We start from the raw sequence: 72,089 nt of genomic DNA on the forward strand, positions 1-72,089 counted from the left end.
TAGATTATCTCTATCCAATTTATTTCTTTGTGTGTACATCTGCTCTCTTCCCAATCTTTATAGACTTCACTGAACCAGACAGTCACACAGCGCTCCCTCCATGTGACAGTGTGACGACGCCAGTGAGGGGGCGTGGCTTCATATGTAGGATTCTCACTCAGGCAGCTGCTGCTGGCCGGAAACACTCATCGCCGCCACAGCCGCCTGTCTGGCGACCTTCATCACCGGAAGTAATTGTTTTAACCTCCCTTCCTCTATTTTACTGTCCGGAAGTCCTTCCCTCTCTTCTCCTTACCGGAAGTATCCCCCTTTCTTCTCTCCCCCCCCCTTCCCTACGGGCACCGGAAACACACTCGGCGCCCCGAGTTATTGTGCGCGGGAGAGAGGAGGATGGCGGCGAATATGTACCGGGTGGGCGGTGAGTATGAGCCGTTTGATGCTCTTATATAGCGCATGTGTACAATGTATGGGGAAGGGCTGTACTCTGCGTGCGCCCCTATACTCTCCCGTACGTGACAGCGGCCCGCAGCCGTCTCATCCGGTACCTGAGAAGTACAGTACAACACTGCGAAAGTAGCAGCCTGCTTCTATGTTCACCCCTGGTATGCTGAAATGCCTGGCTGCGTGATGGAACTTATATTTTTATATATATATATATATATATATATATATATATATATATATATATATATATATATATATATATATATATATATATATATTCTCACAGGTGCAGTGGATTTTGTGCCTGCTGGAGATATGCAAAGGAGATGAGTGTGTATCTGATGTATGGTTACAATACACCTGCACAGTGTTAGTATCAGGAGCAGTGTGGTTGAATAAAGGAGAAAACATTACTGCAAGTGCAAAAATAAATATATTATTAAGTTATATTTTATCATATGGGTTTTAGTTTTCAAACCTCATGTTTGCTAATTTAAAAAAAAAAAATCATCTGTTTTGGTCCGTCACATCGTCATACAGAGAAATATATAAATACTAGTTAACGCATCAAAATTACAGCGTAGCGTCCGCAATAGGTGTGGATATGTAAGCAGCGTTAGCCTTTTAAAATATACATGTGTTATATAAAAAAAAAACTATAATCCAATTTCAAAGAGTCTATTTATGCATGTAGATACTATAGTGCTGCAGAAAGTGCCCATTCAATATTTCATCTACACTGTATAGGTCTTTAATGTACACTTCTTTATGCGTTAACTACCTGTTTTGTACCTATTGTTCCTGCAGTGAACTGCACCATATTACATTTCTTCGTTTTTTTTGTCTAAGGAACATCCAATGTTTATATTCCTCACTATGTCACCACATGTACAGAATGTATGCCCACACACTTCACGTAGTGCCTCGGTGTTTAAAGGTCTTACTAAATTGGTGCTTCATATTTTAAGTTACAAAATACTGGCAACGCCACCTCCTCTAGCATCATATGCATAGAAAGTGACAGCTAATTTGCGCCCCCCCCCCCCTTTACCGTAATGTTAGGTCAAACCCTATTTGATCCTTAAGCCCCATACACACTAGACGACCCACACCGCGGCCGATGTAGTTAACTATATCTGCAGCATGGGAACAAATTTAGCATACGCGTTATCGTTCAGCGGCATCACTGGGAACCGCTGAACATGTGGGTTGTTGCTATAAAATAAGTCATTTATATAGCACTTTTCTCCAAATAGGACTCCAAGTGCTTTACGTTTGACTTTACGGCGCACAAAACAAGCTTAACAGTGGATGTTGGTGAAATGCTTGAGAAAACAGGAAAGTCTGTTTGTGAAGGATTCTGATAGATGTGGGGAAGAGTCCGAGCCATAAAGCTGAAAGCTCTTCCCCCAGATGAGTTCAGGCAGATTTTAGGTATTGTTAATAGTCCATCATCTGCACATCGTAGTAATTGAGAGGGGCAGTAAGAAATTTGAAGCTGCTTCAAGTACCTTGGCTTTGGTCATGAAGGGCTTTGAAAGTTATTAAGTCATGTAGACAAAATCAAGCTGCATGTTCAGCTGAGGCGGAAGGGAGGGGGGTCGTTATCTATGTGCTGGAGCACGCATCATTTATTTTATTGGGTGTACACTCTAGACTTTTTATTTTTTTAAAGATTAGTGGATACTTGTTTTCTAGCAGGGCGCCCACTAAGCTATTTGCTTCTATTCTGCATAGTGAAATCGCATCGCATGGCTTTTTGTGCCTTGCGATGTGATCTCAGTAGTTCATTTATTCACTGCACCCTGAGTGAAGTCGCATCGCACATCGCTTCGCATGGCCCTTTTTTGTGGCGTGAGATGTGATTTCAGTAGTTCATATGGTAAAACGCCATCACTCTCCACATCACCCCGAAGCGTGGCGAGCGGCGGCGGTGCGCGTCCTCCGACCTTTTCATACCCCCACTATCCACGTCGGCGTGGCGTTGAATTTATATAGTGTGGAGAGCGCAGCGAGACACCTAGCCCGAAGCGTAGCGAGCGTACGCGGATTACTTTACATGTATTCCGCGGGGCTCGCTGTGCTTGTCACACTATATAGAATCAACTCCAAGCCGACGTGGATAGTGGGAGTATGAAAAGGTCGGAGGACGCGTTCTGCTGCGCTCGCCACGCTTCGGGGTGACGTGGAGAGTGGTATTGTTTTACCATATTAACTACTGAGATCGCATCTCACATCTCATGCCACAAAAAGCCATGCGATGTGCAATGCGATTTCACTATGTTAGCATATGTAGGAAATCTGGGCCCCCTGCTAATAAAGAAATACCGATTAGTGTGTATGGGGCTATATTTATTTTTTAACGAAATGACATACATGTTTAAATTGCTCTTCCACCTCTGATGGGAGGCTATTCCGCTTGTCCACTACCCTTTCTGTGAAGTAATTCTTGGTCAAGTTTCCCCTGGACTGTTGATTTTTGTATGCAGTTTTATAGGGCTGCGATCTCAAAACACCAACTCCGGAGCTACCTTAAGTGCAGCATACAGCGTGCAGCCCTTTAAAAAATGTTTTACTGGCACAAACTAATCATGACTTTTAGTTTGACCTTGCGCTTTTTTCTTTTGTCTTTGTTTGGACTCAGACATTCAGCCACGGGTAACGATTCCCATACTTTCCCAAATATTGCATTTGGTCGTCATAGTTGCATTTAAATTTATAGGGAGATTTTATTGTTTTCTCCATAGCTTCCACTAGATGGCGCCCGACAGAAATGTAATGTTTAAATGTCATTTTTTTCCTTGGAGATACATTTTATTTTAATTTTGCTTTGAGAAGAGGGAGTCTGCTGATTTGTTGGATACTGGCCAGCATAGAAGAGACATTGATAGTCTAAACCAGGCATGTCTAACGTTGACCCTCCAGATGTTGTGAAACTACACATCCCAGCATGCTTTGCAATAGTTTTAGCATTCTCTAATGGCAAAACTGTGGCAAAGCATGCTGGGATGTGTAGTTTCACAACATCTGGAGGGCCAACCTTGGACATGCCTGGTCTAAACTGACAGCCTGTCTTAAGTGTAGTGGTGTATCTGCAGAACCTGGTTATTACTGTCAGTTTGGGGCAATTCAATTGTTTTTTACAGGTGGCTCTGTCCTGGGTGCCTAATGGAGCCATTAGAGGGAGTGATTCAATTGTATTTTGGCGCCTGATCTCCTATTAAAGTGTTGTCTTTAGGAACGGGTTTAGCCTTGTATAGCAGCTAAGCCTGTCTAAAGTAATAGGCTTAATGCAAAAAGTGCAGTTTCAGCACCTAAATAGCCAACTTTAGGCCGTTTCGTCTCGCTATATCCGGAGACTCCCAGCTGGAATGCCAACGCCAGCAGCCCTCCGATCTTGCATTTGAGCAATTGTCTATTATACAGCACAGAATTGTTCCTAAAACCTGGCATTTGAGCACCGGGTTGTTTTTGTGATCCCAGCATGACAACCCCCCTTCCCTTTACACAGAAATGCAAATAACGGTATAATAATAAGTATTTCAACCCAGTTTATTGCTTTTGTGTCAAAATTCCCAGGTCCTCAACACTGTTACAAACCTTTTCTGTGCGAAAGGCGTATTACTGGAAACCAGATTATAAGGGGGCATTTCCCAGGCAGCAGAGAGACTGCACAGGGGTATGCAGTCCCTGGGTCTATGCTCACTAGGTCAACCACTCATGGTCGACAATGACAAGGTCGATAATTGAAAAAGGTTGACATACCATAGGTCGGTATTGACAGAAGGTGCACACAAGCTTAAGATGGACATGGTTGACACAAGTTTTTCACGTTTTTTATGGTGTAGACTGGTTTACTTTACTATCCAAGTGAGAATATAACAGCATGGCGAGCACAGGGAGCCATGCGAGGAGTCTGTATACATATATACGGTGTCCGTGTGGACATACACCAAAAAAAACATGAAAAGCTTTTCTCCACCATGTCCACCTTCTGGCAATGTCGACCTATGGTATTGACCATTTTTAGGTGTTGAACATTAGTGGTCGGCCTAGACATTATTGACCCCCTATACTGTAACCCTGCACAGGCAGGGACAGGTGCAGAGTGCTAGAATGAACACTAGGAGACACGTTTTTTCTAAGATGGGAGTTCGGTACTTGTTTCCTAGCACGGCGCCCACGATTTTAATCTTATGCCATGCGATGCGATCAAAACGATGATTTAATTGTATATGCACCCTGAAGGGTGATTACTATGTTATATGCACCCCCATTGTTAATGCCACCGCCACTATGAACGCCAACCCGAAGCGTGGTGAGCGCGGCGGTACGCGTCCTCCGACCTTTTCATACCCCCACTATCCATGTTGGCATGGAGTTGATTTTATATAGTGTAGCGAGCCACCGAGCCCGAAGCATGGCGAGCAGACGCGGATAACTTCACATGTATTCCGCGTCCCCTCGCTGCGCTCGCCACACTTCGGGCTCGCCACACTATATAAAATCAACTCCATGCCGACATGGATAGTGGGGGTATAAAAAGGTCGGAGGATGCGTACCACTGCGCTCGCCACGCTTCGGGTGGCGTTAACAATAGGGGTGCATTTAACATAGTAATCACCCATCAGGGTGCCTGTACAATTAGGGAGCCATTGTACTCCGGAATTGTACTGCGGCTCTTAGGATCCGAAAATCGGGTCCTATCGCAAAACAGTTAAATCGCCCCCTAAGTTTGTTTGTATTATTACATGCTGTACACCATAATATAAGGCCTCAATTAAATTAGCTGCGTTTTTGGTTATGCAGGTAGTAGAAAATGAGGCTGTGACTATTTTGTGCATTTATAAAATCCACATTAATGCAGATCTCAAGCAGGGTTGATGTGGCTATTAGCAATGCATCTCCTGAGTAGGTGAAAATGAGAGATGCGTATCTCTGGAACCAGCCTTCCTGGTGCATAATTATGTACAGTTAAATAGCCAGTAACTGTCATTTTTCATGTTTTTTTTCTTTTAAAGTTCAATAAAGGGCTGCATTATACAGTGCATGTATATAATGTTTCCACATTTTAATGAAAAAGGTAAAAATCTGCCATTTGACACCTATTAAAATCCCTGTATCCCCCACAGTAGACTTAATGCAGGGATGCCGCAGGAATGATTTTGTAATTGAACAGTACGGCTCGCTAGTGCGCAGTTGAAAAAAGCCAGCAATATGCATGTTAAGCCCCATACAGACACTATACTACTCATGTCCAAACTATGGCACTCCAGCTGTTGTGAAACTACAAGTCCCATCATGCCTTGCCACAGTTTTGCTATAAGGGGATGCTAAAACTCTGGCAAGGCATGCTGGGATGTGTAGTTTCACAACAGCTGGAGGGCTGGATGTGCCTACACTATACGATCTCCGCCAACACCGATATTGGTGGGTTGCCGGCATTGGCAAGTGCTTACAGACTTGCAGATGCAGGCGGGTAAGCGAACAACGGCGAGGGGGTGATGGGTGGAGCATTAACGAGGACCTCCCTTATCAGTGCATGCAGAATGAGATAATGGGTCATTATTGATGAACGGGAGCACGCTTCATTAACGATAGTGTACACACTAGAAGATATAGTAAAATATATTCCTTAGAAAGCCATTCTCTTACTATATCCTCTAGTGTGTATGGGGCTTTAGTCTACTTGTGGCAAAACCTCAGCCTGTAAATTTTCTTTAACGCTCTCCTTAAAGACATCTAGATGGTCTTTGATTGAATTAAACTGGCCTGTCATTGATAAATTACTTATGGTACTATTGAGGGGAATGTTGCGCAAACTGCCATCGGACGTCACGCCAGTTGTGTTCTACCTCTGTGGCATACGAGGGGATATTTGTGAATACACTGGTTGCAAAGCACCCATTCCGGAGACATTCTGATTCCTGTGCTGAGAACTGAGTTTTGCTATAGGCTTTTAGTAGGTGATTCAATTAGCCATGAGGCAGTTCCTCACAGTGTGACCCATAGGGCAACATAAAACAAGTGTGTGTGTGTGTGTGTTGGGGTGGTGGTTTGAGTGAGGTGCTATTGTTGGCATCTACATCCTGTTGCATCAGCAACCTTCCCCCTTGTGGATAATTGAGTTGGTGACCCCTAACTTGGACAAGTAAAACACATTTTGTATTAGATGAGAAGAGGATTCCTTCATGACTAAAATCAATGTCACATGACTTTTACACCAAATTTAGTCTGGGCCTTGTTAATGAACCTATGTTTCAATTGCTTAATCTTATGCTCTTATCATATGTCGGACACAGGTTATGCCCAGGTTGTTGCCTATCACTAGCGAGTCATTAAAAGTCAAAGTTACAGGCCCAATAAGAGGACTGGTGAAAAGTGAGCACCTTTTTAACATAACCACTGCAGTGTATCTGGTTTGGACCCTGGTAGAGACTTGGGTTGAAGACCTGGCACGTACACAATCCACCTTGATGCTGTCACACCAACTCATGAACTGGGGTAAAATGGGTGTACTAGTCTTGGACATGGTGATGTTTGTTTCTGTGTTTGTGACATATGTTACTAAATTAGAAGAAAACACTTTTGTGAACAACATTGCAGCCTATTCCTATCTGCTCTCACCACAGTCCCAATGTCCAGTCCAATCTTATACCCATTTCACATCGCCAAAATAACCCGGGTTGTTGCTGGGTTGAGGTGTGCTATTGTTCACTCTAGGCTGTTTTAGCAGTGGTGTATAAGTAACTAAACCAAGGTCTCTGCCACTTTGAGGCGCTGTCTTGCTTGGGCTAATAATCACTTGTAATTTAGACAAATGTATACATTTATTAAAATAATAATAATTTTACTAAAAACATACTAGAGAAGTGCACTTCATAACAATATAGAAGACATACAAGACACACAATATATAACACATACTACTGGCAATATGATTTGTTTTATGAGGCTTGATAGTGGCTCCAAGTAAATAGAGGATTTTCAACTGAACAGGAAAGTTCTTTTGTGAGGCAGTAAGAGACTTTCAATATATTTACCAGTCCCGCATCAAAGCAATCATCTCCATTGGCTAATAAATGTATAAGCGCTTTTCCTCAGACCCGTGTTTTATAAGGGTAATGTCCAAATCAGGATCTCTCCCATTAGATTACCGGGACTACACTCCGGACAGATGGTAATGGAATTGCTGCCACACTGTAGGAAAACCATAGGCACTGAATGACGCCAGCAGGAACCAGTAGACTGGAGGTCAAAAACGCGTTTCTCTGCCTTTGTATTGACTCAGCGGCTTCCTCAGTTTGCATTATCACACACTGTGCTTTCACATAGTACTAACCTTTTTCTCTATCTTTAGATTATGTATACTTTGAAAATTCCTCGAGTAACCCCTACCTGATCCGTAGAATAGAAGAACTGAACAAGGTAACGTGAATGTGTTGTATTGTAGCTGTATAGAGATAGAATCACGGAATGTGGATTCAGGAAAAAGAGAAACTAAAGGTGTCCATACATCAGAAAGATATTGTACCCAATCATACAATCTCAATTGATTGTAAGATGGATTGTGTGCACATTGTGTGTCCAAAAACCACCAAGGACTGCCGGGGAATTGAAGGGAAATTGTACACAATAATGAGCGCGATCAATCTTTCTGATGTATGGCCAGCATAAGTGGAGTGCTTAAAACAAAATTTGGTCAATAAGAGAATAATTAGTAAGATCAATTGGGGATCACAAAGATAAAAATAAATGTATTAAATTAGTTAAATTAATATAAGGATAAAAAATAGCATGTATAATCGGTGCCTAGGCAATGCAATAGGTATACAATCACAGTAAACAGTAACAGCTTTGATGTGTTGGGTGAGTTTAGGGAGAATAAAAACAGTAAATCTTTGGTATATTTATAAAAGTTCTGCTTGTTCCTATAATGCTTCCGTATGAAGATATAATGAATGTGGATTCAGAAGTATGTGCCTCAGCTGTAACCCTTTACTCTTGTAGACTGCTAATGGAAATGTAGAAGCAAAGGTTGTCTGTCTATTCCGTCGCAGAGACATCTCCAGCAGTCTGAACAGTTTAGCAGACAGTAATGCACGTAAGTAGCATCTATCTCTATAGCTTCACTTATTTAGTTTGTCCTAGGAGGATAAAGTGTAAATGCTGTAGTCCTTTTAGACTTAAACTTTGTTGACAATGAATAGCTTTCATGTCCTACATCATTTAGCCCAGTTCCTATTCATGCACACTTGATAACTAATGGGATTATTTTAGAAGTCACCAAAGTTTATATTCCAAGCCTTCTCACATGAGAACGTCGTCTTTGGCTGTACGAATAGAAAATAAATATTCATTCATATGTTCTTCTTTTTTTATTTTATTTTTTCATTCTGCTTTGCTGATGAATGACTATGAATGGTTACATTGTATTCATCTTAATTTCTATCACTGTTTTATTTTGATTGTCAGGGGAGTTTGAGGATGAGTCTAAGCAGCCATCTGTGGGTGAGCCTCAGCGACACCAACTAAAGCACCGGGAGCTCTTCCTGTCCCGTCAGTTTGAATCCCTGCCTGCTACCCATATCCGGTATGTTGACAATAAAGCTACCTCTGCCTTGTGGTTTTTATTGCAGGTTATGGCAGTATAATGGCTGAATAGGGTTAGATGAGACCATGTAACAACCAGAGTTAGATGACCAAGTAACTATAGTTAAATCTGTGGGTGTGGCCAGCGGGCTGTGCAGCGTGACCTCTGACCGCGTCACACTGCACAGCCGGGACGGGAGCAGCCAGCAGGGTCTGAGCGAATGCTCAGAGGCTGGTTGGCATTAGACTGTCCATGCGCAGTCTAATCCCGGGATTCAGATCCCAGGATTCCGCTGATCCTGGGATTGGCCACCCTAGTTAAATCCTGTCTTTGTGCAACTGAATTATGTAATTGAAAATGCAGAGTCCTTTCTAAAATGCATGTGGCTGTTGTACATTACTTGTGTCTTGTGCAGGGGGAAATGCAGCGTAACCCTGCTAAATGAGACGGACCTTCTCAACCAGTATTTGGAAAAAGAGGTATTCTTCTGTCCCTACTCTTATGCAAACCCTTCTCTAGTTCTGTCTTATTGCTCTACCATTCTCTTTCTGCTGGCTGCCAGTGTTTGGGCTATTGTTTCCTATCTTCTACTCACTTCCTTTATCTTTTTAGGATTGCTTCTTCTACTCCTTGGTGTTTGACCCTGTACAGAAAACCTTGCTGGCTGATCAAGGGGAGATCCGAGTTGGTTCCAAATATCAGGCAGAAATTCCTGACCAGTTGGCAGAGGGTATGTATTCTAGATTCCTTTAAATTTTGTATCAAACCAATAAGTAGTTAACTAGTGTTCATTCCAGCACCCGCCATCTTTGAAAACCCATGCAGTTCCTCTTCCCTGCCTGGGGTGTCGTGGGCTGCTGTAGTACTTCTAGCACAGTGTGGTCTGTATATCAGCACTGATATGCAAACAAGATATGTGCTAGAAACACCACAGCAGACCGCGACACCCCAGGCAGGGAACAGGAACTGCATGGGTTTTCAAAGATGGCGGTGCTAGGATGAACACTAGTTAAGGTATTTCTTAGATCAGTATTGATAAGAAACCGCAATGACCTGCAGCTGGATAACCCAAAGTCCTTGTAATGTACAGCATGATTTTTTTTAAAAGCCCCTTCAGAAGTTGTTGTGGCCTATGGAGTTTAGTAGGAGTCAGGTAGCCTGTCCCAGTGTTTGCTTACGGCACTTGTATTTTCCTCTTTTAGGTGAATCTGACAATAGAAATCAACAGAAAATGGAGATGAAAGTTTGGGATCCAGAGAACCCGCTGACAGACAGACAAATAGACCAGTTTCTTGTGGTTGCTAGGTAAATACTTCCATCTTTAATACGCAGTCTTCTCCCTCCTATTTCTGGACGCAGTTCTTGCTATTCCACTTCTTGTCCAAGAGAGATGAACCATCTGATGGATGTGGGCATCTGTATTGTTGTTTGTCTGCACCCCCCTCCCCCTCACTTATGGTCATTCTCTGTTTCTCTTTAGAGCTGTTGGCACATTTGCGAGAGCGCTGGACTGCAGCAGCTCGATCAGACAGCCAAGTTTACATATGAGCGCAGCTGCTGCATCTCGTGACATCACACTGGTTCGAATCCATTTTCTCCTGTTTTCCTGAACAATGATTTTTGTGACAGGGCTTGATTCATGATTGCACTGCCGCAGCTGCAACTTGTGGATGTGTGAAAATATGCTAATTCCACAACTTGTGATGAGACGCCGACCAGAACAATCTCGGCTGTCTGCAATGCAGCATCAGACGCAGGTCATGCAAACATAGGGCCTAATTCAGACCTGTTTGCTAGGCTGCGTTCACAATGAAACACACGCAATAGCGATATGTGTGTGATTTATTGTTTGTTTGAATGGGTGTGCATCTATTCGCATATAGGCGTACGGGCGAAAACTCATTCAATGGTTACCCATTCGCAAATAGTCAGTCTTGACTGCCTTTTATTTGCCACGGACATGGCCAAATTCAGGGTGGGCGCTGACGTCAGCCACCTGCCCTGAGCAGACTTCAACACATCTGCGTTTACAAGGGGGCGCACAGGGTTTTTCTGACCGAACACACCATTTTTGGGAGCACGCCCCGGGAAACGCTGGGTGTTCCCATGAGCCCACCCCTCTTTGTGACAACGCTACAGCAAATGTGAAACTTGCCGAAGGCGTCTGCACCACGGGTCCGCAAATGCGTATTTTAGCGCATGCGCAGACCAACAACATCGGAGCAGGACTAAATAGGGCCCATAGTGTTCTTCAGTAAGTGTATGGTCGTCCAGCTTTTTCACTGTAATTGAGATGCTGGAAACATGTTACGAGCACACTGCCCAAGTCATGCCCTGAGAACGGCCTGACCGCACCTGCATTTTTGTGACCCCTCCCATTTCCGCCTACATAATGGATCTCTGATAATTGCTGAAATGGGTGAACATCAGAATAGAGTGCAACTGTGAATCAGGCCCAGAGTAGAGAACCTGTCATTAGATGTGTATGTCTGTTTAGTAGTGCTACACAATTGTCAGACAAAGGACAAACCGCATGTGGTAAGTCTTCTGCTTTATTTGCAGTTCCATGCCATGGATACACTACAGCGGAATGGGTATGATCTTGCTCGCGCGATGTCAACGCTTGTCCCTCAGGGAGGCCCAGTTCTGTGCAGAGATGAGATGGAAGAGTGGTCTGCATCAGAAGCCATGTTATTTGAGGAGGCGTTGGAAAAATATGGGAAAGATTTCAATGACATTCGACAAGACTTTGTAAGTGAAATGCATTGGTGAGTGCCGCATCTACGATTCTCATCTCCCACTTATTGCATTTTTCAAACCCCCTTATTTTTTGTCACTTCAGCTTCCTTGGAAATCTCTGGCTAGTATTGTTCAGTTCTACTATATGTGGAAAACTACAGACCGTTATATCCAGCAGGTAAGGACTGTGTGTATTTGGTGGAGTCGTGGATGCAGGAGTATATTATTTATTTATTATAATTTCTTATATAGCGCACACATATGCCGCAGCGCTTTATAGAGAATAGTTGAACATTCACGTCAGTCCCTGCCCCAGTGGAGCTTACAATCTCTATAATCCCTACCACACGCACACACAGACATTCTAGGGTTAATTTTGTTGGAGGCCAATTGACCTACCAGTAGATTTTTGGATTGTGGGACGGAACCGGAGTAAACCTACGCAAACACAGGGAGAATATACAAACTCCACACAGTTAGGGCCATGGTGGGAATCGAACCCATGAGCTCAGTGCTGTGAGGCAGTAATGCTAACCATTACACCATCCGTGCTGCCCCGTATAATGATGTATGTCTTCACGTTACCGTTTTCTCCCTGCAGAAACGTCTAAAGGCAGCAGAGGCAGATAGCAAACTGAAACAAGTGTACATCCCGACATAGTAAGCAGAGTATTTCCTTCTAGATCTGCTGTGTGTTTTGGTGCCTATGTCTGTATAATTGATTTCCTCCCCCCTTCCTTAGCACCAAACCAAACCCCAACCAGATAATATCTGTTGGAGCTAAACCTGGACTTAATGGAGCTGGATTCCAAAAGGGTCTAACCTGTGAAAGCTGCCATAGTAAGTGCACTCTCATTGAATCATGGTTCTTTCTTTTCCTTATGCCCTTCACTTAATTACTTATACTCATTTTTAAGGCGCCCCTCATACATTAGGCAGACTTATCTTAAGGACAAGTTGGCCCCGATTTCCACTGTGCTCCCCCGGTAGCTCAGGAGAGCTCACTTAGAGGTGTTATTTATTTTTGGGGAGCGGGGGGGGCGTGGGAAGAATCTTTTTGAAAAGACTGGACGGCTGCCGATTGGCTGAGAGAGCTCTCAGCCATTCAGCAGCTGTCTCTTCTTTTTGATAGGATTTTTCAATCCCCCCCCCCCCCCTGCACTGTGTTAAATGCAATACATTGTGGTTGCTAAGCATCTGCTGATGCTTAGCAACCACTTAAGGGCCACCCCCTCCAATTCCGATCAGATGTGCACGGGACCGTGCATTGGATCCAATTGGATGACATACACTTACGATTTGGTCTGATTTCTCGGGTAAAATCAGGCCCAACGTCTCGCTCGCTCTCTCTCCCCACCCAGCCACACTTTTACTGTAATTTTTTTTTTTCTCTTAATTTATCAACCCCCCTCATGCCTTTTTAGTTTATTTTCCATGTAGTTTGTTTTTTGTTTTCTTTACCCATAACATCCAGACTTGTGTCTTTTCTCCTACAGCCACGGTGTCTGCTCAGTGGTATGCTTGGGGACCTCCCAACATGCAATGCCGTTTATGTGCATCTTGCTGGATTTATTGGAAGAAGTATGGAGGGCTTAAAACACCAACACAGCTGGAAGGTGCAGCAAGGAATATAGGGGTATGTGTTTTGTGCAACTTTAGTGGTTTCTAAACTTTCTTAAATCCTATGCTGCGTTCAGACCGCAAATGCAGAGTTGCATCGGGACTTTCAAACGGTTCAGTCCTGGTGCGACCCTGCATGTGTGGCCTGTTCAGATCGCAGTAGCGAACCGGCAATATTGCAGGTTTACTGATGTCATGTGGGGTGCGTCTTCGGGGGCGGGGAGGAGGCAGCGCATAGAGCTGGCACTGCTCCAAGCACTGCCTCCTCCATAGTGTGAATGGGAAACTGGTTGCTCGACCCGTTTAACCCATTCACACTGCACGGCAATGAAGCGGTAAGAACTCTGATCCACCTCAGACCGCAATAAATGTGCCCGTACAACTGCAGGGGCAATATACCATTCCGTCGTCAGGAGGCGCCGGTCATCAATGATCTGCGCTCTCTGTGGATCGGGAAATTAATTTGTTAAAATGTCCAGTTTCTGCGATCCCCACTGGTATTGGGATTTTTACAAATGTGTAGTAATATCCATGCTGGTTTAAATGAGTGCTTTGGACGAATTACTGTTGTATGACCCGATTTCAGCCAGGCTTCAGTTCTCAAAGAACTGGCCTCACAGTTTTCCTCTAACGTACTCTGCTTATATTAAGAGTTTATATTGGATTCATTATGTGTGGCCACTAAAAATCCCAAATCAACTTTCACCAATCTGCTCCACTGTTGGGATAATGCTTGGTGATACACACTAGTACTACAGACTTATTTAGAGACTGTTAAGTGCATACACAGTAGCCAATCGTCTGCTTTCAGTTACAACTTGGCGGGCATTTACATGTGCTGTCTTGCACTGCCCCATGCATGTGCTGTGCTGTACTGTGCAGGCCAAAGCATCCATATACATGTGCTGCCATGTACTAATGATTCACTTTGCTTCCATATTGCCCTAAGGTAAGGGTTCCCTATACATGCTGTCCTCGGCCAGGTGCTCTCCTCTGGTGTGTGCATCTGCATGTGGGGAGGGTTGAGTTTACTGTACCCCTGCCTCTCGCTGCTGTGTGCTGTAGATACAGGAGTGGATGGGGTTTTGGTTGGCAGAGGTGGAGGGGAGTGGGTGGCTAATGTAATTTGAATTGGAGGTAGTATTGTGTACCCAGGCCCCTTGTGAGACCACTGTCCTTTTTCTGCTACTTGCCTTTGGCGTTCATTGGTCCTTTAGGTAGTATGGGTGGAAGGTTATTGTTTGCAGGGGAGAGCCGGACATCCTAGCACTGACTCTGGCTCCACCTAAATGTGTGTGGGTGGAGGTTTCTGGTTGAGTGTGAAATGAGTTTCCCCACCTCTCCAGGACCACTTTAGGCACTGGGCTGTGGGAGACTGCACCTGGCACTACAGGGGCAGGTGGTACGGCACCTGTGGAACAGGCCTCTCCAGCACCCAGCGTGAAGGCGGCTCCAGTGTACTGCAGGAGGATTCACTGTGTGGGCTTCTAACCCACCTTGCGCCCTAGTACTGCCCCAGCTTTCTACTCTTGTCCCCTCCCTGCACCCAGTACTACCTGATCCTAACCCCCTCCTTTCCACCAGTACTGCCTCAGCTGCTAAATACCCTTATCTACTACTGGCCCCTAACCCCCTCCCTGCCCCAGCACTGCATTTGTTGGTTATGTGAGATCAATGCAATGTAAGGTACTTCTTTACTTTCACGGCGCCAGCATGGCGCCGCGCGTCAGAGTCCCCTTGCGGGGCTCGCTTCGCTCGCCCACGCTGCGGGCTCGGTGGCTCGCTACGCTCGCCACGCTAATTAAAATCAACTCCATGCCAACATGGATAGTGGAGGTATGAACTATCCATGTTGGTATGGCGTTAACTTAGTTTATTTTACTTAATTAGTGGCGAGCGTAACCCGGAAGTACACGCGGCGCCATGCTGGCGCCGTGAAAGTAAAGAAGTACCCAATGTAATAATAAGCATTATTTGTATTGTAAAATGAGTAAAACTCCATGTTGTATGTGTATAACATATGGGGTGTTCTGGTGCTATATGGGGATCTCAAAAAGCTTAAATTAAGGGACCCAGAAACAGTGGAGTAGGGACCCCAATTTCTTAGTGTGGAGTCTCTGGGACCCACAATTTTTTTTGCCGACCGCGGTCACTGTATACATTACTGTGAAAACCATCACATTTCTGATGATATTGAAGAATTTTTACAGTTCCTGTGTTAGCAGACAGGTAGTTTTAATAAGCACATGATAATTGTTCATCTCCACAAAGGTATGCTGCATTTTTTATAAGTTGATGCAAAACTTCAACTGGATGAGCTAATCCTAATGTTTAAAGTTGTATAGCAAAGTAATGCGTTCTGAATGCACTGTATTCTATAGTCCTCTTCCCCTGTCCAGCATTAATAATTTTCTCTCAACAGGAGCCACATTCTCGTGGTCATATCTCTCGGCCAGAAGCTCAAAGTTTGTCCCCGTATACCACCAGCGCAAATCGCGCTAAACTGCTGGCAAAGAACCGTCAGACGTTCCTTCTCCAGACGACCAAACTAACCCGTATTGCACGCCGCATGTGCAGAGATATATTGCAACCGAGGAGAGCTGCACGTCGGCCTTATGCCCCAATCAACTCGAACTCCATCAAGGCGGAATGTGAGTCATCCGGTAGTGAGTGGTTGTTTTTCTGTGCCGTTTCTCAGTACAGCCTACCACAATTTATGATTTTGTCAATCTTCCACCAGGTTCTATTCGACTACCGAAAGCAGCTAAAACGCCACTGAAGATCCTGCCCCTAGTGCGTCCTCCTTTGGCTGCCATTGTAAAAGAGTTGGGTAAGTCTTACAAATTCAGGTCTAATCTCTAAATCTGTTGTTGCTATGTCTTTATATTTACAGCTTTCTCCTTTTCTCCTAGCTGCTCAGGCACCACTAAAGCCCAAGACTCCACGTGGGACAAAAACTCCAATAAACCGTAACCAGCTGACTCAAAGTCGAGGTCTTAGTGTGCTACCCGCCAAGAGAGCATTTGAAGCCGTAAGTGAATACAGCACTGTGCTTATGGCTTACATTTTCTTTCTTAGTTCACATTTCCATAGTTCACACTTACAGACAGCTGGCTTTCTTTTTTCTCAATTTATGAATTGGAAAGTAGGCACAACATATAACAGACATCCTTTTGTTTGCAGACTTAATAGTTATTAGGCTATGAACAGGAGCTTTTGGACTTACGACAATAGACACTGGGGTGTTCTCGGCATTCCCAGCTGTTAATTGGAGATGTCAGCTGGAGTTCCCTCTTGATTACTTAAATTCATCTGCTACTCGATTTTGGCAAAGCCTATGTATTAATGCAAACTACTAAATAAACCTCAAGCATACAAATGATGGATTTGGAATCGGTGCATAGCATATTCATATGTTGTGTGCTTGAGATTTATGTATGCATTACCATTTACTGCTCATGCCACCTCAAGCACTGACCCAGTACCTCTTACTGTACTTCCTTGTGCTTCATCTTCTGTTACGAATTGTTTTATATTGTCAACTTTTTTATTTATTTTCCTCAAATATATACATATACATAAGTGCTTAGAAACAAACCTTGTTTTCAGGTATCCGGAGTGGGGGTAGTTCCTCCGTTCTCCGCCAATGGCCGCTCCTTCTCTGGTGTCCGTTCTAGCTCTCAACCCAATGTCAAGAGGCAGAAACTCAACCTTGCAGATGCCCCTAATCCTGTAGTGTTTGTGGCTACTAAAGACACAAGGTAACTAAAAGCCCACCCTGTAACTGTTGTCCAATTGTAAGAGTTCCTGTCTCTGTAAAAGCCTATTGCTAATCACAATGGAAGGGGGGATTCTATATAGTGTCCACTGTTACAGTACTATTGTTAACCCTTCCCCTCCCGCCTTTCCATATTCTTAAATATAGCATTAGACTGAAACTATTCACATAGAAACATAATTCTTGCCATTCTAAGTTAACTGCCTATTCTCAAAGTATTTTCTTTATTTTATTTTTTACAGATGTTTAAGGAAATCCCTATCGCACATGGAAATGCGCCGAGCTGCTCGACGCCCCAATCAGCCACTGAAGTTGAAGCTACCACTGCCCCCAAGACCACCTGGCCTTCTACCCTCTCTTACTACACCCCATCCTGCCAGTACAAGTGAACCCATTGTTTTGGAAGACTAAGGAACTGAAAAAAAAAGCCATGTCGATCTATAGAGAGAAATTTCTGTCTCCTTTGACCTTCCGTGCTAGTACTGCTTATCCAGTACTTTATACATGCTCAAGGGCAGAGGGACCCTGAATTAAGCCCCTCCCCCCCTTCCTCAAATCCAAAACTCCTGAACTACCCCAACCTAGCAGCGAGAGGGGCTCGTTTTTGCTCTTTCGCTTCCCCTTATTACAGTCTACCCATATCTTTTTATTTTAATATATATTTTTCTTCATAGTTTCCCAACTGTTGGGAAATTCTTTTGATCCCAGCTCATGTCCCCAATGTGTGTTGTTGTTTTTATTTTATTTTTTTTCGTTTTTTTTTTTTTTCTTCTTTTTTTTTTTTTTTTACAATGAAACAACTTGAGGTCCACAGTAAAATAAAAGAGAAAAAGTGTACTGACTTTCTGGGGTAGATAGTGCATCTGAGCACAGCTTTGGTTGTTTGTGTAGAATACTAGGCTTGCTGTAATATCCCGTTTAATCCAGGATACTTATGATTTGCACATGTGGGGCTAATGGTAACTAAGTGCTATATGTAGTGTTGCATTTAGCCAGACACAATATGCATACAGTACATCATAGCTGTCCTGGATGAAAGGGATATATTATCTAGCTTTTACCTATTACTTATGGTACAATGTTCTGTGCAACTAGATGACATTATACAAGTGCAACAGGGAAAAGAAAGCCTTTTTATCCACCTTATTACGTGACTTGATTGGTTGAATTATTTGGCTATGTGGTAAAAAGATAAGATCGTCTTTTTGCAAAATGAATGTTTCAGTGTGACCGGTCTTGAAGTGATTTCACACGAGGTCCTAACAGTACTGCTAAATTAGTGTTCATTCTAGCACCCGCTATCTTTGAAAACCCACACAGTTCCTCTTCCCCGCCTGGGGTGTCGGTGTCTGCTGTGGTGTTTCTAGCAGAGGTCTGGTTTGCATATCAGTGCTGATATACAGACCACACTGTGCTAGAAGCACTACAGCAGACAGCGACACCCCAGGCAGGGAAGAGGAACTGCGTGGGTTTTCAAAGACAGTGGGTGCTAGAATGAACACTAGCTAAATGTTCCGTGGTTATGGAGAGAAAGATCTCATTGAAATCATGGTTGGTGGTGGTGACCATGACCATATTTTACTTTCTACACAGCAAAATATACTGTTTAAATGTACCTTGCTACTGGCAGCCACTATGGCAAGGGCATTTATTTTTTAAATATACTGCAAAGGGCCAGTCAGATATGATAAAGCCTCATTAATACTGATACTTTATTCAATTAATTCCCTAATAATAGTGTATTAACATGATTTGATTGCAAAATGCAACATGAATTGTCTTTTTGTAGTTTGTGATAAGGCAAAAAAAAAAAATGCTCATGATATCCTCTAGCTGAAGTACATCTGCAGTAGCTGTCTTCTTGCCTCATGTGCTTGCTCATTGGCCTGTCCCTCAGCCTCTCCCTCACTTCCCTCCTCGCTTTCCTCCACTGGTACCTCTAGGCCATGACTTAATGCCATATTGTGGAGGACGCAGCAGGCTACAAATATTTGACTGACTTTCAGGGGGCTGTATTGAAGAGATCCTCCTCTCCGACTTAGGCAGCGGAACCTTGATTTGAGACAGCAGAACGCATGAGACAGGACGTTTAGGGCTGCAGCATGAGATGAATTGTACTGCACCTCTGCCGGAGACTGAGGGTCTTCTAGTGGGGTCATCAGCCAGGGCTTCTGGATGTAACAGCGCCCTCCTGCAAGGAAAGGTAGAGGGGTGGAGTGAGAGAGGATGGATGTGAGATTTTGACAAGGATTTTTATGATTTATTTTTTTTTAATCCTGGTTTTAGTACTAGACCAGTGGTTCCCAAACTGTGTGCCTAGGCTCCCTGGGGTGCCTCAGGACACTTGCAGGGGTGCCTTGGGTTGGTGGACCAGGATCAATTCATATTTTTAATGGTCAATGTAACAGGCAAAACCAGTGCTGGTGGCTGCCAATCATAATCTATGTCAGGGCTGGGCAACAACGGCTCTCCAGATGTTAATGAACTACACATCCCAGGATGCTTTGCATTCGTTTTGCTATGTGGCCATGCTGAAACTGATGCAAGGCATGCTGGGATGTGTAGTTTATCAACATCTGGAGGGCTGGTGTTTCCCAGCCCTGATCTATGTGGACAAACAGGAGCAAATCCTGTCCCTCACCACATAACTGTTACTTATACACACAATGTAGTCAATTGAATTTTTTCCTTCTAAATTTCTCAATAAGAAACATTTAGCCTAGGGGTGCCTTGAAAACATTTTGATGCTCTAGGGTGCCATGATTCAAAAAAGGTTTGGGAACCCCTGCGCTAGACTATAATAAATATGTACATAATTTCTTCTTGTCCCAGGATCGATGGATCTTATCATAAATAATGTAGTTAAGGTCCAAAGTATTTATTTATCACATATGTGATCATATGTGTATGTGGTGGTATCCAGATGGCTGACAGACAATGTTTAAGTTGACACTATACGGTCGACAAAAGCAAAAAGTTGTCCTGATGTCTTTTTGGGGAATTTTCCCACCATTTTTTTTTAGATAGCTATCTATACCTATCCATCCCACACATCCATGTGGATTTCAATTGGCAAAAGTAAAGTGGGCTGAGTGTATTGGGAGCAAAGCGAGGCTCATGGCTAGCTTAGTGGTACGCTAATTCGGGGACCATGGGCTCTGGTGTCGGCATTGTTACCCAATGAAAGTGAAAAACTAATGTCAATCTTGTGCATACCGACCTTTTGGGGTCAACCTAATATCCATACCTTTATGTGATCACCCGCTGCTCTTCTTTATTCAACATGCACTATGCTTACCGACTAGCCAGAATTCTTTCTCTTGCTTTTGATCCTGGAACATGTGCTCCATGCTTGACTGTTCTAAAATGTCCTCCTCCGACATAGAACCCGGATATTCTGATACTATGTGTGTCAGTACTCCTCTGGCATCACACACGGCCTGCATGTGCATGGAATGGTAACGCCAGCGATTGCGATATTTACTTTCATGATCCGATGGGGGCTTTAGTGCCACGTGAGTGCAGCCAACAGCCCCTACTGTGCCAGGGAAGCCATGAAGTCTCTGAAAATCACGTGCAGCTGTCTTATGCGGTATGTGCCCTCTTGGGAATTGAATGAATCTATGTGCCCGGCGTACAATAGCTTCAGTCACTTGTGTTACGCAACGGGACATACTTGCTTGGCTGATCCCCGCTGCATCACCTGCTGGTGTCTGGAATGTACCAGAAGTGTAAAAGTTCAAGGCTGCAGTCACTTTGACATATACAGGAAGGGCATGTGAGCGTCCAGTGGAGGGCTGCAGGTCCCGCTCTAATAAGTGACATAAATCACGGATGAGTGTTGGGTGAAGACGATAACGCTGTATAACTACATCCTCAGGTAAATTCAAGAACTGTGTGCGGGCACGGAAAACACGTTCCTGAGGTGGCCGACGTCGCCGACGAACATGAGCACGTTGGGCTAGTAGAATAAGAGCCATATGTTTGCCACGACGTGGGTGCCAGCATGACAGCCCAAGGACCTATCAAAAAACAATGTCACAATGAAAACTCCAATGTCTGTATTTAAAGCTACATCCAGATGTTTTGTTTTAGTATTAATCTAAGTACAAACCAAAATATCAAATATCATTCACTAAAGCATTATACAAAGAAAAAGTGCAGACTTCTATGTAATGCTCAGACCTTAGTGATAATTAGGGCATTTTTATCATCGGTATTCAACTTTTGGGCATTTTTTAAGTCCGTTATCAAACTTGGCCCTCAGGACCCTTAACACCTCATGTGACAGGTGTACTTGTGATGAGGAGACCTGGAAACATGCAGTGTTTGGAGTGTTGAGTTATGTGGGGGTTAAGCTGGCCATACATCTACAGATCGATTGTCCGATCTGGCTGGTTGGAACAAAAACTTGGTAGTATCTGAATGACCGGTTTTGGCAGTTTTCCAGCATTTCAAATGAAATGGTCAACTGTCATTTGCTTTGATCCATTACCAGGTTTTTGTTCCAACCAGCCAGATCGGACAATAAATCTGTAGATGTTTGGTCAGCATAACTCCGTAAGGATCTCAAAATCATTCTGATGGGAAAAACCATGTTGATTGCAGGTGGGGCAGATGTAACATGTGCAGAGACTAATGCTATGTACACATGGTACAATTTGACATTCAATTTTCACTCTATAGTCAAAATCGAATCGGGATCGCACAGACATCAAATGGAGATGGAACATGTTTTTAAGCTTTCTATACCGATTCTATGCTGATGCGCGCTCCCGTTCAGCTGAAATCCAAAAGACAGTGCAGCAATGACTATATAGGGCAGCTTGAATGTAGATATGTAAATAGTACAGTGAGCAAAGATTGCAATGTACACACGGTGAGATTCCTTTGCTATTCGACTTAAGAGTCGATTGCTATGCAATCTTTGCTAACTACTATTTCTATACTGTTCATGCCATCTACATTCTATTTGCAATATATAGTCATTACTGCCTTGTCTATTTGGCTTTTGGATTTCAGCTGAACAGGAGCGCGCATCGGCATCGAATCGGGATAGAAAGCTTAAAAACATGTTCCATCTCCATACGATGTATATGCAATCTCGATTCGATTGTGAATATATAGTCAAAATTGAATGTCAAGTTGGACCGTGTATACCGCATTAGTCTAACAGCAAGCCTGATTTGTTCTGAATGTGTTTAACTGAAACTGTAGGTTACAAGTAAAGCCCCATACACACTAGAGCATTTAGTGAAATCTAATGCTCAAAAAGAGCTTTCTGAGCGATATCGGTCACTATATCATCTAGTGTGTGCATTCAATATATAGCCAATCGACCTGCATGTTTCCGCGCCCCGATGACATAATTATATTGGCAGCTGATACTATTCAGTGTGTACGCACCATATTGGCTGCTTGTGGCCACGGGTGCTATAATTAACTAGTGTGTATGGGGCTTTAGTAAGTTATACAACCATGCCCTGACTAGTGTATGTGAGCCTTTAGATGGGAGATCTATTGAAGATGGTATGTTGTTATGGGCAGCCAATCCGAATCGACTTATTTATTTAGCACCTTCTAGAAGGTAATAGATATAATTTGATTGGTTGCTATGGGCAACATCCCATATTCTATAGAACTCCCATCTTAGTAAATTACCCAGGTGTTGGACACCCCACAAATACATCTTTATCCTGCAGTGCCTACCGGGACCTGGGTACAGACATGCATCTTTATTAATGTTACACTGGTTATCCGCATGTCTGACATGGTGTCCTGTAGTGCGGTCGGAGGGTTATGGTATAGGGCAGGCATGTCCAAACTATAGCCCTCCATCTGTTGTGAAACTACAAGTCCCATCATGCCTTGCCACAGTTTTGTTATTAGGGAATGCTGAAACTATGGCAAGACATGCTGTTGTGTACTTTCACAACAGCTGGAGGGCCACAGTTTGGACATGCCTGGTATAGGGGGTTGGCAATGTCTAGGTCAACAGTACTGGGTTGATACCTAAAAATGGTCGACATACCACAGTCCGGCACAAGCTTGTGGTTGTCACGCGTTTCACAGGGTTTTTTTTTTTGTTTTTTATGTCAATGTTGACATGGTTACTGTATGTGTACTGCGGCCCCTCAGATGGCTCGGTACACTTGCCATGCTTCGGCTACGGTGCCTAGCCGCGCTCGGCACACTATTATATTCTTAAGCTCTGTACACACGGAGCAATTTGGATGTTGAGTGATTTTGACTTAGTATCGGTCAGCGATGAATCGCTCAGCAACCAAATTGCTGGGTGTCCCATTTTCATCAGTGATGGTCGCTGATGAATATGGATACAATGCAGGAAAAAGATGCTGGTCACAGGAGCATGCTCCTACGACTAGTACTGGGCACAGACTCAGTGACCATTACCCTGGTGAGTTTGGCTAAAATCACTCAACTCTATGCCCACTTGGATAGTAAATAATGAAGTTGGTTTAAACCAAAACAAAAAACAAAAAAAATCAAAAACTTGTGTCGATCATGTCAATGTTAACCTTAAGCTTGTGTTGACCTTATGTCAATGTCGGCCATATTTAGTGGTCAACCTAGACATTGCTGACCCAGATACCCGGTCAAAGTGCATAATATATTTGTAATATTAGTAATCCACTTTAGTAAATAGAAGTATGTGCCTCACGCAGAATAAAATAAGATGGTAATAGGTAAACAAAACTTGGTAACATTTGCCAACAAATGTGTTGTGTAACATACAATTTATCATGAATATAACAAAAACAAATGAAAAGGACATTTCTCTTTGCTTGGATTCTATAATGAGCAGTTAACAATTCAGCAGCGGCACATTCCATGCGTGCATAATACAGAAACAGGTGTCGGCATGTATACTGTACAGCCTATGTGTGACCCTGGCTGTACTGAATGCATACACATGGCAGGCAGCACTACTGCTCTGCACCCTGCCTCTGATCCCACTCACACACTGCATAGGGCATGCACACTACTCACCTCCCAAGTCCTTTGTCTCTTCATGTCATTAGTATGCGTGACGTGTCAGCATTCTCATGAATATTCATCGTGCTTGCACGCCCATAGCGGATGTTATCGTTTCGCCTAGGCGTCATCTGTGAGCGCCGGAAGTGCTATCTCTGCGGCATGGCGGCGGTAGAGGAGCAGACTGTTTGCCCTCAGCTACCCCCTGATATAGAGGCCAGGGAGCGAGGCGGCTTTCGGTGCCTCCTGTGCCTGATCAGCATCCCCAACCGTGAGTCCTGTCCCTTGTATGTAGTGCAGGCCGTAATCGCTGTATGGAGCCCTCAGACCCTAATAAAGTGCATGTGGAGAAGTTGGCCATAGTAACCAATCAACGTCTGCCTTGCATTCTATAGACCAGGGGGAGCCAACTCTAGTCTTCAAGAGCTACCAACAGTTCACGTTTTCCAGCTCACTACAGGGTTGCACTCATTACTGACTGACACGTTTTAAAAGATCCACAGGTGGAGCTAAATCTTTTACTTTTGATTCTGTGAGGAGACATGGAAAACGTTAACTGTTGGTAGCTCTCAAGGACTTGGTTACCCCTGCATAGACTGTACCTGATAGATGATAGCTGATTGCTTTGGGCAGTTTCACCACATGTGCACTTATAAGAGTTTTTGCTGCATCCATCCCTATATTAGTTAAGGAGCCCACACACGCACCGTTGCCGGCGGTGCAATGCTGTACGATGGGGTGCGCGCTCCTGCGGCACCTCATCGTACAGTACAAAAAGGGGACTAAGTAAAAACCGGACCCGGATAAGACACCGGAACGCCGGACCAGACATCAAACTGCATTCCGGAGCTTATAGTGTCTGGTCCGAGGGGTGTCCCATGCGGGGGGTGTCTTGTCCGGGGGGATGCCTGTGATTGCTCACACCAGGGACATGGGGAAGGGGAGATTACAGCCTCCCCGTGTGGTCTGGACCGTTCCAGTTTTTATTACACCCCCGGACCATGCGGTGAGGCTGTATTCTCCCCCCTCTCCTCTCCCAGGTGACAGGTGCGAGAGCAGCCTCATCAGATGGAGCACCCCCGGACAGGACACCCCCGGACCGGATACTACAAGCTCCGGAATGCAGAGTTTGATGTCCAGTCCGGCATTCCGGTGTCTTATCCGATTCCGGATTTTACCCATACCCTACAAAAAGTATGTGCTGCACATACTTTTTGTACTAGCTTTTTCTAGCATAGCATCGCATGCACAAGGCATATGATGCGATGCTATGTGTGCTAGTTAAGCCCACAACGCACGCCGGGATCGGTGCGTGTGTGGGCTCCATTAGCAGCGATTGGGAACTTGCTAGAGATGGGCAAAACGGATCACTCAGACGAGCCGGTTCCCGGCGGATTGGTTGGTAAAAAGATCCGGATCGTTCACTCGGAACTCCGGCTCGCATTGTAAAGGGGTTAATTTTATATTGACAAAGCATAAAATCTCGCGAGAGGTAGATAGCTCTCGCGAGATTTCACCTGTACTTAATTTCGTTCATATCCACCGGGTGGGATCTTTTCGTATGAAAAAGACAGACGGCTCACCTTTTTGGGATCGGCGGCTCACTTGTTCTTTAAAGGGATCCGTTCAAAAGATACGCTTCGTTCAGGAACGACCCATCTCTAGAGCTTGCAGAAAGGACAGTCATCAATAGGCAATGCTTCACATCCATCACCTATTTATTTATTTTTGCCATGAAAATTTTATTTGATAATGCCATGTTTGCTAGATAGTGCACGGATAGTGACGCATAGGTTGCCCCCATGTGCTGTTACCTAAAGATTTATCTGTCCAATCTGTCTGATGGGAATAAAAATCTGGTAATGTATAGGGACAATGGACCATCCACTGTTTGCTCACAAGTGCTGGGAAGCAGGCAATACTCTTGTCAAAACAAATTGATTAAAGCTGTTTGATTAAAAAAAAAAAAAAATGTATCCAAGCAATTGTTTTATCCCTTTTCCAGCATTTGGGAGCAGACGTTTGTCTGTTATATGCTCCCATACATTACCACATTTTTTTCCCCTACCAGGCAGATTGGAGAGATAAAACTATCTGTGTGTCCCACTTTAAACATGACGGAGTCGGTTCCTTGTAAATAAACCTCTAGTCAACTAACCAGTACTGCCAATGGCCTACCTGCTGCACTGTTACCATGGCTAACTTATATGTGTAAAGGTGCCCATACACGTACTGATTACCCAATACTTTTTGTGCTAAAATAGCATTGTTGTGCATGCGATGCTATTTTAACACAAAAAGTACCGGGTAATAGGTACGTGTATGGGCACCTTAAGGTTCCTAAGTAAATCGTACCAGTATGTGGGATCTGCCATCCAGAAACTGGTTAATAGTAAAGTTTGAAGGAAAAAAACCGGTACTTGTGTATTTTGGCGGCGCCCATCGCATACCATGAGGCATGCGATGCGATACAATGCCATACAATTAACAAATTGTATGACATTGTATATGGCATACAATGCCATACAATGCGATGCGATTAAACATTGTATAAGCACCCTAATGGGTGCTTACAATGTTAAATGCACCCCCACGCCACCCCCCCCCCCCACTATAAACGTGAACCCGAAGCGTGGCGAGCGCAGCGGTACGCATCCTCCGACCTTTTCATACCCCCACTATCCACGTCGGCGTGGAGTTGAGAATAGAAAGCGTGGCGAGCGCAGCGGATACCTGTGAAGGCCGCGAGGGGACTCCGATACCTTTGAAGGTATCCGCGGGGCTCGCTGCGCTCACCACACTTTCTATTCTCAACTCCACGCCAACGTGGATAATGGGGGTATGAAAAGGTCGGAGGACGCGTACCGCTGCGCTCGCCACGCTTCGGGTTCACGTTTATAGTGGGGGGGTGGCGTGGGGGTGCATTTAACATTGTAAGCACCCATTAGGGTGCTTAAAAGCACCCTTTAGGGTGCTTATACAATCTTTCATCGCATAGGGGGCAAAAATCGCGTTGCATCGCATGCCATCGGGTGCATGGCATGCGATTAAAACATTGCGCGATGGAGATCGGGGGCGCCGCCAAAGTACCAAAAAAACCATTAGCTGTTATTGTGACAGCTGTTCTGTCTTTATTCATGACATTGGCTGTTTCTACATTAGCTTAAAGCAGCAATGTTAAACCAGTAAAATGTGGCAGTGGATAAAGTAAATTTATATAATAGGAATAGTGCTCAAAATTATAGTAACATTTTATTTTTTCTGGAAAACCAGCATTTTCAATACACTGGATCACTAATTCTACTAAATTATAAGCTGGGTGGGAAAATTCATATGATCCCCACTGACATAGTGTGCACCCAGCCTTAGTGTTTTTGAAATGTGATTCCTAAACTAGAGATCTCTCTTGTTTAAGATGTTGGTGTTCAATAACACATACATAAAAACCGAAGAGAAAATGACAATACATAATACACTTTGTTTTAAGTGTTATTCATCCACCATGTACTTCGTACTTCAACCACTAGATCAGGGCTGGGCAACACTGGCCCTCCAGATGTTGATGAACTACACATCCCAGCATGCCTTGCATCAGTTTCCGCATGGCCACAAAGCAAAACTAATGCAAAGCATCCTGGGATGTGTAGTTCACTAACATCTGGAGGGCCGGTGTTGCCCAGCCCTGCACTAGATGGTGGTGATACTTTTCTTCCAGTAGGAAATATTGGTATATGGTCACTAGGTCGACCACTGAAGTGGTATATAGTCAACACCTGTAATAGGTTGGCATGGCTAAGGTTCACAAGCATAAGTGTGACAATGGCAATGTTGACAGTCAAAAGGTCGACTATGTCGATATTCGACATTTTGACTGCCGACCTTGTTGCTTGTCTCGACCTTGACCTATTTCAGGTGTCGATCTCAGCACTGTTGACCTTCAGTGGTCGAACCAATGCATGTTGACCTAAATAGGATTGACCCACACCCGAAATAGCCATATTTCTTCATATAGACTCCAGATGTACGTATCAGGGATCCCTTGATGAGATACATTTTATTTTTCAGTTACAAGACTCTGGGCATGGACCCATCTATACAATGATTTTGTATTTCATAACAATGAAACGACTTTGGGAGTTAATGGTCTCCCAGAACATAGGCATCAGAGTGTCAAATTCACGGACGGTTTTAGCCAATCCACGGTCCTCGACATGACAGCTGGAACATTGAATTCCGGCTGTAGAGATGCAGTCGAGAGAAATAAAAAATCACCTGAGAATCCACTGTCGAGACGATGTGATAGTTGGACCCCCGGACTGAAAACCCCCAAGTAATGTTTTTAATGCATTTAAAGGAATCTATATGTTGCCTTTCAGCATGTAAATTATTTAAAACAGAAGAGTAGTTTGAACCTCATATGATTGTGGTCTTACCTACCACCTAAGAACATATTACCCAGTCCCGACTCATCCAGTTCCGCTGCCCCATGGTGTAATCATTCAGGCAACTTACCACAGGTACTGTACACATTCAGGCTAGTGCTAATTTTTGTTTTGAGCCAATTCCCCTACCTGTATGTTTTTGGATTGTCGGAGAAACACCATGCACACATGGTGAGAATACACAAACTTTACGGTCGACACCTGAGCACATAGACCCCCATTAGTGAAGTGGGTACCGCCATTTGAGGGCTAGGTGCTTTGCTCCGCTACCATTGCGCTTGGCACACTTTGACATTCCCAGTCCATGTGGATGGGAAAGCATTAAAATATACCTTACAAAAAAACTTTTGTTGTCAATGTCGACCTATCTAGACACTCTATCATCCGGATACCGTGACTCACCAGGTCCAGTGGATCCAGCAGTGCTTCTGGAATAAGCAATGTTAACCCTAACACCCAACCCTCCACCTAGTACCTAATCCTCCGCTGTGGTCTATGCAGACTTTCGTCATTTCACATGTCCGTTGGCACAGGTTGAAATATGGAGTGTCAAAATTGTAATGTTGATATTTCGACTACATTCTCTCTTCACAATCCTTCTGCTTTGTGGATGATCTGCTCCTCTAATCCAAACTCACTACCTGCTACCATTACAAGGCTAAGGACTTTTTTAGGGCTGCATTTATAATGTATTCATGCTACGAAACACAGTAGAGCACATTATTCATGTTACTTCAGGCAGTAGTACCCCTTATACAAATTATGCCACACAGTAGTGTTCCTAATACCCATAATAACCCCAGTAATAGCATTTGTAATATATAATGTCATCTGTATTCGTGCCCACAGTAGTGGTGCTTACACAAAATGCCCACAGTTTTGGCACTTACACATAATAAACCTCACCATCACTTGGTGAGGCAGTGAATGAGGTATAGGGAGATGAGGCAGCATGGCAGACAAAGCTGGCCCGATGACCAGTAGTAATGATGGGAAGGTGATGTCTGGATGGAGTATATTAGACACTGGAGGGAGATGGCACTGCCATTAACTGGGCAACAGGACTGGCTTTTAATTAGGACATTGAGCGGTCTACCCTGTGCTGGAGGCACCTGCAGCTAGGAATTGTGGCAGTTTCAGCCCCCACCATGGAATTCTTACACTTCAGCACTACTGTACATGCCCGCAAACGTCCCACACAGAATTGCCAATCTAACCCAACTCTGCTCCCAGGACTCAACATTGGGATCATCCTCCTCCGCTTTACTGCCACCCAGAAAGCTGCCACAGTGTTAACTGCAACTGAGTGCTGTGTGACAGGTGCTGGAGGGCTGCCTGTTAGTGCTGGCGGCCTGCTGTCATTCAAAAAGGATGTTTCACTACTTGGGGCGGGACTACATGTGGCATTTGACCCCGGATTACCATCAGCATGCCAAGATTGCCCGATCCACTGCTACATGCGGTCCCCTTAGGCCAGTGCCGCTCCCTGCCATATACTTTGACATCCGGCAGCAACTATGGCAGAGCGGGGAGAGCACTTTTTTTGGGCCAGCGCCTACCTGCTTTGCAGGCTGTGCTGAGTGGTTAGCGGCGGTCCTGCTCGCCAAAGTCTGTCAGATTTTACCCAATATTTCATGGGTGTGCTCTTCGTTAGTCTCGGCACACTTTCACCTTTTCTTATGCAAATTCAGGAATGCTATGTCAGCATTGTCTGCGGAATAGCTACTTTGCTTAGTCATTTGGTGGTCATAATTTGTCCACTCAGTGTAGATTGCAAGCTTGGGGGAAGACACCCTTCAATTTCCTCACCATAGATCCAACAGTGCTTACTGGGATATTCAAGCCTTTTACCATATTGTACATGTCTATGTTAGAACGCTCTTTCCTGAAAGTTGAACATTTTTTAATGATTCACAGGTAGAGGCTAATTGAAAGGCAATCAAGTATAGGGTAATACATTTTACTTGTTTCAACGTGAATCTTCCACAGTACATTCTTTTTTAATTTGCAGAAAAATTATGCGTTTAAAAATTTAATAGGACAGTTAATAGGAGCCCAACGGAGGAGTTCAATTGTTGCTCCAATCAGGGGAGAATGCCACAGGTTCCCACATTTCTGCATGCAGCTTCCTGCAGTGAAGAGCAGAGTTGTGCGAGGAGCCAGTCTTTGGGTGCTCCTATATGGTCATTTGGGCACTCTAACCAGGACATCAGACAGACCATGGTGCTTTTGGACACAACAAGCATGATTATTCCATCATGTGCCCATTATTTATCGCAGCACCTAAAACAATCAAATTCCCACCGAAGAGTCTATGGGTTTGCAATAAACGCTCTGTGCTAATGTTATTTCTAATCCACTTAGTGCTGTTCAGGATGGTGACCAGTGTCAACCCAATTGTCTTATAATCGTTGTAAATTAGCTAGTGGTAGTTTTCCCCTCCAAATAGAGTATTGCTTCATCATTTCTTCATTAAATTATAGTGAGGTCAGATAGTTGGGAGGGTACCACATTACACTGGACTAATCCTGTTCTTGAAGCCATTTTGGAGCTTTTTTTTAAGCACTTGTCATATTGTTGCTTTGTAAATATATAACATGACACAGCAAGAACACATACTGGTCTTTACATTGTGGTACATACTGTAGCTCCATCCTGCAAATAGTTCATATATGTCTGTAAAAGGCGGTTTGTTTTTTATTGTATTGTTTCATCTATTTAACAGGCCCAAGCCTCACTGATCACCTCCGAGGACGACGCCATACTGGGTTATGTGAGGAGCGGAAGAGGCGCCAGCAGCAGCAGGAGTGCAGTGTGTTTGTCAGTGGCTTCTTAAAGGGCACGACAGAGGAACAACTTAAAGATGTCTTTCAAGCAATATCTTCCATAAAGAACATTGTGATGGATAAGGACCGGGTTAGAACCTACTTGTTTTCTGCTCATTAATAATAATATACTGTAATACTATGAATATAAATACCTTGGACCTACATGAATTAATGTGCCTACTAGTAGCTTAAGTATAAGGGTAGACATATTTGTAAATATATTATAAAAACATATTGTACGTGACACAAATGACTTTGTAGACTAGATGAAGTTGCTCCAGCTTCTCCACTGAGGAGGATCTGGTGTCTGGTCCTCTGTCACTGTATTGTTTTACTTCACAGTGTACTGAGAATTATGTAGCTACCAAAACTTGAGGTTCGCTTTAATTGGCGTGAATGATCAGGCTTTACTAGCAAGAAGTCTGATTGTTATCTTCACAATAATGATGATTCCTTCCAGTCCAAGAGTCACTCTCCCAAATGTAAAGGCTGCAGAGCACCAGAATAAACTAGTTGGGCATATTCTCTGCTCCTCCAAGTGTTTCATTGCTGCATTGCAGAAATCCAAAAGTCCTCCAACTATATAAATCAAATAGTCACATGTATTGGACACATATATGAAATGGGATATGACTGGCTTTTAAAAGAACTCCTTGGTTTAGTATTACAATAAGTGATCTACTTGAGTGTCCATTTGTAATCGGGATGTTCCTCCTTTCAGATCGAGCCCACCCTTCCCTATGTTATTGTCCTGGTCTGTGACTCGCTTATTTTCTCCATCCTCCCTCCTATCTTTTTTTCCCATCTATTTTAAAATCAACAGCATCAGATTCCTTTTTATTTTTTTCTTGTTACAAATGTAGGTATAGGGGGGTCTCCATAGAGATTATTGCCTGGTGATCAGTCAGAACAACACCATCTCCACAGCAGAAAATCATGGGGTCCAGGGATGGGAGAGGAGAGCTGTGAGGTATAGAGCAGTGATGGCTAACCTTGACGCTCCAGCTGTTGTTGAACTACACATCCCAGCATGCCGTGCTACAATTTTACCATGCTAAAACTAATGCAGAGCATGCTGGGACTTGTAGTTCAACAACAGCTGGAGTGTCAAGGTTAGCCATCACTGGTATAGAGGAAGTTTACCTGGGAGTGAGCTTGTTGCAGTGTGATGAATCAGAAAACAGATCAGGCTGTCCGTGAGCTTTATCCTGAGCTGGCTTCCTGTATACCTTACAGCTCTTCTACTGGGCAGTCTGGATGGAGCCAGCCTAAGGGGAGGAATAGCACTTAGAGCTCATCACATGTAATGCTGTCATTTGTTTTGGCTAATAGGTTGTGCGCAGAAGCTGGATAGTAAAGTAAGAGAATGGGTACCTGGTGATATAGATATACAGATGTAGCTGCCCTCATCCTTTGCCTGCGCCCGCCAGATACCCTTCTCTGGCGAGTGCCGGCAATAGGGACTGGGACGCGCGTCCCAGTGTCACGGCAGCCCCTGCAAAGATGGAACCAGTTCCATCTGTATATTAGGGATAAACATGAAATGCGTTTGCTTCATATAGACCTTATATACACAGCCTGAAAGTCATTGAAATATTTTTAAACCGGTATCTTCAGATTTTTTATTAAGTTTATCACAGTTTGTTTATATTGAACCATTAGAACGGAATATTTAGGATACCGGAGATATGAGAGGCCCAACCTGTGTAGCCAAAAATGTGATCTAAGCATTCAGTAGGAGGTTTATTTTAGTCCAACCTTCTGGTTTTATTTTGTAGGGTCTTTATGCCATTGTGGAGTTTGAGAGCCAGGATGGTGTTTGTCTGGCACTTTCAGAGACTAATATTACATTAGATGGCCATCGTCTGAAAGTGAAACCTCGAGAAAGGAAAGAGTTTAAAAAGAAGAAGGGAGGAACACAACGGAACCTGCAGCCTCCTGATCCAGAAGCACTGAGCAAGTTGCTGATTCGTTGCACTGATGTGAGTGTCAAAGGGAGAGAAGAGCGTAATGGATCTGAACGCATTGAAAATAAAACTGGAAGGTGTAAAAATGGCATTGTAGGATGCTTGAGCGGACCAAGGGGGTTATTCTGATTCACTCAGAAAGGCACAATCACTCTCTAATGGACAAAACCATATGCACTGGGACTGATGTAACATGTGCAGAGAGAGTTAGATTTGGGTGGGGGATGTACTTCAAACTGATATCTATATTGCAGTGTAGAAATAAAGCAGCCAGTATTTACCCTGCACAGAAACAATAAAACACCCAAATCTAACTGTCTGTACATGTTACATCAGCCCCACCTGCAGTGCATACGGTTTTGTTCATTAGAGTGATTGTGCCTTTCTGAGTGAATCAGAATAACCCCCCACCCTCAAGTTAGATCAAACAGTTCCTGAATATGAAAATACTGAAGCAGTAATAGCACACTAAACAAGAAATGTGTTTGTGTCTGATAATCTCTTCAAGGTGGAGGATCAGATGAAGAGTGTAGTCACTGTGTGTTCTCCCTCTCACCATGAGAGTCGGCTTCGGGAACTGCTCCTTTCTCTGCTTCGGGAAACCTTTACAGAGTTCTTTCCAGGTAATTAGAAGGCTGTAACCAGTGTGTGTGAACAGGTGAGTGCTGCCACTGGGTTATTAGCTCTACAGTATGTTATTATGTTGTCAGGCTGTCAGCTCCTCCCTTTCGGCTCTTCGGTAAATGGATTTGAGATCAGCGGCTGTGACCTAGATTTGTACTTGGATTTGGGAGAGAATGATGGGAAAAGAAAAGAAGACTCGAGTGGAGAGAATGAGGATGTAGATAAAGTGGAGTCAGAAGATGAGAATATAGAAGAAGATGCAAGAAGCGATAAAGAGGAGGGAGAAAGTGGAGATTTGAAGAAAGATGGTATATGTCCAGAGGAGGAGGAAGATGAGAGTGAAGGACTAATGGACGTTGGAGATAATGAGGTGAGACCCTTAGGGTTATTTCACACGCTCCGGCTCCTGCCGGGCGGCGAAATCCCACACGGCCAAAAGCCGTGCCACACACAGTAGTTGTTAATGGACACTATTGTGTCCATTCACACGGGACAGCCACAGCCCAGCCGTCCGGTTGCAGCCGGATCCCACCACTGGAAGGGACGGCTGCCGGGCTGTGGCCATCCCCTCTATTCTAAACTGCTGTGTGCTGCACGGCTTCCTAGCCATACAGGTTTTCGCCGCCCGGCAGGAGCCGGAGTTTGTGAAATAGCCCTTAGCCATTGTTATACCATTAGTACAGATTTCTTTACATTTTCTTTATTTATTTTATCTTAAAAAAAAGAGAGAGAGGTTCAGAAGGAAAACAAAATGCTGGGAAGCTTTATTGCTGGGGCAGGAAAATCTATAGCATAACATTTTATTTGCAATGCTGCAAAGGTGAACAAATGGCTTTTTTTTTTTTACAATTCTAAAGCTTTGCTTTTTAGCATTTAATAATAGTATTCAATTCACAGCAAAAATATGACCTGTTCAGTGTAATGATCTGTGGTCTGATGTGAATCTTAAGATGCGCACACACGGGGCGATATATCGCTGAATGTCTCCTTTTCATCGGCGACCAGAGATGGTCGCTGATGAAAAGAAACCTCTGCCGGCGGTGCCGCAGAGGTAATCAGCTGGTCGCAGCAGCAAGCTCCTGCGATCAGGGATTAGAACGGTGCTGGAAACGAGAGTGCACACCCGGCGATTAATCGCCGGGGCACACTCTCATCACTGGCAATATGGTCGCCAGCGACCATATTGCCAGCGATTTCAGCCCACATCGCTGCCGTGTGTACACGGCTTTAGAAAAACGTAATTGGTTGCTGGATGACATGTACCCCTATAATATTACTGTTGTTAACAGAATAAGGCTTCATTGGGTTTTACCCTTGAGCATTTGGTTCAGGGAGCGTTGTGTTTTGTCTACAATGGTGTTTCTCATTCCTGGTGGAGGCATCACTCTTGTTGGTGACAGCTGCACTAGAGACGCCAAACAGCGAAAAATAATCCTTTTTTATTTATCTCACCATAGTATAAAAAAGAAAACCACACTGAATTTATTATAGAGCTTATCTGACAGTTATTGTGAATCTACTAACATATATACAGATGTGTTCTTTTACAACTATCCTTTTTGCGACATGTGGCAGGAGACTTCTGATTGCTTAGGTACTTAAGATTAATCGCACATTCTGACACAATAAATATGGCTTTATGGTGCAATTCAGGACCGGTGTATGTGGACATAGCCGTAGATAAATCATTTTTTCATGCGTTCATGACAACAATAGCATGGTCACTTCGCAAAAGCAATACAGTTATTTTGATACATGTAGAACCAAAATATACAAGTAAAGTTTCCTAGGATGAAGCTTTAAACACCAACAGTCTACGTTCTTTTGTGTCAATGCCAGTATCATCACTAAAAAGTGTAGACGTCCTTTACAATTTCCCATACCAATATAATACATTATAATTAATAGAGGGTAAGTGTATATGTAATAATCCAGTCACTTATATAATCAGCCTGTCTGCCTTCCAGAGCATCACTCCTGGCCTGTCCCTGCAGGGGCTCTCACATGAAGAGATCCTTAATGTGGTAGAAAGGGTTTTGCGACAGTGTGTTCCTGGAGTGCATGGGGTACAGAATGTTCCCTCTGCACGGCGTCCGGTTGTAAGGTTCCAGCACAAAACATCTGGGCTGAGAGGAGATATCACACTAAGCAACAGGTAGGACAGCTGGACCATTGTGCCAATTATCCCCCATATTTAGGGTGAAATTTAATAGGATGAAAGAATCAGAAAGTGAGAGATTTGGGAAGAAATCTCCAGTTTTTTTAAAAGCAGCAAACATTTACTCTGCAAAACCAGTTTAAGTTTGCAGTGTCAATGATTGCCGCTAAAAAACAAACAAACTGGAGATTTCTTACTAAATCTCTCACTTTCTGATTCTCTGACACTATTAAATTTTACCCAAAATGTCACTTGTATCTAGTCCGAAATATATTTTCTCCTGGCTAAGTTTTTTTTCTGTAACCCAGGCTTGCTCTGCGGAACTCCTCCTACTTACGCCTCTGTTCCGATCTAGACCCTCGGGTCCCACAACTTGTATATACAGTGCGATATTGGGCTCGGGTGAATCAGCTCGCAGGTGAGGAATGGGATAGGCAGCTAGAATTACTGAAGGTATACAATAAAGTGCAGGTGCTTATGTTGTGGGGCTAGATTATTAAGGAGTTGGGAAGATAGGTGATGTGTGTTGTTCTAATATCATTTGATCATGGACTTGTGAAATTAATTTTAATCCTGCTCACCGTTCTATTTTTAACACCCAGGTAACCCGTTAGGGGGCGGCCCACTGCTGAATAATTATGCCTTGACACTACTCATTATTTACTTCTTACAAACCAGGAGCCCCCCGGTAATTCCCAGTGCAGACAAGCTGAGAGAGATGGCCGGTGAGTGACTTACAGGTGTGAATAAACTGTACCTAATGGCACGTAGACCTGTTGCTGCTTCTGACACCGCTGTCTGTCTTCTAGTGGATGAGGCCCCTGTTGTGATTGATGGCTGGGACTGCACCTTCTTCTCTGATCCCACTGGAGTACAAGCTGAAAGCGAAAACCAGCAGAGCCTAAGTGGGTGATCCCTAACATATTATCAGTCTGCTCTTGATGCCTGTTTCTAAAGGTCCATACACACTGGGTGACTATGGACAGCGATGATCACTATCATCGTTGGGGGGGAAAGCCGCTCAGTGCATACACACTAAGCGGCTTTCTCCCTGCCCGGAACGGTTCAGCGGGGAGAGGATGGCTTTGCATAGCACAGCGCTATGCAAAGCCATCTTCAAAGCTGCTTATCTGCTATGCTTCGGGCACAGTACTATATTATTCTCCCACCACACCCTAGTGGATGGTAGGGCATGTAATACCACCTGTTGGTACATGTTGGCTCAATTTTTAGTTTATTTTTTTTAAACCCCATGTCGACCTTTTGATTGTCGACCTTCTTCATGTCAACCTAATGACCCCGTCGACCTACAGTCATGTCGACCTTAATGCATCTCTTAAGGTGCCCATACACGTTGCGATTATCGCATCGGTTTTGTACTTTTAAAGTTTTGTACTTTTAAAACCGTGTACCTGCGGGGAATGCGATGCGCCTCCCAGCAGGTACAACATTGTAAAGGACAACAAGTATCTGCATGCATTCATTTTTGTGCTTCATTGCATTGCATCGCTTCAGTACAGGAGTACATGCGATGCGATGTCCATTAGTAGCTATCAACTTAAAAAAAAAATCGCATCCCCCTACAAGTGCCAGAATCGTACTGCACATTTTAAAGTCCAAAACGTACAGCCCCATATCTGAACGTGTATGGGCACCTTTAATGCTAGTCGAACATCATGCTGTAGTCCTAGTGACTGCATTCCCATTTCAAAATGACAACAAAATCTATAGCAGAACAATAAACAAGGAAAAAAATGAGCAGCGCTACTAATTCAATAAGACAAAAAAAGGAAAAAAGTCCCAAGGCGCCACCTAGCACCTTCAGCCAGGCCTTCAAAATTAGGACCACCAACAAGTCCTTGTATAGAGCAAATGTTTAACGAAATCAGGCACACGGCGATGGTGTTTTGTTCTTCCACCGTTGATAATTCTCTCGAAGTCAGTAGAATATGTCAAAGAGAGAAAAAGAGGGCGAATGTAGTGTCTATTGATTTATACAACACACTCAAAAATGGAGATCAAGGGCCATACAATGCGTACCCTCACTCACATAGAGAAGGATAGATACCCGTGTATAAAGGTTTCTTTCAACGTGTTGCTTTCCCTCCACCAGGTAGGTTTATACACGTACCGTACTCACATCAAATACACTTTAGATACTCGTATAAAGGTATCTTTAGATAAACAGTCGGTCTTCTTAATCCCTCTCTCATGAGAATGGACTCCAATATGAATTCAGGGGAAGACGTCAGATGGATATATCATGGGAAAACAAAGAAATGCAATGTGTAGAGGGTCTTTAACCTGGTTAAGGGGTAATCTAAAGGGACCCAGGATGCGTACCTCCACTCACATGCAACAAAGAAATCCCACGTGTGTAAAGGTTTCTTTTGTTAGGGTCACACTTCGTGGTAAACAAAGAATGGTTCCCTCCACCGATAGGCTTATAGACGTACCATACTCACATGTGGTACTACTGGATAACACATATAAGGGTATCTTTTTAAAGTGCAGATTTGTCCCTTAAATATGCTAAACTCAAGCACATGGACTCCGATGTAGAATTTTGTAAAAATAAAGAGAGGGTTCCTCTCAGTATAAAATGTTTATTTATACATAAAAACAGGTGCATAAAAACAACAAAGTAGTGACTGTAAGATGAAAAAATGAATGGCAGTACCTAGATCCGTGCAGTGGCCACATGCACCGGAACTCCACCATCCAGTACAGTCACAGGTTACAATGGTTGACACCTCTCTCCACCGACGCGTTTCGATAGGTCCTCCTATCTTTGTCAAGGCTGGAGAGAGGTTCAGCCTGTAGGGATATTTATACAGGTCGTAATGAGCAGTCCAATTAGACATCCGTGCACTTCCGCCGGAAGTGACGTTACGGAGCTATCATTCAATCAATTTAATCAATTATAGTTAAATTGCGGATCTCGGGGAATTGATTTATGAAGTCAATTATCCCCATTCTTAATCTCGGGTAAATATATCAATAGAGCCCGAGATCTCAGCGGCGTTATCAATGGAACGCATGAAGCAAGATGGCGCTGGAACGCATTACGTACTTCCGGTTTTTAAGCCGGTACGTTTTTCATAGCCAGCGTCCACTTTTTTATGATAAAATCTACATTGGCTGTTAGGGCGCTGTTATGCCCACAACCTGCAATATAGGAATTTCGTTGTAAAGTGCAATCAAATACTCCGCTCTTCCTAGACTGCGTTTGGAACGCATTTCAACATGGCGCTGGAGCGCATATTCTATTTCCGGTCGTTCGTATTTGGAACGCACGGCCATTTGTATTTCATGATGTTAATGATAAAGTGCATTAGTATATGTGCATAGATTCCTAAATAGTTATATAAAGTGCATTAATGTATGTGCAATTTAGATGTGCAAATTGGGCTGAATAAAAGTGCAAATGCCTGTATATATTTCCCTTTACAAAAAAATATAAAACAACATTAAAAACACATTTATGAATACCGGTAAATATAAAAACATTTAAATGAACCACTTTAATTCAAAATCTACGTTAAGACCATGAGGTGCTAACGTTTGCATATTAAAAATCCACCTCATTTCTTTCTGTGCAAGGGTGGTATCCTTATTCTTATGCCTCCAGTTATCTCTCACGCTCTCTAGACCCCAAAAACCTTTTATATGTGCCGTAGAGCAATCGTGAACCTCTTTGAAGTGTAGTGAAAAGGGATGATCGATATTTCCTTTTTTAATATTTCTAATATGTTCTGACCATCTCACTTTCAAAGTTCTAGTAGTTTTCCCGATGTAGCATTTGGAACATGAGCACATAATCATATAGATGGCATATTTAGTATTACAGGTCATAAATTGATCTATTTTATACACATGATTATTAATGTCTAGTTCGGTTGTTTTCCTGTCTGTGCCCTTGCATGCTTTGCACATCTGGCAGTCTCCACACCGGTGGAAAACAACCGAACTAAACATTAATAATCATGTGTATAAAATAGATCAATTTATGACCTGTAATACTAAATATGCCATCTATATGATTATGTGCTCATGTTCCAAATGCTACATCGGGAAAACTACTAGAACTTTGAAAGTGAGATGGTCAGAACATATTAGAAATATTAAAAAAGGAAATATCGATCATCCCTTTTCACTACACTTCAAAGAGGTTCACGATTGCTCTACGGCACATATAAAAGGTTTTTGGGGTCTAGAGAGCGTGAGAGATAACTGGAGGCATAAGAATAAGGATACCACCCTTGCACAGAAAGAAATGAGGTGGATTTTTAATATGCAAACGTTAGCACCTCATGGTCTTAACGTAGATTTTGAATTAAAGTGGTTCATTTAAATGTTTTTATATTTACCGGTATTCATAAATGTGTTTTTAATGTTGTTTTATATTTTTTGTAAAGGGAAATATATACAGGCATTTGCACTTTTATTCAGCCCAATTTGCACATCTAAATTGCACATACATTAATGCACTTTATATAACTATTTAGGAATCTATGCACATATACTAATGCACTTTATCATTAACATCATGAAATACAAATGGCCGTGCGTTCCAAATACGAACGACCGGAAATAGAATATGCGCTCCAGCGCCATGTTGAAATGCGTTCCAAACGCAGTCTAGGAAGAGCGGAGTATTTGATTGCACTTTACAACGAAATTCCTATATTGCAGGTTGTGGGCATAACAGCGCCCTAACAGCCAATGTAGATTTTATCATAAAAAAGTGGACGCTGGCTATGAAAAACGTACCGGCTTAAAAACCGGAAGTACGTAATGCGTTCCAGCGCCATCTTGCTTCATGCGTTCCATTGATAACGCCGCTGAGATCTCGGGCTCTATTGATATATTTACCCGAGATTAAGAATGGGGATAATTGACTTCATAAATCAATTCCCCGAGATCCGCAATTTAACTATAATTGATTAAATTGATTGAATGATAGCTCCGTAACGTCACTTCCGGCGGAAGTGCACGGATGTCTAATTGGACTGCTCATTACGACCTGTATAAATATCCCTACAGGCTGAACCTCTCTCCAGCCTTGACAAAGATAGGAGGACCTATCGAAACGCGTCGGTGAAGAGAGGTGTCAACCATTGTAACCTGTGACTGTACTGGATGGTGGAGTTCCGGTGCATGTGGCCACTGCACGGATCTAGGTACTGCCATTCATTTTTTCATCTTACAGTCACTACTTTGTTGTTTTTATGCACCTGTTTTTATGTATAAATAAACATTTTATACTGAGAGGAACCCTCTCTTTATTTTTACAAAATTCTACATCGGAGTCCATGTGCTTGAGTTTAGCATATTTAAGGGACAAATCTGCACTTTAAAAAGATACCCTTATATGTGTTATCCAGTAGTACCACATGTGAGTATGGTACGTCTATAAGCCTATCGGTGGAGGGAACCATTCTTTGTTTACCACGAAGTGTGACCCAAACAAAAGAAACCTTTACACACGTGGGATTTCTTTGTTGCATGTGAGTGGAGGTACGCATCCTGGGTCCCTTTAGATTACCCCTTAACCAGGTTAAAGACCCTCTACACATTGCATTTCTTTGTTTTCCCATGATATATCCATCTGACGTCTTCCCCTGAATTCATATTGGAGTCCATTCTCATGAGAGAGGGATTAAGAAGACCGACTGTTTATCTAAAGATACCTTTATACGAGTATCTAAAGTGTATTTGATGTGAGTACGGTACGTGTATAAACCTACCTGGTGGAGGGAAAGCAACACGTTGAAAGAAACCTTTATACACGGGTATCTATCCTTCTCTATGTGAGTGAGGGTACGCATTGTATGGCCCTTGATCTCCATTTTTGAGTGTGTTGTATAAATCAATAGACACTACATTCGCCCTCTTTTTCTCTCTTTGACATATTCTACTGACTTCGAGAGAATTATCAACGGTGGAAGAACAAAACACCAGCGCTACTAATTCAGTTTAAAAAAAAAAACAGATTGGTGGGTCTATTACAAGGTTTTATTCAAATACTAGAAATAACAGACTAAGCCAGTATTAAAAACATCGATGTTACGAATAAAAGTGGTGAAAATTGAAAACTCAAAAAGTCCTCACCAAACCAGGCAGTTTATTGAAGGGTGGCCAGGAGATTCCCGATTTTAAGGGTCCATTTGGAACAACAGGAGTCCCCAAATTAGCAATCCAGAGGGAGAACAAGATGGAACATCCAGGAGTGGCCCAAGATGGCACAAATTACCAACTCCAACCGCTGACTGTGGCAAAGCGGGATGGTGTCCTCAACCTGTTGGTTCCGTGAGATATAGCAGAACAAGCCTAGACAGAAAGTGTCTAATAATCGTTAGTGTGATGCAGAACAAGCCTACACAGAAAAAGTGTCTAATAATCGCTAGTGTGATGCAGGACAAGCCTACACAGAAAGTGTCTAATAATCGTTAGTGGGATGCAGAACAAGCCTACACAGAAAGTGTCTAATAATCGTTAGTGTGATGCAGAACAAGCCCACACAGAGAGTGTCTAATAATTGTTAGTGTGATGCAGAACAAGCCTACACAGAAAAAGTGTCTAATAATCGCTAGTGTGATGCAGGACAAGCCTACACAGAAAGTGTCTAATAATCGTTAGTGGGATGCAGAACAAGCCTACACAGAAAGTGTCTAATAATCGTTAGTGTGATGCAGAACAAGCCCACACAGAAAGTGTCTAATAATCGTTAGTGTGATGCAGAACAAGCCCACACAGAAAGTGTCTAATAATCGTTAGTGTGATGCAGAACAAGCCTACACAGAAAGTGAATAATAATCGTTAGTGTGATGCAGAACAAGCCTACACAGAAAGTGTCTAATAATCGTTAGTGTGATGCAGAACAAGCCTACAGAGAAAGTGTCTAATAATCGTTACTGTGATGCAGAACAAGCCTACACAGAAAGTGTCTAATAATCGTTAGTGTGATGCAGAACAAGCCTACACAGAAAGTGTCTAATAATCGTTAGTGTGATGCAGAACAAGCCTACACAGAAAGTGAATAATAATCGTTAGTATGATGCAGAACAAGCCTACACAGAAAGTGAATAATAATCGTTAGTGTGATGCAGAACAAGCCTACACAGAAAGTGTCTAATAATCGTTAGTGTGATGCAGAACAAGCCTACAGAGAAAGTGTCTAATAATCGTTAGTGTGATGCAGAACAAGCCTACACAGAAAGTATCTAATAATCGTTAGTGTGATGCAGAACAAGCCTACACAGAAAGTGAATAATAATCGTTAGTGTGATGCAGAACAAGCCTACACAGAAAGTGACTACTAATCATTAGTATGATGCAGAACAAGCCTACACAGAAAGTGTCTAATCGTTAGTATGATGCAGAATATGTATATACAGAAAGTGACTAATAATCCTTATGCTGCCCATACATGCTGCGATTCCCGGCGGTATGATGTGTGCTTTGAGGTGCATGCTCCCGCGGCACCTCATCGCACAGTACAAAAAGTACTGCACATACTTTTTGTGCTTGCTATGCACAAGGCATGCAATGCGATGTGATGGATGCTATTTAAGCCCGGAACGCACGCCGGGATCGCAGAGTGTATGGGCAGCTTTAGTGTGATGCAGAACAAGCCTACACAGAAAGTGACTAGTAATCATTAGTATAATGGTTTGCTGTAAGTATTTTATCGTCTAAATTTCTTATTCCTTAATTTTTACACAGGTTGTCTTCTATCAGAGTTCTTCTCTTTTTTCTCATCTATGGATCTACGTTCAAACATTCTCTGCCCCCGTGATAGTCAACTTCTTCCCCTCCCCTTGTCCTCGCCAACCCCCTCATGGGCTGAAGGTTTCCGTCTCGGCTTCATCAATGTTCAGGATCCATTTGAATTGAATCATAATGTTTGTGGTAATGTCAGCTCCCGGGTGGCTCGCCGCTTCAGCGCACAGTGCGCAGCTGCTGCTAAGATCTGCCACTCTCCGTTATATCTCCTGCGTTCCCCATCACGCCCTTGGGGAATCATTTTAGTACTGCTTCCTTCAACTTCTCCTGGGGAAAAAGAAGAGGGGACAGACATTTGTATATGTATTAAAGGGGCTTCTTTAAAGAATGTGTTTGCAGCTGTGAAAAGGGTGTTAGTAGAGGTGTTGTTATGTAGTTGTGAGAATGAGCCAATTCAAATAAAGCCAGCTGACCAGAGTGCTGGAGAAATGGATGGGAACCAGGACATGGCAGTGGGGAAAAATGGGGGTGATGAAGATAAGGCAGTACCACACATGGAGAATCTCGTCCTTGAGGATGAAGTATTGGAGATAAACGATGGAATTATGAGTGATGATGGGGTGAAGAATGAGTCAAATATAAGGAAACGGGAAAACACAGAAGAAATCCAGAATGATAGTATAAAAAGGAGGAGGACAGAAACTGCTAACAATGCAAATGATCAAAACTGCTTAGCACCTGTGAAGGTGGCCAGTAAGAGAAAGCATGCAGCCAAAACACACAAAGGCATTTCAGAAGGAAGCGTACACTCCATGAGGATACATGTGTGGCATCGGGTATGGGAAGGGAGACGCAAAGAACGGCGGAGCTTGCAGGGAGAAATAACCCAGAGAATCAAACTGGAGGCTGCAGTGTCCCATGCATTGTCATCTGCACAACAGAAAGGGGACAAACCTCTAATGCAAATAACTGTAAAGGCTCAGCCAACAAGTGAAGGGAGTGTACAACTGCACCTTGCCCCAGATACTGACTCGTATGGATTAAGCAACACCTTCTTCCACTTTTTAAAAGGATTTTTGCCTTCAATGGTTGAAGATCTTTTAATGAGTGAAGACTGAATGTATTATGAAGCCGTGAGCAGTGTTCAGGTCATTGATATCATTTTAGTCTAACGCATATTGATCAGGTTTTGTGCTTGAATGATACATTGACGTATGTTGTTAAAATGTGAATAAAATTTTATAGTTTTTTGTTTTTTAAATAGAACAGTTTTCCATACACAAAGTTTGTATGTAATCCCTTCATTGCAGCATAACAGTTGCTCAATTTAATACAGGGATGGGGAACCTTTGATCCTCCTGTTATTGAGCTATGCATCCCAGCATGCCCTGCTACAGTTTTAGCATGACTAAATAGCAAAACTGTAGCCAGGCATGCTGGGATACATTGTTCAACAACAGCTGGAGGGCCAAAAGTTCCCATTCACTGTTTTAATAAGATTACAGACCGTAATGAGGTAAAGATATGAGTTATTCACTGGCCAGATGTGGTTGTCAGAGCCTTCAGTTACCACATCTAAGGAGAAATTAAAAAATATGGTCACACAATATCCAACTATTGTACAATACTATGTGCATATTACAACCGGGCACCAGCGCTGGCAGGAGGGTATTAAGGTAGGTACATCAAAAAGAATTGCCAAAAGGGGCATGTCAAGCATCCCTAGAGAAGCGAGGCTGCCCCCAGGGACTCCTCAGTGATCAGGAGCTGTGCGCTTCACAATAATGTCACAGCGTGCAGTGCTCAGATCTTGGTCAATAAGAGGTTGTTGCCATTTTTATGACACCCCCCTACCCCAATTATGGCACTGTTAAATGACAGTATTAACTCAAAAAAATTGACCTGAGTGGTATCGGAAAAGAAATCTGGAAATGTCACCAATGGATCCCATGAAAAAGCACATGACTCAATTTATGTCAAATTTGACACACCTGGGGAGCACTCACATCCTGCAGGATGACAGAATAACAGCATGCAACGTTTTTTCTTGCTAACTAATATGGGATAACCTCTGGTATGGTGTGACTAAGAATTGCCTGCTTGTAAGGATATAGAGGTTTTGCATTCTGCGCTTGAAAAGTGTAGTTATACCCCATTCACACTGCCAAATTAACCCGGGTTATTGCCATGTCAACCCAGGTTAATCTCCGGTGAGAAAGCACCACTGACCAAATTCCCAGGACGAGTAATCCGGCACTTCCACCCTGGTCACAGCCAGGGTTAAACACAGCTCTGACATGGGTTGCTGTGCAGTGTGAATGGGTAAACCGGGTCAAGTTCACACTATGGAGGAGGCAGCACTTGTAAACAGCATTTGCTCCAAGCGCCGCCGCCTCCTCCCCTGCCCCGCCCACATCTGACTTTAGCAAACTCACTTATGCCAGGTCACTTCCGGGATGGACCCGTGCCCAAATCAAGGGTGCGGTCTGCATTTGCTGTGTGAAAGGGGTATTATTGGCACATGCCCAGGATGGTCACAATAGGTACTGCATGTGTGAGAGTAAAGGGGCATATACAGGGGGCGATTTCAGCCCCATTTCTAAGCGATCTGACTGTCTTTCTTGCTAGATTGCAGGGTTTTGCCTATAAACAATATGCACAACCCACTTAGCACACATTGCAGCGTGTATCGCGGGTGTACTGAGCGATATTACTTAGCACGTCGCTCAGCATGGAGGCAGCAGTTGCCCCATGTGTACGGGGCTTATTATCTGATAGAAAATCTGACACAACAGAAAGAAGAACATAAGGTATGAGGGATTAGTAAATTACAGCCATAAACCCTGATAACACGCTGCATGATAAGAAATGAAAACAAACTATCTATCCAAACAGCTCTTAAATGATAAATTAATTGATTTACTACAGGCTATAAACAATATGCAATATATCTTCATTAAATGAACCCAAGTTAATTCAGTCAAAAAGTAAGTAGAAAATACAAGTCCAGGAATATGTTGAAATGAAATGGGTATGAATTGCAGGAATGTGCATATGGCTATGTTTATGAAGCACTCCAATGCCCCCCTTTCACACCGCACAAATATCCCGGATGGACCCCGGATTTTTGCCCAGTCCACCAGGGTGAGAGTGTGGTGTGAAAGGGCCATTTTCAAAACTCTGGGTCCAACAACCCGACAATCTGATCCGGGATAAAAGCAGTGTTTACACGGGTCGGAGCCAGGTTGCTTGACAGTCTGAACAGGAACCCTGGGTGCAGCAACCCGGATTCAGTTCACGCCCCTCGCTCTCAGCCAATCAGCAGCTGGCCTATCTTTTGCCTTTTTAATTTCTGCCGCCACTGTCCGCAGTGTCCGCTCACTCAGTGCTTCCTGGACACTGCGGACTGCCCGCTCCGCCCTTTTCACGCAGCCCGGACCCCATGCTGCCCTGGTATATATATATTTTTTTGTGCGGACTGCCCGCCCCGCCACTGTACCCACAGCCCTCGGCGTTTCCTGCTGCCCACCCCCTTCACATAGGTGTGTGTCAGCGGTGCTTCACTGCTGGCACACACCTACGGATTGGACCAGCACATCGTGGGTGCTAAAAAGCACCCGCAATGTGCAGCTGATGGGTCCGATCCAACAATTTCAACCTGCAGCAGGTTCAATCTGTCAGATGGGATGTCAGACACATCCAATTTGGGGCCATATCGGATAATTGTATGGGCACCTTTACACTGAGATACACACACAAAAGCATAAAACTGGTTACACACCGATAGATTTATCTGTGCAATCTGCTGGGAACATAAATCTGGTAATTTATGGGAGCATATGAGAATCAGCCATTTCTATCCAAATACTGAAAAACTGACATTCAGACAATGACAACAAAAGGCAGGGAGAGGCAGAGAGTGATGGGGGCAGTGGGTGATAGGAAAGGATGACGGAGAGGCAGCGAATGGCAGGGGTAAAAGCACAATGTCATGCATGGTGCGGGGAGCAGGAGGCATGTACCTTGGTGGGGGCAGGAACACAATGTTCTCTACTCTGCCTGTGACAGGGGCCTCCGCCCTTTGTGCTTTCCAGGTGTGAGCTGCCTTTAATTCAGACAGCAGTGAATGGGAAAAATGTCCTGCAGTCTCTTAACTAGATGCAGTATATGGCTGTGATTAATAGTGCTGATAGGTGGCAGGACTCTGGCACAGAAAAGGTCAGCCCTAAAGGTGCCCATACACGCTCTGATCCTGGCATGTGTTCTGGGCTAAAACAGCATCCATCGCATGCGATGCTGCACATACTTTTTGTACTGTGCGATGAGGTGCTGCGGGAGCACACATCGCACCGCCGGGATCGGAGCGTGTATGGACTCCTTAAGGTAAAGGGCTGCTCTCTGCACTGGGCCATTTTTCTGACATTGCTTAAAATGGTTTGCCATCCCCAGGGGATAACTCATTGCGGTACTTGTGTACTAGCACGGCGCCCCGATAATTAGTCGCCCGATTTTTTTAATTGCATTGCATGCCATGCACCTGATGGCATGCGATGCGATTTTAACGCATATACGATATTAAATTGTATAAGCACCCTAATGGGTGCTTTTAAGCACCCTAATGGGTGCTTACAATTCTTAAATGCACCCCCACGCCACCCCCCCCAGTATAAACGTGTACCCAAAGCGTGACGAGCGCAGCGAGCCCGCGAGGGGCAGCGTTACGCGTCCTACGACCTTTTCATACCCCCACTATGCGCTCGCCACACTTTATAAAGTCAACTCCACGCCGACATGGATAGTGGGGGTATGAAAAGGTCGTAGGACGCGTACCACCGCCCCTCGCGGGCTCGCTGCGCTCACCACGCTTCAGGTTCACGTTTGTACTTGGGGGGTGGTGTGGGGGTGCATTTAAGCATTGTAAGCACCCATTAGGGTGCTTATACAATTTATAATCGCATCCCATCGAATTGTATGGCATTGTATGCCATATACAATGGCATACAATTTTAAAATTGTATGCCATTGTACAACATCGGCCGATATCGCGTCGCATCGCATGCGATATGGTCTGCGATGCGATGGGCGCCGTGATAGTACATAAGTACCCTCATTGCTGTCTCATGGGCAGAAGTGGGCCCCTTAGACCTCAGGCGCCCGGTGCAATGCACTTGCTGCACCAATGGCTCTGTACGTATGACTTTTTGATCCACACCCAGACAGATAAATCTTTAGGTGTTTTCCCAACTTTAACTACTTAGGGCTATTTCACACGGTCCGGCTCCTACCGGGCGGCGAAATCCCGCACAGCCAAAAGCCGTGGCGGGCACAGTAGTTGTTAATGGACACTATTGTGTCCATTCACACGGGACGGCCGCCCGATTGCAGCCGGATCCCACCACTGAAAGGGACGGCTGCCAGGCTGTGGCCATCCCCACCATTCTAAACTACTGTGTGCTGCACGGCTTCCTGCCCGTACGGGTTTTCGCCGCCTGGCAGGAGCTGGAGTTTGTGAAATAGCCCTTAGGCCAGGGGTCTTCAACCTTTAAGACAGCGTGGGCCACCTAAAAAATCCAGTGAAGCCCGAGGGCCACTAAAATCGCCTACGGAATTTCGGACAGCCCCATAGAATCACAGCTCCCCTACAATGTCAGCACAGTCCTTCATAGATAGTTGGCACAGCCGCCCATACTCAGCACATAACCCCACACACACACACACACACACACACACACACACACACACTCACACCCTAATAGTTATCAGCAGCCAATTTGGGTTCCAGTGCAAACAGTAAAATATGTGCCCCCCCCCCCCATATATAATTTGATATTGAATAAATTGCACGCGCCGTAGGCGCGCTCCCAAAACCGGGTGTGACCTAATTATAAGGGGCGTGGTCTAATTATAACGAGTGTAAACTAGCAGGAAAACAATTACCTGACACCTCTTTTGCAACCTGCATGACCAGACATTGGTTACCGCAGGAATGGTCTTTGTCCTCACACGCTTAAGTTGACTGAAGGCTGCACAATGACATATAAACATGAAGGCCCACACAGTGAAATAGTATGCCTCACAGATCAAACCCAAACAATGAAAGGCTACTTAAATCAATATACACTGTTACACTGTTTATCCGTAATGCCCATTACACATTGTGCATCACACCATAGTGTCCATTAGACATTATGCCACACCGTAATACCTGTTGTACATTATGTCATACACCATAATGCCCATTACACATTATGCCGCACCGTGATGCCCATTACACATTAATCCACACAAAATTATGCCCATTGCACATTATGCCCCACACTGATGCCCATTATGCCACAGACCATAATGCCAGCAGTACTCCTGCTTATACATATGATGCCTCAGCAGTGCCCCTCACCTAATGCCCCAGCAGTGCCCCTCACCTAATGCCCCAGCAGTGCCCCTCACACAATGCCCCAGCAGTGCCCCTCACACACAATGCCCCAGCAGTGCCCCTCACACACAATGCCCCAGCAGTGCCCCTCACACACAATGCCCCAGCAGTGCCCCTCACACACAATGCCCCAGCAGACTCCATTACACTGCCTCCCTCGGCAGCATTTTCTTTTACTTAAAAAAAAAAAATCCTGTGCATGGCGGGCAGGGGGCCACTGAGATCAGCTCCGCGGGCCACTCGTGGCCCGCGGGCCATGGGTTGAAGACCCCTGCCTTAGGCTATATTGCAGGCATTCCCAACCACGGTCCTCGGGGCACACCAACAGTGCACGTTTTAGTGATATCCAGGCTTCAGCACAGATGGTTTAATTAGAATCCCTCAGAAACAAATTAAGTCACCTGTGCTCATGCCTGGATATCTACAAAACCTGCACTGTTGGTGTGCTTGAGGACCGTGGTTGAGAATGCCTGCTATATTGACTAATTTAATTTATACAGCTAGTCCCTGGTAATAATTCTTATCACCACAATTTGCCTAATTGTATTATTACTGACACAGAGCCTGTCGTGATAATAAGTATATATGGGATACTTCCCATTTCCCATAGAATCCAATGGGGGCCACACCTGCCTTCCAAAATGAAGTCAGATGCCGTCCCTCTTTGGTAAATACAGATGATCCTTAATATTTGTGGGTACCCCCTGAAACCGATAACCTGCAAATACTATTTGATAAATTGGGCCACTTGCCTAACAATTAGGTAGGAAAATGACCCAACAGGAAATCCTCTGACTGGAAGGCAGAGAATGAGCATGTACCTAGTGGATAAGGCTCGGCATTCACAACACATATAGCAGCCTCTCTCTTGAGTCCATGCTCTAAAATCTCTGCACTCTGCTGCACTGTCTCTCTGTCCCACAGTGCTGCTCATTGCTCAAGCAGCTGCATTACTAGGCGGTGCCTGCGTGTCCAGCCTCTATATCACGACAACACTACCACGTCTCTCTTTGCGGTCGCTGGTTCGTTACGTTGACGGTTTTGCTTTACGGCTCCTCCCTTTCTCCTCGCATGAAGATGGCCGGTGGGGTGAGTACTGAATGGGTCCGGGGAAATCTGACAGCATCCGGCTGCCGTAGCCCTCTACAGGGTCGGAATAGTGCCAGTCGGTGTACTGCGCCCTCGCAGCACCTAGTTGGTTCTGTATTCCCTGCATTAGAGATACCGGAGTGTGGCAATTCCTGACCAGGGACCTGCCCCCCCTCCCGGCTCCGACACCCGGAACTGTGCAGCTGTGCCATTGTGTGTGCAAGCCTACTGTGTTACTCTATACTGTTGCATAGGGAGAGCGCAGTATGTACTGTGGGAGTGGTGACAGTACATGCATGGGGACACCATTGTGTGACCTAGTGGGGCTGGCTGCACAGTCAGTGCTATGACAGTTTTGTTCTACCTGAGCTGATAGAATGTCACTTTATGGTACGTGTGTGTGTGTCTGTCTATCTCTCTCTTTATCTCTCAGCCTGTGCCCCGTGTAGTAGTCCTTTAATTGTCAGACTATATAGCCGCTGGCTCTTGAAATTGTTATTTTGGTGCACGTTCAGAATGCTGGGTACATTTTTAATATATTTGAAGTGAACCTTTGCAGATGCCTTAACGGCTGCAGTGAACTGGACAGTGGTGGGGGGTGATTTGCAATGCTTGCCCTCAGTGAAGGATAGGCTAGGGCCCTCTTTATGGCAGGACTGGCTTCCAAGCATTTGAGTTAGTGCCAGCTCAATCAGTAATTTGGGCAGTGTAAGGGAAAAAAAAACAGGCTGATTACCAAAAGGCTTTAGAGTGAACACTGTCTTGTCATAGTTGTCATCTCTTCTGACATTCAAATTGTTATTTTTGGCCTGGTGACAGAAAGCAACTTGTTAGTAGTTTGGAGGTGGAGATGGTTCCTTTTACAATGACTTGGGTTGCAGGGTTTAGGAAGAACAGTGGTGGGTAGGGAGATATAAGTAGATTTATTAACCCTCATAAAGTGGCCCTTGATAATGCACTAGCCAATCAGCTCTTAACAGTCATGTTACAGGTGGGGTTTAAAAAAATTATATTTTGGTACAGATTGGCTGCTACTTCATCACTTCACCAGACTTAGTACATCTGGCCCACAGTCGTTTTGTGCTTGAACATGGATGTTAATTGAAGTGAGTAGTCCAGCAGAGGTGTGACTGGGAGGTGTGTGCTGGTAATTGCTGTATCTGGTAACCCATGGATAATTAGGAAGTATTTGGCTGTAAACTCATGATAACTCATGCAGCATTTATGACTCTAAACTTCCTAATTGCCTTTTTTATATGTGTTCTTGTAATCCCTGTGATGCCTAGGTGTGTCTTTAACGTTATCCCTAGTAAACATTTAGTTCTGCATCTTTTTAATGTCTTGACCCAATGGGAGGCATCGGAACTGATCTAAAAAAAAAACCACCCATACAAATTCTCAATACAGAAGCTTCTGTGTATGCTATGTCTAAGTGCAGAAACCATAAAACCTATTGACTGAACTGTGGTTAGATTTTGCCGAGCACTATAAATGTGTGAATTTAAGGGAAGAATGTAGTTAAATGTTATATATATCATGTAACCATCAAATAAGCTGCTATTATGTGGTGTCTAATGTTTTTGTAACTCTGTGAATTCCTTTTTTTTTTCCCCCCTCTCCACTCTTCCCCCCTGCAGACTCTGTACACGTACCCTGATAACTGGAGGGCATACAAGCCCCTCATCTCGGCTCAGTATTCGGGGTTTAACATCACCGTTGCTTCCTCACCCCCAGAATTCCAGTTTGGTGTTACAAACAAGACGCCAGAATTCCTGAAGAAGTTTCCACTGGGGAAGGTGAGTGGCGCTGCTAGGATTTTAAGACCCCCCCCCCACCCCAAACATTCAAACTAATGCAACTTCACATATTCCGATGATCCTAAATGTCAGTCTTATGCTGGGTACATATTAGAGATACACTTCGTGCATTCAGTTGTCAGCAGTGGGGGCATGTCATCTTATAGGCTGCACAGCAGATAGGTCAAAGCCACTGACTGTAGCATGTATGTTCTAATGTGGCCCTATGAAGGAATAGCGGATTAGTAAGCCTCAGATCACTGTATCTGGGCGTGTGAAGTAATTCGACTGTTTTTGGATCCTGAACCTGTTGTGCTTTCCACTTAGGTTCCAGCGTTTGAGGGGAAGGACGGCTTCTGTCTGTTTGAGAGCAATGCCATCGCTCACTATGGTAATATATGTCTTGTATGTGCTTAGCTGTATTTAAAAAAAAAAAAATGTATATATACATGTCGGGTCTCTCTTATCCATGTATTCTAGAAACCGAAATATTCCGAAAACCATGCTTTTTCAGAATGTTTTTATATGCTTACCTCATCCCCTGATGTCCACGGCGGCCTTCGGAATACTCTTCAGCAGCCTCTCCGGACCCAGGGGGCATTGCGCGAGGGCGCAGTCGCACCGGTGATGTCACCAGCATGCACCCCTGGGACCAGAGATGCCGCGGAAGGGCATCCTGGGGGACATCAGGGAACCAGTTAAGTATCCAAAATGCTTGTGGTCCCAAGCATTTGGATAAGGGATACTCAACCTGTGGTTTTTTTTTTTTTTTTATATATATATATTCTTTCATACTATGTTTTCTTGCTACAGTGGGTAACGATGAACTCCGTGGTACATCCCGCTTAGACCAGGCTCAGATCCTTCAATGGGTCAGTTTCTCAGACAGTCACATTGTCCCCCCGGCCAGTGCTTGGGTTTTTCCAACTCTGGGGATCATGCAGTTCAACAAACAGGTATGTATGTACATGCCTGTAAGACACCTTTACACCAAATACCTACATTTCTTTCTAGCAACTTACGCCATAAATGGGTGGTATTAATGTATTTGTTTATATACCTATATGTACATATCATTTATTATAGAACACAACTTTTTTTTTTTTTTTTATCCAAAACACTCATAGATACGAAGTGTCCCTGTTCCCAGAGTTCTTATAGATGTCTGTACTTCCCTAAACCCTTAGTGATGAGACAGATGCAGTGATAGGCATCCTTCTTAACCACCAGTCTGATGCTACCAGTCATCTCTTTACCGTCAAGACGCGCAGAGGCTTTACTACCAGTTCAAATTCTAGACAAATTCCAATGGACCTGTCCAAGGCATAGTTCAGCATGGATCACTAATTCTACCGTGTTCTCACTGCCAGTGAAAAATACACTGCTTTTTCCTGGCATTAAAATGCTGGGGACTGCAGAGACGGACCTCCGTTCTCACAGCAAGGCAAATTTCCGGGTGAAGTTCTACCCGGTAATTTGCCTTTTTAACACAGGTTTTTCTGCAGTGTGACCGGGGCGACCTGTTCACACTGCAGAAAAACCCGTGTTAAAAGGCAAATTCCCGGATAGACATGATGGACCCGGAAATTTGCCTGCAGTGAGAACGGGGTATTAGAGAATTTGACATTTGAGCGGTTATCAAATGACTGTGCAAGCCTGCTGAACGCAGGTGAATTGGCGACTGAAAATGAGTATGCATCTTAAACGCAATTGAGCCGCAGTTTGGTTGATGGTAAGCAGGCGCTTTTTGGGTGGAATCCTGTTTTCTGGGTTTCTTGAAAAAAATTGCAATTGTGCCCAGGTGGTTTTGAGGAGGTCTCTGATATCCGCACAATACGTGGAAGCCTCACTAATGTCACAGATTACTGGAGACCTCCGATTTGCACAGATGAGAAATCCCTTTGATCTGGGATTTGTATATGGATCTGCGAGTTGTTAGCGATTTCATTTGCAAATTTAATCTATGAGTGGCGGCTATCTACTAGTGCTCAACTGTAACTTCTCAGATTAGTGATCCATGTTGCATTATGCCCAATGCCTTTAAAAAGTGGTGAAATGGAGAGTACCAGCCAATCTGCTGTGTGTTTGAGAAATGGTACTTGGGAGCTGACTAGCTTAATACATTTGGCCTTCAGTCCAGTAAATACAACTTTTGTCCTGCTCAGAATACGCCCAATACCCGCCCACACACACCTTTTGTCTTTCAATGCCATGTCTACATTTGGATTCCCCTAATTTTCTTAGAACAGTGGTTCCCAACCCTGGTCCTCAAGTACCCCCAACAGTGCACGTTTTCCAGGTCACCCGGCAGGTGCACTCATTATTCAGGCACATTTGAAAAGATCCACAGGTGGAGCTAATTATAGCACTTGTGATTCTGTGTGGAGACCTGCAAAACATGCACTGTTGGGGGTACTTGAGGACCAGGGTTGGGAACCACTGTCTTAGAATATTATTTTGGATGTAGGCCATGCTTTTTGAGTGAATATGTTACCTAGTTCCCCTCTGGCATGCGCGATTTTGAGATTACTAGAACATTGTTTTTAATGGTGACCTTTGAACTGGAATGTTCTCATTTGACATGTTAATTCTTATTTCATGTTTCTTAAAGGCCACAGAACAAGCCAAGGAGGAGGTGAAAAGTGTTCTGGCTACATTGGACTCTCATCTGCAGACACGGACTTTCCTGGTTGGCGAGAGAGTCACATTGGCTGATATAGCTGTAACTTGCTCCCTGCTTTGGCTGTACAAGCAGGTATGGTCCTCTAAATACATCCCCACATACATCCCCACATTTTCTTTCTCCCTTTCTCCTGACTCAAGGCCAAAACTGCTATTTGACCACAGCCGTCATATACAACCCACTCAAAAACCTATCTTGTGTATAAATTCTTATTGCCCTATGGGTTCTAATCTTGCGAGTAGGGCCCACTTACCTCTTACTGTTAGTTTTGTGTTTTTCATTGTTTCCAATTGTGCATTGGAACTTTCTGTGCTGATACTTTCTGTAATGCAGATACTGCTGGTCATTCTGATGTTTGGCTGCCTTGGCTAATCTGAATAATTTTCCACAGGTTTTGGATCCGTCCTTCCGTCAACCTTTTGGTAATGTCACAAGATGGTTTGTGACATGTGTGAACCAGCCTCAATTTCGTTCTGTATTAGGAGAGGTGAAACTCTGTGACAAGATGGCTCAATTTGATGGTAATGGACGTTTTCTGTGTAATGTTAGAAGAACTCTTTTGCTCTGTTGCTCTTCAATTGAATGTTTAAGTCCACTATTTTGTGACAAGGGTTTCTAGCAGTGGAGTTCAACATGCAGCCCTCCAGCTGCTGTGGAACTACACACTTCAGCATGTCCAGCTACAGGTATAATTTTAGGCATACCAAAACTGTTAAGCCTCAATGGATTTATGTGATTTAAGATGGATTTGGCCGAGATGGGATGAAATTTGCCCAAAGCTCATGTGTTTGACATCGCATCCCATGCGGATTGGAGTTCGGACCAACTTGTGCTCATGACCTCTGACCCCCTCCCAGTAGCATGGAACTGGGTCGCATGCCATCCTACCACCTGGAAAGGTCCCAGGCGCCTCAAGGGGATCGGATGGCCATACACTGCTGCAAGATATCACAGTAGTAGTGTATGGCCACCTTTTTTACAGTGACTGCTAGGATGTGTAGGTCCACAGCAGCTGGACGGTAACATTTGTGTTAGCTATGCTTTTTTATCCCCAATGCATATCTGATATCCTTAGTGAGCCAACTACTGACTGCTCAGTGCTGTGGTATTTGGGCAGTATTCTGCTTTTGGCAATGCGGTTCATGTTTTATGCTTCCAGATCCTAATGACATGAACACACAACCTTATCTAGCATTCCCCACACATTTGAATCGTTCTTCCAGACTAAACAGAAAACCATGTTCTCTTAGAATAAAGAGATAAGAACTGTGCTGTAACTTGAGGTGTTCTTCTGTAGGAGATCAAACCTGAATGAGCTCTGGTTTTAATGAGCTTTTGGTGTATGCGGCATGGAAAGCTACAGGCCACTACAACTGACTAGCCAGAAATGGCATTCAGTAGCTTCACATTTGTGTAATGTCCCGGATGAATCACGGTCTAAAAGTCTGTCTTGTCTTTAACCAGCTAAGAAGTTTGCAGAGATACAGCCCAAGAAAGAAACACCCAAGAAAGAGAAGCCGGCAAAGGAGCCAAAGAAAGAGAAGGAGGAGAAGAAACCAGCGCCTGCCCCAGCTCCAGAGGATGATCTGGATGAGTCTGAGAGAGCTCTTGCAGCAGAGCCAAAATCAAAGGACCCCTATGCTCTCCTGCCTAAGAGGTACTCCAGAGAGCACAATGGGCAAAATCTTAGAGGTACATGTGGGAGGAAGTAGCCAGTTGGCAGGCGCGGCAGTGGGAAAGTAATGGGCGAGGCGTTGTAAGGGACTTGAGTAAGATTCTGAAGGGTAGCCAGTGTATGGCAGGAGAGGTGGACATAGTAAGTTTGAGGAAGATGAAGCAGCATTTAGGATAGTTTGGAGAGAGGCTTTTTATTTAGGGAGGCCAGAAAGGAGATTACAATAGTGAAAAATGCTGATGACCAGTAAGTGGATGAGGGTCTCTGTAGCATCCTGGGTGTGACAGGTTCTGATCCTGGAAATCTTTTTGAGGTGTTTTACAGAAAGGATAAATGAAGAAAAACTCCAAGGCAGTGTACTTGGGGGCTAGAGGTTCTAGTTCTGTCAGTAGATAGTAAAATTACGTGAGGAATATGATCGGCTCATTCCTAGACTTTAGTTTAAGAAAATCGCTGGGACATCCAGGTGCCGAAATACAAGTGCAAGATTAGGAAAGGGGAGATAAATGAAAATATTAAAAGCAGGGGATATTGTAAGTTGACTGAGTTTCCCTAAAGAGGCTGCATTAAGAGTGGACCGGTCCAAGAACAGAGCCTTGGGAACACTAAAGCTGTGTACGCAAGGGGGCAATAGGGGCTGGAAATATGGTTGCTGGTGACCATATTGCCAGTGATTTGGAGTGCGCACCAGCGATAAATCGCCGTGTGCGCGCTCCCGTTTTTAGCCCCATTATGATCATTGGTCGCAGGAGCTTACTCCTGCGACCAGCTGATTACCTCTGCTGCTCCCCCGGCTGAGGTTCCCTTTCATCAGCGACCATCTCTGGTCGCTGATGAAAAGGAGAAACTGAGCAATATATTGCTAGCAATATATCTCCCCCGTGTGTACGGGGCTATACTGTTAATGTAAGTGGAGGGAAGGTGGAGTCATGAGAGAAGACGGTCAGACAGGTAGAACAGCCAGAAGAGAGCCGTTTCGCTTAGACAAAAAGTGAATGATTCGGAGGAGAGGGTGATTCAGTGCCAAAAGCAGCAGAATGGTCAAGTAGAAGAAGTAGAGCTTAGTGGGCCTTAAATTTTGACAGCAAGGAGGTCACCGCACTAAAAACTACCTTCACAAAAATCTGCGGAGGACAAGCCAGAGTGGGAGGAATAAAGGGCAGTAAGGTGGTTGCAGACCATGTGCTCAGAGTTGGGAGGCAGGCACAAAGAGAGTAAGGGCAGTTTCACACGCTCCGGCTGACGAAACCCCGCATGGCCAAGAAGCCGTGCCATACAACGTAAACCAAGCTACCAACAGTTAACATTTTCCATGTCTCCTCACAGAATTGCAAGTGATGTAGTTGGCTCCACCTGTGGATCTTTTAAAATGTGTTAATGAGTGCACCTGTGAGGTGAGCTGGAAAATGTGAGCTGTTGGTAGCTCTCGGACTGGAGTTGGCTACCACGGCCGTAAACCATGGACATGATTGTTTCCATTCACATGGGACTGGCCCGGCTGTGGCCATCCCGACCAGTGTAAACTTCTTTGTAAGGCATGCTCGCTGCATTGATTGTTCAACTAGTGTTGTGTGCAAGAGTGAAAGTTGACATTATGCCCTCTCATCTTCCAGTTCCTTTATCATGGATGAGTTTAAAAGAAAATATTCAAATGAGGACACTCTTTCTGTGGCTCTGCCTTACTTCTGGGAGCACTTTGACAAAGAGGGTTGGTCAATCTGGTATTCAGAGTATCGTTTCCCTAATGAACTGACACAGCCCTTCATGAGCTGCAACCTCATTACAGGTATGTGGTACCAGGCGAGAGGGACTTTGCTTGTGCTCCAGAGGTACCTTTCTGCCTTTTGCAGCTTTAAATGCATATTGTGTGCATGTTCTTTTGAGGTTTGTTTGGTCACGGTCAAAAAGCCCAGTGTGCATGGCCCAGCGGTGAGTGCTGCTGCGCGCTCTCGCGTCCTCACCGGGAAATGACACTTGCCTGCTGCACAGGATTGTCAGCTATAAATGACCATCTGGATCTGACTGATCTACCTAGTGTACGCTTGCCAAATGTCTTGAATGCATGGCTTCATCAACCTTTTTTTAATGGTTCGAATATAAGCAGACCTATATCTGGTATCTTGATTTGACTGATCATGAGAGCATAATTTATTATACAGTATGACCGTGGAAATAGTGCAACTTCCTACGTAACACTTGCATGACTCTGATCCAGCGGAGTCTGGTGCATTAACCAAATCTTGTGTTTAAAACTTAAAATTTGTTGTTTTTTTTGTTTTGTTTTTTTACTGAAAACCGAACAATAGGGTTTCATCTGTAGTGGATTATCCTGGCAGCTGAATGCACAAATGTCCGTTATACACTAGAGCAAGCTGTAAACATGGGCATGAGTCAGGTCAACCTATAGACGCACAAGGTCATCCTAGTACTCTGTAATGGAACAGAACTGACCTGTAAACATGTGTCCTCTAAAGGCCCCCATACACTATGCGATTTTCGGCCGATTTCACCCAATATCAGCAATTTGGGCCGATAAATCGGCCCAAAATCGCATGTGTTTGACATCTGACCTGATGCGCGGTCCCGTGCGCATCGGATCTGATCAGGTGGTCGGACCTGCTGAACATAAGATATATCGGCATCTGACCCATCATGGGCACATCGTGGGTGCTTTTGCACTCATGATGCATCAGATCCGATATATCTATATGTTTGGACCCTCCTTCCACCCCCCGCAGCACGTGTACGTCACCATAAGCCGCTGCATCGTCCTGGCTGTCAGGCTGTCACAAAAGTGAGCACTGAGCGCAATGAGCGGTAAAAGAAGCAGTGCTCCGTCGCCTCTGGGCTAAGCTCCGGCAGTGTACGGCAGCTGATTGCCTGCACGGCTCTCTGTAGACTCCAGTGTTATAAGAATTTAACACAGGAGTCCACAGAGAGCCGCACAGACACCGTACGCTGCTGGAGCTCAGCCCGGAGGTGACAGAGCACTGCTTGTTGTTCACTTTCAGTAGATATTCATTGCCACAACAATCCTATCCGTGGTACACTCCCCCAGACCAGCACTATTTATCATACCCACCGCACACACTGCCCCGTTAATCATCAGCAGTGCACAGTCACTCTCTGACTTATTTCAGCACGCGTGTCAACTAACTGCTTTCCCTCCTCTCCACATCGCCCTTTTTACCTTAGCAGTCTACCTCCCCAAGCAGGGGGACACATTTATTACTACACATACTCACAGACCTCTCTAGAGAGGACACTATCAGATGCACAAACATTCTACACTCACCCTCCCCGGACACACACTATAGGCTTCAACACAAACTAATCCATTTATGACTCTCCTCCCGACAAACATTTTTTGGCATATACTTGCAGTATATTATAAATTTCTAGGTTTCTCCACAATACACACCTCCAGTTAGTACATTAAGCCTCCACAGGTACACTCTTTTCACAGTAGGAACACACAGCATCACAGGTTTCGCCCTACCTCTATGACCACCTAACAGGTTAACATATATAAGAACAAAAATTAATGTTCCAAGTACTAATTGTCTTTCAAACCCCTTTCCTTACCAATCCACACAATACAGCCTTCCTTAACTGAGTACTCATTATTATATGATGAACTCTCCCATAGATCTCACAAGCGTTATTTCCATATACATGGGCACGCTCCTCCTCTCCTGCAGAACAGGCACATAGAATATATGTGTACACACACACACACACACACACACACACACACACACACACACACACACACACACACACACACACACACACACACACACACACACACACACACACACACACACACGTGCTTTCTTTTATGAAAAATACCTTTCCAACAATCATTGACCCATTTTTAAGCAATCACTCTGTGATTACAGAGATCCTTTCCCCACTCCCAGCCTCATTTGGTCTTCCCAGCAACATTGTATTGTTAAAACTGTAACTAGTCCTGAAACAATTTATACTGTCAATTAACAATATATGTACCCCAGCTACATTACTGGGGGGTGGGGGGCTACAGTTTAGGAGCAGCCCTGCTGGGGCAGTTATTAATATAATATTAAAATAAAAACTATAAAAAAAAAATAGAAACCGGCTCCAGGTCTCCTGGCACAGGGGACATGGGCTCATAGAGACAGCCTAGGATCAGGGACTCTGCTGACGGCTCAGGGCCGCTGACACTGTGCGTCAGATAAATCACATGTGATTTATCTGATGCAAATTGGATGTATAAAACGGCACATCAAGTGTCAAATTGTAAGTAGGTCTCCTGGGAAGCTGCCGGGGAAGTTCAAGGGAAATCAGATGCAATTTACAGGTCAGATAAATCTTATTAGTGTATGGGGGCCTTAACACTTCGTAGTATAGAAGGTGTGCCATGGCTTCTGTTGGAGTGTTGCAATTTATCAGGTATAATCTCATTACCTGGAATTGGATATGCAAAGTTAATCCTCCAACTATTGCAGTGATGTGGATATGAAGGAGCTTCTTCCTCTTAAAGCCCATACACACTGGGCGACTGACCTGAAAGCTGCTTAAACCTGCAAGTTTGAAAGTCTTTCAGCTCAAAGCTGCCCAGTGTGCATGGCCCGGCGGTGAGTGCTGCTGCGCGCTCTCGCGTCCTCACCAGGAAAGACGCTCCTCTGCTGGTATTACCATTGAGTGGGCAGTTCCGGGGGTCATGTAGGCTAGACCACCAGGGCTCGTATAATGGTGCACTACTAAGTATGTAACGTTTACATCCATGTTTGTAAGGGGATGTAGGTGCTTCCCATTTGCTCATGACCCAGCCTCACAGAAGGCTTCCTGCCACTAATCTCCCCTAAAGGTCCATACACAGCCGCTCATCTGCTGGTATACCCAGCAGATGAGCGGCTTTCCCGGCGATGTTGCGGCAGCGCGCAGCTGCTCTCATCGCCAGGCCATACACACTGGGCGGCTTTGAGCTGAAAGCTGCTCCTAAACTGCTGTTTTGCGTGACTTTCAGCTCGGTTGCCCAGTGTGTATGGGCCTTAACACCCGCCTTTAGTCTTGGTCCCTTAGTGATTCTGCTGTGGGCTTGGAAGTTTTCCATTTCTTCAGTGGTGGTGACCACTTCTATCCAAAAACCAGTGAACATAGAGACGCTGGTAATTAATGAGGCCCCGAAATATAAATCTCCTGTCTATACGTGCTAGAAGTTCACACGGCTTGAGGAGCTTTTAGCAGAGGCATGGGCCACCCCTAGCCCCTTTAGGTTACAAAGTGAATGGATGCTTTATATGTGAGTACTGTCACGTGAGAGTCCCCTTCCCTGATTGCCACACATATTGGTCTTCACAGCCTAATTGGTTCTCTAATGTGGTATCTTGTATAAGCATATGGCACTCACACAAAGTACATACAACGTTTGTGTACTATCTCAGACATTGAATTTGCATGCCAAGCAATTATCATCTTGCACATGTTTTAGTGGCGGTTACATACAGTATTTACCCAGTAGGGTTTTTAGCCTCCAGTTAAGGTTAGTTGCATGTAATCCACAGCATAGTGGAGCCTGTCTTTACAACTATGGATTCAAGTAGGCATAAATAAATTTGTGATTAACAACATAAAAAAGTAAATCATCATAGCATAGACTGCCACAGAAAAACCTGTAGATGGTGCTGTTCTCCCATAAAACTTTTACATGTACTAATGTGGGAGCTGCACCTACTGTAAAGCAAATACTGTATGTAGCTGTTATGGAAATCCTTTAGACCAGGGGTTCCCAATCTATTTTGAATCACGGCACCCTAGAGTATAATTTTTTTTACGGCACCCCCTAGGGAATTTTTTTTTTTATTTTGCCTAGGTTCAGTTATGTGGTAAAAGGCAGGATTTGTTTAGGTCTTTACCCATTGTATGATTGGCACCAGCACTGGGTTTGTCAAATAATTTTAATTGGTCCAGGACCTCCAACCCCTTGCACCCCTGCAATTGTCCCGAGGCACCCCAGGGAGCCACGGCACAGTTTGTGGACCACTGATTTAGGCACAGCATTTCTGCCCATTGCATTGTGGTATGTTGCCTTTAGGACTCTGTATCTTTGTCCCCAGCAGTGTATTCTTTGTGTAATAGAATTCCTGACTGAATGGTGTTGCCATGTGGCACACAGTGACAAGCCTTTTACTAGTTTGTGGTGGAGTCTGATAGCTGTCTCTATGGCCTTTTGCCACAGAGATGAATAGTGAAAAGGTCCACACGTGTCTGAGCTTGCACTGGCAGTTCAGACGTGAAATGCTAGGTATAAAAAGGGCTGTGTTTTGGCTGCTTCCAATATGGGAGTGGGGCCAAGGGTGAGTGAAGGGGCAGGTTGCTGAGCTTCTTGGGGAGTGTAGAAAAACAAAGGGTGAGTCTGCTCCTGCCAGGTATTAAATTCCAGAGGGCGCAGCTTGGGAAAGCAGTTCTGTAAATCCGGGGGGGAGGTGGTTATCACACTGAGATGTGACTGGTGTATGCACTGATCAGTCTAGATGCTAGAGAACCCTTTACATGTAATAGAGGGATTGTAGAAGCATAACTTCATTGATGAAGACATGATGGTCAGACAAGGAAATTCATAGACCAGCATTTCACCATCAGGGGCGGTGCTGCTGGGCTTCCTGGGAAAGTCCTGGTGATCAGACTTGCTCTAGAAATCGCAATGTCCCATTTTCAGTCCCGAATCCCAAAATCCTGCAGCTGTGGAAGCAAGCCTGTCTGTGCCTTTGAATTGCAGGCAGGAATTACCTTGTACCTGTGGCACACAAGTGATGCATCCGTGATCTGTGCTGAGCAGCGTCTTGCTAAGCAAAAGACTGCAACTAACAGGATACAGTGTATGCACTCTCTCTCGTCGGGTGATGGGGCTGCGCATTGCCATTGGGCATACACTGAGCGATCACTGCTTTATTTCTATGCCATCTAGTCATATTTCTTAGAAATGCAGCTTAATTCACACGAGTCATTTGTTTCGATCATTTTGTATGAGGCGCAGCGGAACCCTTGTGGCACCATATTTATAAACCATAATGCATGCAAAAGGGATTTCTCTGCACTTTTTTTAGGATCTGGTATATTGAGAAAATAAATGGGTTTCTTTCTCAAGCTAAAAATCTTGAATAGCATTTTGTACATTTTATAAATCCTGTAGTCCCCTTGCTCTAGATATAGCCGCCCAAGGCCTTATGTGTTCGTATGGGGCTTTGCCTCTAGTTCTAATCTCCTGCAGATTGTTCATTCTGATGAGTGTAATGCCGGTTTCCATCTTATGTCACCGTTCTGTATTTGTAACTGCCACAATCTCTCTTCTCTTAATCCAAATAGGGATGTTCCAGCGTTTAGACAAGCTGCGTAAAACCGGCTTTGCCAGTGTCATCTTGTTCGGAACCAACAATGACAGCTCCATTTCTGGAGTGTGGGTGTTCAGGGGCCAAGACTTGGCATTCACAGTAAGTGACCAAATGCACTTGTGTTCATGTACTGTGGGATCTGCCAACACTTTGTCCTTTAGAACCGAATAAAAAATGGGTTTGCTCTTGTCCCATGTAACACCTGAACTTCTCTCTGCAGTTGTCTGAGGACTGGCAAATTGACTATGAATCCTACGCCTGGAGAAAGCTGGACCCTGACAGCGAGGAATGCAAAACCCTTACAAAAGAGTATTTTTGCTGGGAAGGAGAATTCAAACATGTGGGCAAACCATTCAACCAGGGCAAGATCTTCAAGTGAGGACCTTGGAAGGGGAGTGAGGAGCTGTCATTTGGAGAGTGTGCTGATAACTGTTCTCTTCAAACCCACCACTCTGACCTTTTAAATTAAGATGGCAAACAAAAAAATAAACTGAAGTCAAACAAGTGTCCGATTACAATCTCAATGATTTTTTTTTTTGTGATAGAACTTCACTATCTCTCCTGTGTTTCTTTGTTATCTCTCTATTGAGTGATGAAGAAACAAAGGACTTCTAAAGTGGTAGGCCTGATTGTGCACATTACATTGGGAGCTTTCAATTCTAGAATTAATATTGTGTAAGTATATACAGATGTTAAAAAGAAAATTTTGGTTTTAGGAAATGTGTGCTCTGTGTTCCAAGAACATATTCGGGGTTGCGCACCAGGCTAGCTCTGTACGGCTTACTTTCTGAGCCTCTAAACCAGGTTTAGCCGAGTAGGTCCATGTTCTATCAACAAGTCATGTTTTCCAGATATCCTTTGGATCTGTAGAATGTGTAGTTTAGGATTGAATGCAGAACATGTTCGAAAAATGTGACTGTAGGTAATGACTACACCTGTGCACCAGCTAGGTGGTCTGGGAACTGTGACTGTAGGGTAGATCTTGAGTGCCTATTTGGCCAGCACTGCACTAGAAAACCCAGCATTTTATAAGAATGGAATTTATACAGCAAACTGTCCTATGTTTACATTTTGATTTGAATGGGAGCTGCTTTCATTTGATGTCCCATGAGAGGAACCGTTTTTGTTACTCAGAGCAATGAGGTATTTTCCCCCAGATCAAATAAGCCATTGTATTCCTTGAAAGCTTGCGGTATATTGCGCTCTACCTGCTAAGTGTGTGTGGTGCTGCTTAATCCTAGGGGTTGTCCAAGACCCCTTACTTAAAGTTTGAATAGATGGATGGATAGCGCACTCTGTGTGGTATGTACAGTGGATAGGGTGAGAGGGTAAGGGGCGGGGAGGGGGAGGTTTTATGTCGAGGGGTGTGTGATGGTATCTAATGACAGTCAGGAGAAGAAATGGTAAATTAAAAATATTTATTGATAAACAATAGTGATGTGAATATGCGGATTTTCCACTGTGACTGGTGTCGACACAGTCAATAGAACAATGTCGGTATAATTTGGTGCACACTTTACTGTCCCTATAGGAGCCCTTGTGGGGATTGGGATGCCAACGGGTTCCCTTTTACCATATGTCCTAAGGGGACATATGTCTCCTATTTGGGATACAGCAAGGTGTGGAGTCTCTGTGATGATTGACAGCGTACTGGTGGTGAGGAGTCCCTTTTGGGGATCAGGGTGCCAACAGGTACCTTTATAGAAAAAGAAACCGCCCAGTATTATTGTGTTATTGAAGAGTAAACTAATCTTAAACATCTACACTATCTCTAACCTAAAATCATTACCTTTCCCTCTCCCCCTCCACAATCCTTGGCATGGCAGTAACTTCCAGCAGGGCTGCACTTACTGTATGCAGGCTCCTCTTGAGTTCCTACACGAGCAGACAAGAGATGATGCCGGCCAGATAACGTTGGATAAGGTATCTCTGGGCCCCTTATCTGAGAACAATATAAACCTGTGGCTTTATTTGGAGGAGAAAATACTTAAAGAACAAAGTTGTTGGGATTTTTCAACTCCACTGAATGTGCTGCACTATGACTTGGGTAATTTAAATCGGATACAATATAGTGGTGGAAGCTAGAGGGCAGGAGGGAGGACTCTGCAGCGTGATCTCTTGAATGGTGGTTAGAGAGTTGTTTGTAGCTGCAGCTGAGAATAGGAGGAAGAACTCTTCAAAATGACTTTAGTGAAATGATACCTCCACCAACCCCCATTTGTAACTTTTGTGTGCTATGAAACCACAACCTCATTCGGTGTGTCAGCTGTAATCTGATAGGACACATTTCATCAGTGTAGTTGAATGGTAACAGAAGTTTGCTGGTTCTTTAATATAGTAAAACTTTTTTACTGCTCGGCATGTTGGCATTTCGGATGTTAAGCTGATGCTGTATTGCCAGCTCTGGAATGAAAGCAGAAATTGAATTACAAACCAGTTACATAAAAAAATAAGTACAGGGTTGTAAATATATATTTCTCGTTTTCCATAAACGTCCAAGCTTTGTTAATTAAACTATATAAGTTGCTGATATTTGCCAGTGTATTTAACAGAGGACATCTGGTACTATGTACAATGGCTACATAAACCAGGCATGGATGCAGGTGAATATTTGAGTATACCTGAGTCTTGCACCATCTCCTATATAGTAGACCAGATCTGTCACTATATAGATGGTGTCCTAGAGTGACCGATGAAGCTAATAGCCTATCAGCGCAGAACTGTCCTCCCTTCCCTCCCTCTTTATCACGGTTACTGTCCCACCTATGGCTCTAACACCCCCCCCTGCCTGGTTGTGCGCATGGCTACGTGGGGCTAGAGCAAGGCTGTTGATGAACTACACATCCCAGTATGCCTTGCATCAGTTTCAGCATGGCCACATAGCAAAACTAATGCAAAGCATCCTGGGATGTGTAGTTCACTAACATCTGGAGGGCCGTGTTGCCCAGCCCTGAGCTAGAGGGTATTCACCTGGGGGGAGGAGCTACAGGTGGCTGCTGCTTTCTCAGTATGAGGGAGAGGGAGAGGGGAGGCTGCTGTATTTCAGGCCCGTCCAGCCTGCCCTGCACTCTGCAGGTACTGTAGGAAGACTGAGTGCTGTATGTGGGTGGCAGGCCGCATGGTACGAAGGTTAATCACTAGCAGGGAGATGCAGAACTAGCCTGTGGGGGGCTGGATGAAGGGTTAGGTAGTGCGTCACTGTGATAGAGCACAGGGTGAGGTAGTGTGATAGAGCGCAGCCCCCAGGATGAAGGCGTGCATCGGTCTTCTAGAAAGCAGGCCCCAGGGTAAGGGACTGCGTCAGTATGATAGAGCGCAGGCCGCAGGGGGAGAGTGTATATCAGTGTGATAGAATGCAGGGTGAGGGCGTGTGTCAGTGTGGTAAAATGCAGGCCCCAGAGAGTCAGTGTGATAGTGCCGGACGAAGGATGAGTGACTGCAGCAGTGTGATACAACGCAGGGTGATAGTGTGTCAGTGTGACAGAGTGCAGACAGTCGGGTGAGGTCATTTGTCAGTGTGATAAAATGCATGCCCCAGGGTGAGGGAGTGTGTCAGTGTGATAGAGCGCGGGCTGAAGGGTGAGGGAATGCAGCAGTGTGATAGAGCATAGCCCCCAGAATGAGGCAGTGCGTTAGTCTGATAGGTCGCAGGGTGAACAAGTGCGTCAGTGTGATCGAATCCAGGCCCCAGGGTGAGGGAGTGCGTCAGTGTGATGTAACGCAGCCTGCAGGGTGAGGGACTGCATCAGTGTGACAGCGCGCAGACGGTAGGGTGAGGTAATTTGTCAGTGTGATAAAATGCAGGCCCCAGGGTGAGGGAGTGCGTCGGTCTGATAGAACGCAGGACGCGGTGTGAGGGAGAGCATGAGTGATAGAAATTTGGCCCCAGGGTGAGGAAGTACGTCAGTGTGATAGAGCGCAGGACGTGTGGTGAAGGAGTGTGTGAGTGTGATAAACTCTTCAGCTGACACCTTCCGCCCATATCCGCCCTCTTTATGTCACTGTCCTAGTGAAGGACTGTGTGAATGCTTTTGTCGCACAGACCCCTCACCCAGCAGCAATCTGCTTTATGTGGGTACAATACGCGTGCGCATTGTGGTGCATACACATGCCAAGTTTGGACCTGATTGCAGTCATGCAAACAACCGCCGCACAATCAAGTCTAAATGATGCCCTGTGTATGGTTATTGGCATTTTAACACAGTACTTTTCTTAAACCAGGTTTCACACATTAAAGCTGTTTACAGGTTAAGGGGGCGGAGCCCCTTACCATGGTGTGAAGAGCGCCCGTAAGGTTCGATGAATCACCTAGTCTGTACATAAGTTTCTTTGCTGGGTCCTGCATTATGATGGCACATTGGTCACATGTAGCAACAGGAAGAAATCACACTTGTCACTGACTAATTCAGAAACCAGAAACTCAGACAGATGCTACTCACAAAACCCAGAATATGAGTATGGTATGAGGTTATATGGCCTAGCATAGGGGACGTTTTACAAAAAAACTACTGTATACTGTGGTGGTCGAGTGTTTCATTGTTATAAGTGAAATTGGCTGATTACCTATAGCAGTGATTCTCAAGCTCTGTTCTCAGGACCCCACAAAAGTCTAATTTTCCACGTTAACCAGCAGCAGGTACTCTGCACCTTGCCTTCATTACTCACTTATTTTTAAAAATCTCCACAGGTGGAGTGACTTATTTCATGTGTGTTCTGTGAGGAGACCTGGAAAACCTGCACTGTGACCTAGAGCAGTGGTTTTCAACCTTGGTCCTCAAGGACCACCAACAGTGCATGTTTTGCAGGTCTCAGTCACAGGTGAAATAATTAGCTCATAAAAAGAATATAATCGGGCGCGATCTCTTTCAATAAATCCACTACTCAGTGTATATACATGTACACATACATACACACCAAAAATGAACAAATCTAGTCGATTTAGATATTGTCCGCTCCCAGAGACAATTCTGGAAATTGTCAGTAAAGACAGAAGAATAAATGATCTAAATTAGTAGATATAGCAATGATTTAAATTAATAGAAGATGCTTAGAGAGCGCCACACAATTTTGAAAAATGATTACAGTTTATTGTAAAAAATACACATAAAAATAAATATAAAAAATACACACAATTAAAAATAACTCATATTGTATATAAAAGTCACAATAAATGACCAAGGTATAATTAATAATATCCGGCTCCAAATCACTCAATTTATAAAGATATATAATGGGATTTCAAATTTTCTTAAACACACAACCCTGTGCGCACCAGGGTGTGTGTATTAATTGAAAAAAAAAAATAGTCCTCCAAATTTCCTTTTAGAAGGTAAGTGTATGGCAATATTTGTCAGTGCCAAAAAAAAACTTTAATACTTTGATTGGTGAAAATAACAGGACACCTTGAGAGTTGGATAGGTGTCTAATCACCATAAGGTACAGACTGCACAATATATTGGCCGCAATGTTCCTTTGTGTGTGAATGTGGAATATACTTATTTGCCGCAGAAGAAAGGTTTTCAATAGGTGAGCTCGCTACGACCCGCTCAGGCTCTAGCTGTATGTGGCGAGCCTCTGTTGTGGGTAGAGCGGGGAGCAAGCCTCACTGACCTGTTGATGTTTGTGACAGGACCTTCTTCTCCAGTGTTAAACGGCTTGCAGACACTTTGAGTAGGTGGCGGCTGTGCGTTGTAGAGGATGCAGTCGTTCACAGGGATATCAAGATGTAATGAGTGAGGGCTCTGGATAGATAAGGGTCACAAAGTTAATTAGCTCCACCTTTGATCTTTTAAAATGTGTCAGTGAATAATGAGTGCGCCTGTGCACTTGCCAGGTGACCTGGAAAACCTGCACTGTTGGGGATCCTCGAGGTTGAGAACCAACAAATCCTCCTTGTGATCTGACCAATGGATACTTTTATACCCCTTTTACACCAAAAACCCTGGTCTTTGAATGCTGGAGTATCCAGGGTCTGACCCTGCTTTATACCCAATTTACACAGCACTTTGACCTGGGTCTGCACCATTTACACTGAACCTGGGTCAGCCCTGCCTTAAATTATATATATATATATATATATATATATATATATTTATTTAAGGCAGGGCTGACCCAGGTTCAGTGTTTTTAAGGGGGTAGATGGGAAGTGCTGTCCCCGGGTGCTGGGAGGAGGGGGGTCCCTGCGGCTGCTGAGAGGAGGTCGGAGCTCACTCAGCGGAGGAGATGATGTGCGCCGCTGCTGTACCACTCCCCGCAGCCGCGAAGTTCCTGCGGCGAATGTACAGTCAGTGGCGGGGGTCCCTCTGGCACATGGGAACTAGTACTAGTTCCCATGCGCTGGAGGGACCGCCGAAACTGACTGTCCATTCGCCGCAGGGACCGGCTGCTGGGGGATGGTACAGCAGCGGCGCACATCATCCCCTCCGCTGAGCTCCGACCGCAGGCTGACAGGGCAGGTACCCCCCCCCCCCCTCCCCTCAGCAGCCGCAGGGACCCCCCCTCCTCCCGCAGCAGCTGGTCATATCTTCCCCAGCGCTGCACGCTGTGGACCCGCTGCGGGTGCCTGGACCATTTACAGGTCAGGACCTGGGTAGAGGACCCGTATAAATGGACACGGATATACCCCATTTACACCGCCGATGATCCAGGTCTGACCCGCAGCTGACCCGGATTTTTCGGCGGTGTAAAAGGGGTATAATTCAGTAACTGAATTATCCCTTTTTTTTCCCCTTGTATGCTTTCTACAGCGGTGATGGAAGTTAAGTAGGGGGTGAGGAACAGTCCATAAACCTGCATCTGGTAATCTGTCTCACCGATACCTGTTAGGCTGGTTACACATTTTGCTGATTATGTTTGAAAATTGAGGGCTAGGTCCTCTGAATTTTCCGGGCAGTGCCCAGTCTGGCAAGCCCGGAAAATTCTGGGGATTGCCACTGTTTACAGCCGGGCAGTGCTGCCGAGTTCAATCACTGAACTCAGGCAGCTTCAGCGCTGCCCGCCTCCCTCCCCTCCGGGTTTTGTATTGAAGTCCCTGGCGCCGGCTTATGACAAGCCGGCTGCCAGGGACGCGGTGCGGGTCCGGGCAGCCACTGATTGACAGATTTTTTTTAGGGAACACTCC

The 72,089-nt window shown here is 44.4% G+C and overlaps 3 protein-coding genes across 4 annotated transcripts; all 3 read left to right on the forward strand.

The window, feature by feature from the left end:
* The first annotated feature begins 240 nt into the window (after positions 1-240).
* Positions 241-18,307, forward strand: MTA2 (metastasis associated 1 family member 2). 2 transcript variants are annotated; one of them, XM_083165231.1, is made up of 18 exons: positions 242-418; positions 7,805-7,872; positions 8,455-8,548; positions 8,920-9,037; positions 9,453-9,516; positions 9,650-9,767; positions 10,240-10,342; positions 10,518-10,617; positions 11,600-11,788; positions 11,880-11,954; positions 12,378-12,436; positions 12,519-12,616; positions 13,273-13,412; positions 15,819-16,047; positions 16,137-16,226; positions 16,309-16,427; positions 17,006-17,157; positions 17,417-18,307. In XM_083165231.1, the coding sequence occupies exons 1-18, from the start codon at positions 391-393 to the stop codon at positions 17,583-17,585; spliced, it is 2,013 nt and encodes a 670-aa protein (XP_083021357.1). In that variant the 5' UTR covers positions 242-390; the 3' UTR covers positions 17,586-18,307. The 2 variants fall into 2 exon arrangements, with proteins under 2 accessions (XP_083021358.1, XP_083021357.1); XM_083165232.1 differs by lacking the exon at positions 17,006-17,157 and having other exon boundaries at positions 241-418.
* Positions 18,308-24,283: 5,976 nt separating this feature from the next.
* Positions 24,284-45,173, forward strand: TUT1 (terminal uridylyl transferase 1, U6 snRNA-specific). The gene is made up of 10 exons (XM_083165261.1): positions 24,284-24,441; positions 31,338-31,528; positions 33,219-33,422; positions 33,916-34,030; positions 34,118-34,401; positions 35,999-36,186; positions 36,498-36,607; positions 36,792-36,914; positions 36,999-37,094; positions 43,918-45,173. The coding sequence occupies exons 1-10, from the start codon at positions 24,333-24,335 to the stop codon at positions 45,033-45,035; spliced, it is 2,538 nt and encodes an 845-aa protein (XP_083021387.1). The 5' UTR covers positions 24,284-24,332; the 3' UTR covers positions 45,036-45,173.
* Positions 45,174-51,287: 6,114 nt separating this feature from the next.
* Positions 51,288-65,474, forward strand: EEF1G (eukaryotic translation elongation factor 1 gamma). The gene is made up of 10 exons (XM_083165040.1): positions 51,288-51,439; positions 53,077-53,235; positions 53,563-53,626; positions 54,049-54,191; positions 55,847-55,990; positions 56,310-56,439; positions 57,383-57,575; positions 59,207-59,379; positions 64,944-65,068; positions 65,190-65,474. The coding sequence occupies exons 1-10, from the start codon at positions 51,422-51,424 to the stop codon at positions 65,346-65,348; spliced, it is 1,308 nt and encodes a 435-aa protein (XP_083021166.1). The 5' UTR covers positions 51,288-51,421; the 3' UTR covers positions 65,349-65,474.
* The last annotated feature ends 6,615 nt before the right edge of the window (positions 65,475-72,089 follow it).

Source organism: Crinia signifera, chromosome 11 (assembly GCF_055691185.1).
Source record: "Crinia signifera chromosome 11, ASM5569118v1, whole genome shotgun sequence".
Taxonomy (NCBI): Eukaryota; Metazoa; Chordata; class Amphibia; order Anura; family Myobatrachidae; genus Crinia; species Crinia signifera.

What these genes read in the sequence shown, in the direction of transcription:
- TUT1 (XM_083165261.1), top strand. Translation starts at nt 24,333, where the DNA reads ATGGCGGCGGTAGAGGAGCAGACTGTTTGCCCTCAGCTACCCCCTGAT. An exon ending in CAAGCTGAGAGAGATGGCCG is followed by an intron (nt 36,915 to 36,998) that starts GTGAGTGACTTA and finishes TCTGTCTTCTAG; the next exon opens with TGGATGAGGCCCCTGTTGTG. An exon ending in CGAAAACCAGCAGAGCCTAA is followed by an intron (nt 37,095 to 43,917) that starts GTGGGTGATCCC and finishes ATTTTTACACAG; the next exon opens with GTTGTCTTCTATCAGAGTTC.
- MTA2 (XM_083165231.1), top strand. Translation starts at nt 391, where the DNA reads ATGGCGGCGAATATGTACCGGGTGGGCG. An exon ending in TTTAGCAGACAGTAATGCAC is followed by an intron (nt 8,549 to 8,919) that starts GTAAGTAGCATC and finishes TTTGATTGTCAG; the next exon opens with GGGAGTTTGAGGATGAGTCT. An exon ending in GTGGCTACTAAAGACACAAG is followed by an intron (nt 17,158 to 17,416) that starts GTAACTAAAAGC and finishes TATTTTTTACAG; the next exon opens with ATGTTTAAGGAAATCCCTAT.
- EEF1G (XM_083165040.1), top strand. An exon ending in AGAAGTTTCCACTGGGGAAG is followed by an intron (nt 53,236 to 53,562) that starts GTGAGTGGCGCT and finishes CTTTCCACTTAG; the next exon opens with GTTCCAGCGTTTGAGGGGAA. An exon ending in TGCTTTGGCTGTACAAGCAG is followed by an intron (nt 55,991 to 56,309) that starts GTATGGTCCTCT and finishes AATTTTCCACAG; the next exon opens with GTTTTGGATCCGTCCTTCCG.